We start from the raw sequence: 68,695 nt of genomic DNA, 5'->3' as shown, positions 1-68,695 counted from the left end.
TTCCTTCGTACTGTGAAACATGAGGAAAATATGGAAAAAAATAATGCGAATGTGTGTACACAAATCCGAGGTAGCGAATATAAATACCCGGCTAAACACAGGCCTATTAGCCCTCCTTATTCTGAGTGAGAGCGCAAGAAAACCCATGCATCCGAAATTATCTTTAAACAGCACTTCTAATATGCTGAAAAACATCTCCAGAATAAAGACATACTGTGCATTTAGTTATTTTACCACCATGTTAATGTCAAAAATTTAAAAAAAAAATCTCACGCCTATCCCCTCTTTGTCTATCAAAGAAGCTGTCAAACGTTCAGTCAGAACTGAAAAACAACAACCCCAGAAAAAAATCCCCTGCCGAAGACGGGGACACGGGCCTTTAGAGCAGCACCCCACTGTAGAAAAAAATCAAATAACCCCAAAGCTCACCTCAGTTAAGACGCACACACTACAGACTCTTTCACCTCCCTGCTGCACGGAGCTCGCCCCTCTCTCACGAATCTGTTCCTCGGAGGTCTTGAAAACGATTATGCAGGGGGAAGAGGCGCAGAGAGGAGCTGCCGCGCATCGCAGCACTGCAGGCTGTTGGACGGATGCTCCCCCTGCAGCAACAGCGGCTGCAGCGCAGCGGTGAGCGCACCGATATCGCCGCTACACCAGACTCATCAGCGGTCAGTCAGCTGAGCACGCACACACACAGACATAGAGGAGAGGATAACACTGAACTGACTGCACGATTTCTCAAAAAAAAAAAAAAAAAAGGAGAATTATGATCAAACAATAAGATTTATGTCTACATACATGTTTAGATTGGTGTGTGTGTGGGCGCCTGTGCACACAGTCGATAAATATGTGTACTGCTTTTTCAGCTTTTATAGTATCTCACCCTCTGTACTTCCCCTCCTCTCTGGTATTCTGTTAAGGAATGCTTTTTTTCTTCAAGGAACTCTTGATTTTTTCCTCACCAGATATTTAAACCCAGTAGTTTGACTGCACTTTTCGCTCAGCTCGGTGTGTACTTTTTGGGTATCATATGAATCGTTTTATTGTTTTGTCATTATTTTACCTAATTGTTATTGTAAACCTTTAAAATCAGTTACTTGGAACTGCTTTGCATCAAAACAAAATGAAACAAACGAAGACACCCCCCACCAAACATTTTACCATGCGACAGCCCGCCTTGTCTTCGTGCTTATGTGTGAGCCTATTTCATCGCAAGACAGGCGGTGACAGCGGAGATGTGCTGTTATTCATTAGCGTGCTAAATATAGCACAAACACGCCGTTCATTGACTCTCCGCTGGTATGAAAACCAAACGCACCTCAGAACTCGGGAAAAACTTTGATTGACTTGGAAATTGGCCAATGACAAAGCAGGGCTTTTCAGCTCGACCAATCCGCTGCTACCATGTCAGGCATTGTGTGTTGTTGCTGTCAGACAGGGGTAAGAGGCGATAGTCAATGATGGCTGCTTCCTTGGTTTGGTTGTTAAAGAGACTGTACGTTTTCTTGTTGACATGTCCCCTCTGTGTCCCGGGCTTCTTGAATTTGGAGGAGCTTAATGACATGAAATATGGGATTCAGATTCTTCCCGATCCTGTCATCCTGGGGCAGGTGAGTCAGAAAATGCTAACGGATATAGCTTGTTAGCTTAAATATGAGCTAGCGGTATTTATTTACTATTAATAGTGTCAAATAATTCACAAAGCGTGAGACCTGATGTCATAAAAGCACAAAACATGTTAAAATAAATCTTATAGAGTTACATGAAGACGAGTAATTCTCAGGTGAAGTACGTCACAGCATGCTGTGACAGCTGTTATGTTCATTGCCACATGTCTATAACTAGCTAAAAGTAAAGCCGCAAACCATGTTTTTATCTGTTTGCATTCACCTGATGCGTTGGTAATGTGTGAACATGTGTGTCAACATTAAATTCACCCCCTTTTCCATGTCTGTCTTACGTTTGTAGACTAAGACAGAGGAGGTTATGATGGTGTCCAGTAAGTACAAACAGCTCTATGAGTGTCGACTTCCAGCCCAGGCTGTGCGTTTTCATCAGGATCCCGCCACTGAGCCTGACTCGGAGGGTTACACTGGGCCAGATATCCCAGACCTGCTCAAGCCCATGCACAATGCCCCATGTCTACTCAAGGTTGGTCCTTAACTACTTATCTGTGTAATCCAACAGAGAAATGCTTAAGCTGTTTACACAGTGGTGTGACTACAATAATAATACAACAATAAGAACACAAGAGCAAAACACACCGAAAGCGTGTGTATATTTGCCAGCTTAAGTAAACCATTTTTAAAACGCACATGGATGCCCCAGAAGCTTGCCAAAAACAACACTGGGAGGCTCTTGATTCAGTATTCATTGGATTAAAGGTTGCTCGTCTGCATCAGTGACTGGGTACAAAAGCAGTATATCTAAGAGACACACATCTGTTAATGTACCTGTGTTTTCAATTGTTCAGCTTATGTGTTAAGGTTTACCCAAAAGCTCACAAGTACTTTATCACTATCTTCTTGCTCACAGTGCATCTTATCCATGTATCTCCTTACCAGTGTTGGGAAGGTTACTTTTAAAATGTATTCCATTACAGATTACAGAATACATGCCCCAAAATGTATTCTGTAACGTATTCCGTTACGTTACTCAATGACAGTAACGTATTCTGAATACTTTGGATTACTTAATATATTATCGTGCTTTTTACAACAACGTGAATGTACTATTGCTGTGTGATTTATTACTATTACTGAAGGTCCGCGACTCCGAACTGTAGTAAAGGGACCTCTGACTAATACGGCGGGGTCCCTGGCGGGCTCGTAGCCGAAAAATAGCTTTACTTTGTTGTGTGGGTCAACTTTTCTTGCGAGAGACAGAGAGAGGCGTTGAAAGGCTGCTCCAACGGAACTTATTGTTTTCGGAGGAAAACACGAACACAGTGTACAGTCGAGTCTTAATAGCTTACTTACAACTGGGCTCGTCAGGCACTCTTCTTGGCTGAAGTGGTTATTATTATACTTACATGCTTCCAGCTCCCGTTTTTCCTCGATGACAACTCGTACCTTTCCACTCCCCTTTTTCTCCCTCCTCGCGCTCACAGACCCATAACGTGTATGGCAGTCCATTCTCCCTGCAACACGGACTACACTGAACATGATGCTACATTCTTTAGAGCTATGCTTGTAGCATTCTGCCTGTTAGCTTAGCACAACAACAACAACAACGAAAAGGCGCTCTCTCACCCAGGAAACACACAGTCGCAGAGAGAGAGAGCGTCGCCCTGTAACCATGGCAACCGTAACGCTGCCGCCTGGAACAAAAGAACGTAGCTGTCAAACAAAACCCAAACAGTCCTGACCCGCGACAAAATGAAACAGGAAAGTACCGCAGTGTAATCCATTTATTTCAACAAAGTAACTGTATTCTGAATACCACCTTTTTAAACGGTAACTGTAACTGAATACAGTTACTCATATTTTGTATTTTAAATACGTAACGGCGGTACATGTATTCCGTTACTCCCCAACACTGCTCCTTACAATGTGTTTTTTGTATAGTCATGAGACAAAGAAAGTTTGTCACACTTTCCGCTTCCATAGGCATAAAGAGGTTAAGTCACAGCCTGGTGCTGTTAATCAAATGTGCTTGATTAATTGATCATGTGCTCTGGAGCATTCAGGTGTGTTAGCACAGTACCAACGAGGAAAAACAATACCAAAGATCTCAAAGAATCAGTTGTTTCTGCCCATCAGTCTTGATGAGTTATAAAGCTATTGCCTTCAAAATGAACTCCATCATTCTACAGTAAGAATTTTTCCCAACATTTGAGACAGCCGCCAATATTCCCAGGAGTTGATGTCCCAGTAAAACCCAAGGTCAGCCTGTGCAGTCCTCAGAGAAACTGGGAAAATACCCAAGAGACTAGCTCAAACTCCACAGGCCGCAGTTAGAATGTTAAATGTTAAAATGGTAAATGGCCTGCATTTGTATAGCGCTTTACTCAGTCCCTAAGGACCCCAAAGCGCTTTACACTACATTCAGTCATTCACCCATTCACACACACATTCACACACTGGCAATGGTAAGCTACGTTGTAGCCACAGCTGCCCTGGGGCGCACTGACAGAGGCGAGGCTGCCGGACACTGGCGCCACCGGGCCCTCTGACCACCACCAGTAGGCAAACATGGGGTTAGTATCTTGCCCAAGGATATTTGGCATGCAGCCAGGAGGCAGCCTGGGATCAAACCACCAATCTTCTGATTAGTGGCTGACCTGCTCTGCCACCTGAGCTACAGCCACCCCAAAGTTTACAACAGTACAGTTAGAAAAAGACTGAACAAGTATGACTTGTTTGGAAGGGCTGCCAGAAGAAAAGAGCATATTCTCTAAAAACAACATGGGAGTCTGACTTAGATTTTCAAAGTTACATCTGATTAAACCACAAGACTTCCTGAAAAATAGTCCTCATTTATAGGGCTGCCAGGATTAGTCGACTAGTCACGATTACGCGTTGTTTGAAGCTTTGTAAGATCCCAAAAGACGCAGGAATAAGTAGTAGTATTTAAGAGTGTAATAACGGACTGAAACAGAAGATGGCAGCACTGCATGTACAAGGATGCCAGCTGCCGTTAAACCCCGAAGAAGTAGCTCTCTCCCAGAATTCATAGCGCAGCCCAGCTCAGTTTCCAACAATAGCGGCAGCTAGTTAGTTTTAATATTACTCTTATTATTCTTTCTGGGTCACAAAATAAACGTTTAACATATTTTTAGGCGAGAATGTAGCTGTGTAAACCTCAAATATCTGCTCAGTTTATCAAGACACCACATATTTTCAAAAGCGCTCTGGCGTTTTCGGAGACGTCTGTTACCCACTAGCTCGATAGCGAGCCGGGGGCTAGGTCACTAGAGCCTGTGAGAACACCGGACTCCCGGCAAATCATTTTCAAACCCACCGCGGTCTTTCGCTACTCAGATTAAACATACATAAGTCACTTAGATAAATTAAAAATGTTATTGTTTGGCTTTTTTTTAGTATTTTATTTTTTCCTGAGTAAATCGGTTTGGCTGAGATTAAAGTTATAGTTTTTACACAGCTGAATAAACGTCAAGCAGACAGCTGATTATCAGAAGTGTGAGATGCTCGAGAATATACTCCGGTGTCCTGTTATATTTTAGATAGCAAGGAGTTTATTAACCTTCACCGAAACAACCTGCAAATTTCATTAAAATTTAATAAACTATCATCTTGTCTTAATTTTTAGTTAGCACATACCTTAAACACTTAAAGCTTTAAGTTAATGATAGTTATATAAGAGCAGATGCATGCTGGTGCAATAAGCTGTACGCTGTATGTCCAATGGATGCATGATCTGATTAGTCGACTAATCGCAAAAATAATAGTTTGTGGCAGCCCTATTTACAAATATATGCGTGGGACCGTTTCAGGCTTAGGCACTGTGTCAAAGTCTAACAGAAATACCTGTCCTGCAGACGAAGGACTGGTGGACGTACGAGTTCTGCCATGGCCAGCATATCAGACAATACCACCTTGAAGGTGAGAGGCCACTTCTCTGTTTTTTTGTTTTTGTTTTTTTTAACCTACAAGAGGCTTTCAGTTATTGTTTTTGACAAATTTTGTTCTTTTGTCCTTAGACACAGAGATCAAAGGAGACATTCTCTTCCTGGGTTATTATGAGTCAGAATTTGATTGGAGCAATGAAACAGCAAAGGTAAAGTTGCCTCTATGTTGTGGCTGATTTGCATGACTGTACAATATGAACCAAACAATCGTGGGTGCATCCATTGTGTTTTTTCTCTCAGGCCTCCAAACAGCACAGGCTAAAGCGGTACCACAGCCAGACCTATGTAAATGGCTCTAAGTGTGACCTAAATGGAAATCCCAGAGAGACTGAAGTCCGGGTGAGATATTTACATTTGGAACACATCCTGCTTGAGATGATTTGTGTGTTTCACTTTTTTTTTCTTTTTGATTTTTGACTGTCTCCTTGCTTATCCAAACACTCATATGCAAAATGCCTGTGCAGATTTATAAGCCTTTCACTTTTAAATATATCCCAAGCAGCAGACATTTTGAACATGAATATGTTTTATGTTTGCTTTGCTTAAAAGACTCAGCTGAGTTTTAATTTTTAAAGAAATTATTATTGTTCTTTGTTGTAGTGTAGTCTAGTCAAAACAAGTTATAGCATCTTAACTGTCTCCATTTTTACCTCCACTTTAATGCCAGAGTCATCTTTGCGATTCCTTCTGTGTAGAAATATTTATGAATAGTTTTGAGGGAGGTCAGGTGGGAGACGCTGGCTAGTTTTTCTGGAAAAATTAAAACTGTGACTTAGACATTAGTTCAGATTATGACAGCATGCTTTTTTGTGTACTTAAAAGAGCTAAAAATACTTCACATGCCAAACGCAAAGTTTGGCATGTGAAGTATTTTGCTCATCCTGATACTTTATTGGGTCCAAAAACTAAACCTGTTTGACCTTATTAAATGAAGGAACCTGTCATCTAGTCAGCTGTCTTAATCTCATGGAGCAGCCAGTTTTTTTAGTGCTAAACAACCCTAAACCCCCAAACTAATTAAGACAAATTGCCATCTGAAAACTAATGGTTTTGAGATTAATTTAGGCAAGTGCTTTGTTCACATGGGGACTTAACTGCACACTCAGATGAGACTGATTATTAGAACAAGAACTAAAAGAGGAGAAGAAATAAAATCCAGAAAGCTTCCCGGTCCCCAGATATTCATATACAGCTGTTTGTTTAGAGATACGGCGTTAGTCGACTCTTTAGCCCTTCTACAGGAGATTAAGTTTATCAGAAGATGATGATTCTCTGATTACACAGATGTTGTAGTGAAACTTAATAACTCTGGAATCCTCTTAGGAACTCACTAAAGATCTGAAAATGATCGGGGTCTGTGGAAGAGTGATCAGAAGGAAACCTTAAGAGAGTAGAGTCAAAGTATTTGAGTTGTCAGTTGTGTGTGTTAGTCACACAGGAAACATTTCACAAACAGGAAAAAGGTTCTCTGTAAATTCTCAGTCACCAAGGTATTGGCAGTCGTAAGCACTTGTTAAGACATGAATAAAGCAGAGATTGGCCACTGTTGGTTATACTGATCTGTCTGTGTTTTGGCATTTGTAACAGTTGATGAATTCCCTGTTTATTTACTGTATTTAAACATTTTCACCTAAAAAAAAGAAAAGAAAAAAGAACCAAATATGTTGCAACCCAGCAGCGCCCAAACAGTTGGGCATTTAATTCAGCTCAAAGTAGTTTGCATACTTTTGCTCTGTTTTGTTTCCAGTTTGTATGTGAAGAAGGCTCAGGTGACTACATTGCGCGAGTAGATGAACCTCAGTCATGTCGATATGTGCTGACAATTCACACCAGTCGCACCTGCCAGCACCCATTCCTGCGGCCACCATCCACTGCCAAGCCTCAGGGCATTGTGTGCCAGCCAGCACTAAGTGCCCAACAGTACATGGATTACGTCAAGGCACAAGTCTGTGAGTGAATAAAAAAACATTGAAGGGCAAAGCAATGCATCTTGGAGGCCTCTTGATTTTTTTTTATTTTTCGCATTTTAAAACAGATTGTGGTCTTTTTAATAAAAATACCAGCTAAGAAGCTAACTTGGCTTTCAAACTTCAAGCTTGCTCTCTCCTTTGTCTTGTGGTTGATTCCTCTGCCAATCATCCTGTTTCCGTTCCCAGCGGACACAAAACGTAAAGTGGAGCAGATCTCGGAGGAATTGAGGAGTCTTGATGAGATGTTAGCTGGTAATGAAGGAGGAGATGGTGCAGTAAAGGTAACAGCAGAGGAGACATCGCCTAGCAGTCGTAGAAAAGGTGAGTTTTTTTGATGCTTATGAGGCAAACGACCCCGCAGTAGTAACTTGTCAGTGCACCTAATAATAAAGTGCCGATCCATCCATAATGGGCGTTTGTGTATTAATTCTGATTCTAACACGAGTGTCTATTTCTGGTTTTGAAACAGGTCCTGCTGATGTATCAAAAGATGGAGAGTCAGATGAGGCAGAAGACTCTGACTTCTGGGAGGGAGTGACAAAGCCAGCAAGTTCAAGAACATCTACTTTCCAACAGGAGAATCAGGTATAGCAAGTGCAATTCAATTCAATTTTATTTGAATAGCGCCAAATCACAACAAAAGTCGCCTCAAGGCGCTTTACATTGTACAGTAGATACAGAGAAAAGCCCAACAATCATATGACCCCCCATGAGCAAGCACTTTGGCAACAGTGGGAAGGAAAAACTCCTTTTTAACAGGAAGAAACCTCCGGCAGAACCAGGCTCAGGGAGGGGCGGGGCCATCTGCTGCGACCGGTTGGGATGAGAGAAGGAAGACAGGATAAAAGACATGCTGTGAAAGAGAGACAGAGGTTAATAACAGATATGATTCAATGCAGAGAGGTCTGTTAATACATAGTGAGTGAGAAAGGTGACTGGAAAGGAAAAACTCAATGCATCATGGGAATCCCCGCCAGCCTACGTCTATTGCAGCATAACTAAGGGAGGATTCAGGGTCACCTGGTCCAGCCTTAACTATATGCTTTACCAAAAAGGAAAGTTTTAAGCCTAATCTTTAAAGTAGAGATAGTGTCTGTCTCCCGAATCCAAACTGGAAGCTGGTTCCACAGAAGAGGGGCCTGAAGGCTCTCCCTCCCATTCTACTTTTAAATACTCTAGGAACAACAAGTAGGCCTGCAGAGCGAGAGCGAAGTGCTCTAATAGGGTGATATGGTACTACAAGGTCATTAAGATAAGATGGGGCCTGATTATTTAAGACCTTGTATGTGAGGAGCAGGATTTTGAATTCAATTCTGGATGCAACAGTCTGTCTTCTTGGTAGAAACACACAACAGTGAGTAACTCAAATTGAAATGTAGCCATAAAAATACATTTGTAATTGGCTCTGCAAGGTCCAATGACATGTTCATTTTGGTACAGTTTTGACATCTTCTGATTATCATTCTACTGTTACTTACACTTTTGATTATTATTAAATGTAGTACTGTGTATATCGTATAATACTGAATTTCCAGGTATTTTTGACAGTGCGATCTGGCTTTTTTAACCACTAGAGGGGGCAGTCAGATGCTTTCTGTCACCATTTCCTCCCTCTAACCTGATTTTTCCTCTTTCTGACAGGCAGCAGATGGTGGCCATACCTCACATGCAGACAATGAAATCATAGATGATGGTGATGAAGGTACTGAGAAAGATAGTGCTGTTTTAGTGCACAGCTTTTTTAAAAAAAAAAAAATAAAGAAAACAAAGCAAATACAAGCTGGAGCTTTTTCTTCTCTGATATTCTTCTTTTTTAGTAGAAAAATTCAACTTTAAAATCATCACTGACCCAGCAGACCTGATGAAATTTGTCCAGCACCTTAAGGAGAGTAACAGGAAGGTCAGTATTTGCTGTTGTTAGTGACAGCAAATGACTGCCTTTTTTCTCTTGGCAGTGCATAGGCTTTCCAATCCTTTTCTGTTTTGTTTTTATTTTTAGAAAGCACAAGATCAAGCCAAAAGTAGAGAAGAGACAGCACGACACAACAGAGTAACGGAGAAACTTGACGAGGAGGAGAAAGATGAAGAGGACCCCGTGCTACAGGAGTTTGAGGATGAGATGGCTGACCTCTCTGTGCCTTCGGATAAAATCGAAGAGATAAAGGAGGAAATGCAGAAGGAGTTTGACAACATCATAAACGAGGTTTAAGACTATATATATATATAAGTTGATACCTAAAATACCTAAAATTTGATTAGACAGATACGTAACAAGGAAAAGACCAAACTAAATACTAACTTTAGGCGTTGCTTGGCTCTATCTGTGTTGTAGGCTCAACAGGAACTCGAGACAGAGGGTCTGAAAGGGGAGTTTGACCGCACTCAGGCAACACAGACACTGGAGACGACGCTGGATAAGATACTCGATCATTTGGAGGAGAAAGACGTTCAGGACCCAGAGCAGAAAACGTCCGGAGGCCAAAGAGCCAGCGACCCAGCCCGGGGGAGCCCCAGCCTGGCTCCGAAGCACCCAGGTAACCAGGGGGCTTGACCCTTTTGTAGTCATGTGCATGTCCACACCCTCTGTGTATAATCATCTTCATAATTCATCAGTCTGTGCAGTAGATGTGTGTTATGACATCCTCCATCTCAGGAAAGATCCACACATGGAATTTGAAGAATTCAGAGAATTTATGTTATCAGATCACTTTCGGTCAGTTGCAGTCTTTCTTCTCCAGCCATTAATGTCACCGTGGGTGACTTTTGATTGCATTAATCTAAATCTAAATTAAAATTTCTGAAATCAGACACAGTATTTTAATCTATGTTCATAACACAATGCTATGCGAGGCTCTTGCCTCCTTCATCTCGTGGCCCTACTGGTGGGTTTTGAGGTGAACTGTCTTGTTTGTCCCTCTTTTGTCTCGTCACCCTAGACCAAGCAGCTGACGACCATGTTAAGATCAAAATAACTAAGTATAAGACGGGTATCAACCCTGATGGGGAGGTGAAAGTTCAGGAGGTGGGCGAAGGAGACCCGCAGTGGCAGCACATAAAGGACGTGGTTAAAGAACAGCTAGAGAAGGCAGGACTGAAGGCCGAAGGTATGAAGGGAGAGTGCCCGAAACACTCACGGCCTTTTCTCTCTTCCATCTGTTATCTTCAGTGTACAGCACTGTATTTCTCTTCGTATCCTATGTAAAATAAAAACCTGTCTAATGAGTTAAAAAGAGAAGATTTTGAAAAATCTGTTTTCATGTAAGGAAAAAAATAATAGCAAGCTTAAAGCTCACCTTAATCAAAGAACATATCTCAGCCAGGTGTGCTGTGTTTTTCCACTCATATGTTTGTGTCATTCATGTCAATCATCCCGTTGTCATTGTTGACTTGTTCAGCAGTTTTCTTACGCCATTTGGATGTGTTAGGCGTAACTGCTGAACCTTTTTTGTCTTCCGTCTGTTTTTCTTTGTTGTTAGGAAAAATCGAAGTGAAGATCTTGACACGAAAAAACGCAGAAGAGGCAGGTGATCAGTGGCTGACTGAGGAAGATACAAAGTCCTTCAGGGAGCTACTCATTAATCTCCTGGTAACTGAAGTAGTACTTCTATTGGGTTCCTTTGAATGCTTCTAGCTGTTGCTTGCAGGCTTGGACTGTGTCTGACGGAAGCGCTGTACAGTTTGCTGAGTGTTTTCCTGTCTGCAAGAAAGAACAGAGTGGCCTGCTGTTCTTGTGTGTTTGTCTGCTTTCACAGAAATTAATTACAGAAACCAAAAGCTCATTGGATTGTAGTTATGACACATTTAAAGTTTATTCAGGCTGGGGGCATCAGTTGAGATGTCAGTAAGCACAATTCAACAGAATTTGTGGACGCAGTATTAAAGAAAAGAAGGAACAAAATGTCCTTGTCACTAGGTGAAAAGGTCAATGTCACTTTCACAGCAGACCCTCATGACTGCTACATCGTCTCTTTTTCCTGGTGTATGTTGAAGTGGAGCCAGCTTTCACTTCTGCTTCTTTTACTGGCTGCACTCTAAGTACAGATTTGTTTATGCTAAGTGAATTCCCGTCCCCCCTCTGTCTTTGCAATATAGTGTGTGCAATTTCCTGCCACACTACCCAAAAGCAACTATTTCCATCACTATTAAGAGCTGCTGGCTAGTTACTCAATTCGTTGGTAGGTACAGTTTCCTTTGCGACCAGTTATTGCCAGATACAGTAGTTGCCAACTGGTCTCTAGACCTGTGTGACTGAGGGCTCAGGAAAGGTGCGCTTATAAGCTTCCACGAGCACTGTGGTTACATGTTTGAACTTTATGGTACAGATTTCTGTGTCATCTTTATGTAACAGAAGATCCTACACTCTCAAATGTGCAATTTCATTTTTTTGGTCTTATTCTTATTATCTTCATGGTAAATTAGACAGTAGAGGACTTTTATATTTTTCATCCTGCTCTGTAGGAATCACCTTGCTGAATTTTGATTGGCAGCTGAGTGTTAGCACAAGATTTGATGAATCTTCTAGCAGCAAAGTGGATTAGATTTGTTGTTTTAGTTTTTAACCCATTCCTGTTTTTATTCCCCCCCCCCCTCCCACCACCACCAGACTGGAGGCACTGAAGAGGTTTATAAAGAGGAGAAAAGGCAGCAGGAGTTGGAGAACAACTACAGATTTGTTTGGGGAGATTCCCAGGAGGAGTCAAAGTCATCCAGCTCCTATGATTCAGATGACGTGGATATATGAGCTCATTCAGAGTGACCCTTTGTGGTGTTGCACTCCTATGGAGAGCAGGAGGGAGGAGGACTCTTAAGGTTTAGTCATAATTTTGAGAAAGCCCACTTGATTTGGTCATTGCTGTTAAAACCTGTGCTGTTTACACATTCAGAAAATGTGTTCATGTGGCTTGAATAGGCAATAATGCAAGTGTCTTTAATGGGGCAACGTTTATATGTTGCACAATGTGTCAGCTGTACTTGTGCAGTTGAAGTTATGCATTTTCCCCTTTTTGACGGGATTCAGTTTTTGTTTTCAGTTTTACTAAATATTCACGATTAGTTCTGACGTCGTCTGCAGCACACTGTTTATCCTCAATTAAATTATTACTTGTTTGTCTTCTGTGTTGCCATTGACAGAGACGTCCGTAGTGTGAGTCAACAAGGGAATTCTGTTTACTTCAGCAGATTGTACGATCTGCACAGGTTGTTTTGTTCGTCTTTCTTTCTTTCTTTCTTTCTTTCTTTCTTTCTTTCTACTGAAAAGTAAAAGAAGAAATGTTGAAAACAAAAGAAAAAAACCCTCAAATTCCAGTTTCCACTGATCCTCGAAGCTTTCTGATTTGATCCATTTGGTGAAAACAAACAAGTAAACAGTGTCTGCACACACTGGCAGTTGATATATAGTTTTTGTTTTGTTTTTTCACAAATGTCCTGTGAATTCAGAAGAGAACAGAAAAATTTTGAATACTTTTTGTTTTTGACAGTAACTGGATTTAATATATCTCAACTTGGAAATCAAATAAATCTACAGTGTCAATCAGATTCAGTGCACCACATTAATGCAAACATGCACTTAAAGGGCTGAATTTGTAAATTTTGTGAATGCTTGTGGGTACTTGCAAGTCAACATGTACATAATTATTGTGTCATTATTTTTTTGATTTATTGTAAAATAGCACAGATTAAGTGGCGACGGAGTTACCTGAGTAAATGAGTTTTAAAAATCCTGACTCTGCATTCTGTTATGAAAAATAATCTCATATGAGATGTAAATCACATACACACTCTTTTTTTTCAGACACAGTAGTGTTTTCGTATTAAAAAGTCTGCATCTGTTACCTCGGATATCTTGTAAATACAATTCTGCTGCCTCTTTTCAGTTGTTTGTATTGTGTATTAAAACTGCCAAATGTTAGATGTTAGACATTTGTATTTTTATTATCTCATACATTCAGTGTTACAATCCTTACTAGTATGGCTACTTGTATGCTAGGCCAACTGTATCAACAAATTTCCATCCGATACTATAACTGTTAAAGTGAGCAGTGGGCCAACCCTGGCGACTAGTAAAATATTGAGACTGAGAAGACTGGCTAACCTGAGAACAAGATGGGAGCAGCATATGGAAGGACAAGTTGTTTTTGGATGTAAAATAGTACAAAACAACTAATCAAATGTTGAAATTAAAAAAAATGACAAGATTGAATTTAATGCTATCAAGTTTCTAAAGTGTCTACAGATGCATCAAGAAGGCTGGAAAAGTTTTTGAAATGCTCAAAATCAAAGAACATAAGAGACCTTTTCAACTGGGTGATCTATTATGAGGATGAAGGTAGTGAAAGAGGACATGTAGAGGGCTGGTGTGACAGGAGAGCATGCAAGGTGAAATGCAGGCAGTTCACGGGTAAGACTGCTGTAAGTATTGTTGAGTGGGTGGATAAGGGTTCAGACTTGTTAAGGGCACGACATCTTTCGCCAGCTGAACAAGCGCTTTTTATTTATGACCATCTAGACAGGGAGCCTAGGGAAGAGAATAAGTATCAGCAGAGGTGGCTGGTATGAAATTGGCTAAGCCCTACCCATCCTTATTTGAACAAATGATGTTCAAATAGCACAGTGGGGGAAAAATGACTGAATCGTAAATTTTGTGTTGCGTGTTTTCATGAAAGGACTGGCTAATGGCAAGTGTAAGTAGGCATTCCCTTTACTGTTTCCAATGTCTGCTTTTTGGAGGAGACGCAGCTTGGACCTAACAATGGATTGTAGATTTGAAGCATTTATCTGACAAAATTGTGAAATGTCTCACTTTCTCTCACTCATATATATCACTACTAGTTGCCACTGAGTATCAGCCTTAAGTGGAAAAGACAATCCAGAACAGATTCTGACCATTTCACAGGAATTGTATGGATGTACTAAGTCCAGGCCCAGAAAATCACTGATATCAACTGATATGTGCAGCTCACCGTCACCCATTTACTCATACTATGGTGCAGCTCAAACCATGGGTGCATAAATAATCGCAGCACACGGAAGGTCCCACCACCAAGGCTATAGAGGATCATAAGAGAACTTTTCAGCAGAAAGTCTAGCTTCTTACCACCTGTTTACATCAGGCCATTACTCCTTTTTTGATTATTTTCTGAACTACAAGGTTTTGGACATTTGAGTTTCTATGCACTGTCCAATGAAGGCTAGCTTGAAGTTTGCAGTATAATGTGTCACATATAACCCTTCTGAATGAAATCTAGCAAGTCTGAAGCATAAAAATTGTTTCAGTGACAAGTTATAGGCCACAATCACTTTTTGGCAGCGTGAAAATGGCATGTTCTCAGTCGATATTCTCAAAAACACAAGAAAGGCTACGTTCACACTGCAGGTCTTAATGCTCAATTCCAATTTTTTGATCAAATCCAATTTTTTTGTCTGCTTGTTCACACTACAAATAAAATGTGACAGCAAACGCACTCTAGTGTGAACTCTTAAAGCAGCACGTCACACACAACGTGCTCTGTTTAGATCCAGACCAAAAAATATTGTTTGACTGATGGCCCTTAATATAGAGACTTGTTTCGAACTTTACGTTTCCCAATTTTGCTTTAAGTTGTAAAGCTATTTTGTTATTTACATATGGCTTAATAATTATCATTATTGCTGTTTTAGAGAAGAGCAGTGCTTCAAAGGATAGTTGCAGATTTCGGTCAGAATCTGCAGATTATACAGTACAAATAAAATGTTCACGTTTCTCCACGTTTCTGGATGTCCAGGAAGCGTTCACGATGTCTTCTCGGGCACTGATAATTGGCGTCTGCCTCGTGTCAGTGACGTAAAAGACGGATTTCATACGACATGACCATTCAAACAGCAGTCGCTTTCTAAAACATCAGATATGTATTGGATTCAATACCACATACGAAAGTGACCCATATTGGATTTGAAAATATCAGATTTGTGCTTTTCACATTGTCATACCATGATTGGATATGGGGCGCATAGGGTCAAAAAAATTTGACGCGCTTTCGCGTGGAGTGTGAACGTAGCCAAAGAGTCATTGGGATACTGGCACAATAGGTCTTTAGGTCAATAGACCCAATCACTTTCTGGCACTTCCTAGCACACAGTTTTTGTAAGTTTGTATCTTTCCAGTTATTGAGTCGGTAATTCACTTATCCACCCATTTTCTTCTTCTTATCTAAATGAGGGTTACGCGGAGGTTTGAGCCCATAGAGCTAGATTCTGGGTACTGGTTGCAGGGCTAACACAGAGCCAGAGAACTATTCGCACTCACATTCACACCTATTTAGAATCACCAGCTAACCTAACCTGGTAATTGCATGTCATTGGACTGTGGGAGGAAGCCAGAGTAGCCAAAGAGAACCCACACACAAAGGCCAGATAGTGTATTTGAACCCAGAACCTTTTTGCTGTGAGGCAGCTGTTCAAACCAGCAGTAACAGCAGCACTCAGCCATTTCTTCATAAATATTTGGAAAGGTGGACTTTGTCTGTGTGTGATTTATGGAACATGGGACTTTTTCTAGGAGAATAACATCACTCTTTTGGACCATCCTGCGTCTTCACCACTTGAAGAAATGTTCCCACTCACCTCGTGGAAACGTTTGCATCAAACATGCTGCAAAGAATTTGTGAAGTGATCAACAATAACGGTGGTGCTACTCATTACTTGTTCTTGTTTGGAATTTTGATCTTTGTTTTGGGGGCGTTTATGGGTTGTTTTTTTTTTGGAGGTGTGGTCCTAAACTTTTGATCAGCTGTATATGTATGTATGTGTTTCAGGTTAAGCATTGTTTTCAATAAATTGCATGCTCAAAAAATGTTTTGAACAGCACTGTATGTGTATAATGTGTAAAAGTTTAAGTGGTATGGAAACTTTTTCAAGGCACTGTAGGTGTTAAAACAGTAACAGTAAACCAATCCCTCTCAGTGGAGCCATAACCCCACTCGTGACTAAGAACAGCTACTGCCAAACTGAGACATCCCAAGGTTTTTTTTTTTAAATAACTAGTCATTAAGACATAGAGGGGGTAAAGGCATAAAAACATATATAACGTTCATGCTGAATATATAACATATAGTCTAGCTGCATTCTACCGATAGTATAAGGGTACTTTACTCTTGTTTGCAATGGGTATGACTAGTCACCATGCCCTGTGGTATATACAGAAGAGAGGAAGCAGATGTACTGATCGTGCAGGCTGATGTATAAAAAAACCTACAGATTTGAGAGGAGAAAAAAAAGGATGTCTTGACAGAATATATATATATATATATATATATATATATATATATATATATATATATATATATATATATATATATATATACACACACACTGCCTGGATTGATTACAAGAAGGCCTATGACTCAATGCCCCACAGCTGGATACTGGAATGCCTAGAATTGTACAAGATCAATGGGACCCTAAGAGCCTTCATCAGGAACTCAATGGGGATGTGGCGTACAACACTAGAGGCCAACTCCAAGCCCATAGCACAAGTCACCATCAAGTGCGGGATCTACCAAGGAGATGCTCTGTCCCCACTGCTGTTCTGCATAGGCCTGAACCCCCTCAGTGAGATCATTAACAAGACTGGCTACGGATACCGACTACGGAACGGAGCAGTGGTCAGCCACCTCCTGTACATGGATGACATCAAGCTGTATGCCAAGAGTGAACGAGACATCGATTCACTGATCCACACTACCAGGCTATACAGCAATGACATTGGAATGTCGTTCGGACTGGAGAAGTGTAGCCGGATGGTAACAAAGAGAGGGAAGGTAGTCGAACTGAGGGGATTGAACTACCAGAAGGCAACATTGCAGACATAGAGGACAGTTACAAGTACTTGGGGATCCCGCAGGCGAATGGGAACCATGAAGAGGCCGCTAGAAAAGCTGCAACCACCAAGTACCTGCAGAGGGTCAGGCAAGTCCTGAGGAGTCAGCTGAATGGTAAGAACAAATGGCCTGTAAATGGCCTGTATTTATATAGCGCTTTACTAGTCCCTAAGGACCCCAAAGCGCTTTACATATCCAGTCATCCACCCATTCACACACACACATTCACACACTGGTGATGGCAAGCTACATTGTAGCCACAGCCACCCTGGGGCGCACTGACAGAGGCGAGGCTGCCGGACACTGGCGCCACCGGGCCCTCTGACCACCACCAGTAGGCAACGGGTGAAGTGTCTTGCCCAAGGACACAACGAACAAGATCCGGGCCATCAACACGTACGCCCTACCCGTGATCAGGTACCCTGCTGGGGTAATAGGCTGGCCAAAGGAGGAGATAGAAGCCACTGACATAAAGACAAGAAAGCTCCTTACCATGCATGGAGGGTTTCACCCCAAGTCCAGCACCCTGAGGCTGTACGCTAAGCGGAAGGAAGGGGGCCGAGGACTGGTGAGTGTCAGCACCACAGTCCAGGATGAGACAATGAACATCCAAGAATACATTGGGAAGATGGCCCCAACTGACCGAGTGCTCAGTGAATACCTCAGGCAGCAGAAACCCAAGAAAGAGGAGGGAGACGAGGAACCATCATGGAAGGACAGGCCTGTGCACGGTATGTACCACCGGCAGATAGAGGAGGTGGCTGATATCCAGAAATCCTACCAGTGGCTGGACAAAGCTGGACTGAAAGACAGCACAGAGGCACTAATCATGGCAGCACAAGAACAAGCTCTGAGCACAAGATCCATAGAGGCTGGGGTCTATCACACCAGGCAAGACCCCAGGTGCAGGCTGTGTAAAGATGCCCCAGAGACAATCCAGCACATAACAGCAGGGTGCAAGATGCTAGCAGGCAAGGCATACATGGAACGCCATAACCAAGTGGCCGGCATAGTGTACAGGAACATCTGTGCCGAGTATAACCTGGAAGTCCCGAGGTCAAAATGGGAGATGCCCCCAAGGGTGGTGGAGAATGACCGAGCTAAGATCCTGTGGGACTTCCAGATACAGACGGACAAAATGGTGGTGGCTAACCAACCGGACATAGTGGTGGTAGACAAACAGAAGAAGACGGCCGTAGTGATCGATGTAGCGGTTCCGAATGACAGCAATATCAGGAAGAAGGAACACGAGAAGCTGGAGAAATACCAAGGGCTCAGAGAAGAGCTCGAGAGGATGTGGAGGGTGAAGGTAACGGTGGTCCCCGTGGTAATCGGAGCACTAGGTGCGGTGACTCCCAAGCTAGGCGAGTGGCTCCAGCAGATCCCGGGAATAACATCGGAGATCTCTGTCCAGAAGAGCGCAGTCCTGGGAACAGCTAAGATACTGCGCAGGACCCTCAAGCTCCCAGGCCTCTGGTAGAGGACCCGAGCTTGAAGGATAAACCGCCCGCAGGGGCGTGCTGGGTGTTTTTTATATATATATATATATATATATATATTAGAGATGGACCGATCCGATATTACGTATCGGTATCGGTCCGATACTGACCTAAATGACTGGATCGGATATCGGAGAAAAATAAAAAATGTAATCCGATCCATTAAATATCACGAAAGCACCTCACAAAACTTGCAACACGCCATAACTTGAGGTTACTCTATTCCGTAACCCCTGTTCTCTGATAACATGAGTGAGGTGTCTCACTATGGGGAACGCTCTCTCAGCGTTGTCCTCAGAAGCCTCTATATCATTACTCCAGCCAGTATTGGCTGGCAGTCGTGACGCTTGCGTCAGGGAGGGGCCACCCTCCTCCCTATAAAAGGGTGTGACGCAGCGTCACCCGCCATTCAAGATAAGCTCACCTCTTCCTCGCTTCGTGCAAGGAGGGTGATCTGGTGAGACACCTCACTCATGTTATCAGAGAACAGGGGTTACGGAATAGAGTAACCTCAAGTTCTCTTTCAAACATTCGTTTCGGTGTCTCACTATGGGGATATGCAGACTCCCGTATTGCCAGATAAGCCCATCTGAACGACTGACTGCCAATTTAGGAGGTCTCGTGGGGACCCACACTTAACACAGTGTGGGCTAGAGACGGTGCAGTGACATCCAACCTGTAAAACCTTGCAAAGGTCAAAGGTGAAGCCCAGCTCGCAGCTGCACATATCTCTTCTATAGAGACACCCCTAAAAAGGGCCCAAGAGGTTGCCATCCCTCTGGCAGAATGAGCACGAAGTCCCTCCGGGGGGGGCAGACCCGTGCTGGAATAAGCCAATTGGATCGCCTCAACAATCCAGTGGGAAATGCGTTGTTTGCTAACGGGCTTGCCAAGATGTGGTTTAGCCCAGGAAACAAACAGCTGATCCGACCTCCTGAAAACCTTCGTTCTCTCCATATAGGTACATAAAGCCCTGACTGGACAGAGAGCATGTAGGCGCTCCTGTTCAGGGGAGGAGAAAGGAGGAGGGCAAAAAGCTTCCAGCTCCAATGGGGTGCATTGAAGATAAGGGTTTTTGGGCACAAAGGCCGGATTTGGCCTGAGTGTGACTCTAGAGTTATCCCGTGTGAAGCGGGTGCACTCTTTGTGTATTGACAGCGCATGAATATCACTGACACGCTTCGCAGATGCGAGGGCCAGGAGCAATGCAGTCTTCAAAGACAGGATTTTTATTTCCACCTGGTTTAGTGGTTCAAATGGTGGCTGTGAAACTGCCCCCAGCACCAGGGATAAATCCCACGTGGGAACGAGAGGTTTAGACACTGGGTGGAGCCGTCGTGCCCCTTTCATGAAATGGCAGACTAGCGGGTGATGGCTCACCGGGCCATCTACGAAGCCCACATGGCAGGCTGAAATGGCTGCTAGATATACTTTAATTGTGGAAAAGGCCTTTCCTTTATCTAACAGTTCTTGGAGAAAGGAGAGAATTGTTGTCACAGAGCACTGAAAGGAGAGAGTGTGAGACTTTCCACACCATTCCTCAAATACCCTCCACTTGTTCTCATACAATGATCTTGTGGAGGGGGCTCTAGCACTCTGAATAGTGGCTATAACACCCTGGGGGAGTCCTGCCGTACTCAGATTCAACCTCTCACGGGCCAAGCCCACAGGGCGAGGCGCTCGGGGTGAGGGTGAAAAATCTCCCCCCTGGCTTGGGAGACTAGGTCTCGTCGGAGAGGGAGAGGCCAAGGTTCGCTCCACAAGAGTGGCATGATCTCCGCTAACCAATGGGACCTCATCCACCTTGGGGCGATCAGTATCATTGTTAGCCCTCTCTCTCTCACTCTGGTTAGAGTGGGAGAAATTAAGGCCAGTGGAGGGAACGCATAAAGCAGAGCATGTGGCCAGTTGTGAGCTAATGCGTCTACCCCTAGCGGAGCCTCCTGGTCCCTCAGGGAGAAATACAGTGGACACTGAGCGTTCTCCCTCGAGGCAAACAGATCGACCTGTGGCTGGCCAAAGCGGGTCCAGATTTGGGTCACCACATGTGGGTGCAGGGTCCAGTCCCCGTACTGCGGGTTTCCCCTGGACATTAAGTCTGCTCCCAAGTTCAGGGCTCCTGGAATGTGAGTGGCTCTCAGTGACAACAGATTGATGCTGCTCCACATGATCAGTCTGCGAGCCAGCATGTGCAAAGGACGGGAACGTAACCCGCCCTGTCTGTTGATGTATGCCACAACAGTGGTGTTGTCTGTTCTGATCAGAACATGGTGGTTTCTCAACAGGGGAAGGAAGTGTCTCAGTGCTAGAAAAGCTGCTAGCAATTCTAGCCAATTTATATGAGCACCCCTCTGTTGTGAGTCCCAGCTGCCGCTCACCCTCGTGAGTGGCACCCCAACCCGTGAGACTCGCGTCCGTGGTCACCACCTTTCTGGCTGTGACAGCTCCCAGTGACACCCCCTGAGTGAGAAATGTGGGATTTCTCCAACAGTGGAGTGCTGCAGCGCAGTCTGCTGTCACTCTGATATAGCGGTGGGTATGGCGCTTTCGATTCAGTCTCAGTGATGCAACCCATCGCTGAAATTCCCTCATATGCAGTCTGCCTAGTGGAATGACTGCCAGTGAAGACGCCATTAATCCCAGCATCTGCAGGCATTTTCTGAATGGGAGATATCTTCCCAACTGAAAAATGCCAGCATGTGATAGCATTTTTTTTTTTTTTTTTTACTCTGTCCACAGAGAGACACGCTCTGTACGAGGCGGAGTTTAGAGCTATTCCTATGAAAGAGATGGCCTGAGCTGGCTGCAGGACACTCTTTCGGTAGTTTATGGTGAAACCCAGAGCCATCAGATGATCCACTGTCAACCTGGTGTGCTCCCTTTCCATTATTTCTGACTCTGATAGCAGCAGCCAATCGTCTATGTATGTTGCTATGCGGATGCCCCGCCTCTTCAGTGGGGCTATGGCCGCCTCTGTGCATTTCACAAATACCCGAGGGCTCAGTGAGAGACCAAACGGCAGGACCTGGTACTCGTACATTCTGCCCTGAAACGCAAAGCGCAGGAATTTTCTGTGAGGCGGGTAAATAGGGATGTGAAAATATGCGTCCTTCAGGTCTATTGATGTAAACCAATCGCCTGGGCGCACTACATGCAGCAGAGTGGTGGTCGTCAACATCCTGAATTTGTATGACCTCAGATGCTGATTCAGAGCCCGTAGGTCCAGTATCGGACGTAGTCCCCCTCCCTTCTTGGGCACGAGAAAATACCTTGAGTAAAAGCCGCATTGGCTCTGCTCCTGGGGTATTTCTCGTACTGCCCCCTTTGATAGCAAGGTAGTTATTTCTTCTTGCAGGATCCTGGCTGATTCGCCTTTTGCAAGAGAGAAAATCACTTTGTGAAATCTGGGAGGGGTGGTTGCGAATTGCAAACGATAGCCTCGCTCTAATGTCCTCACAACCCATTCTGGCGCAGCGAGAGCTCGCCATCTCTCTATTCTTGCTGACAGCGGCCCCAAAGATAGGCGCTCCACAGTAGACGGAGCTCTGGCTCCCTCTTGTGGCGGAAACTGGTCCTTCTGACCAGACCCGACTGCGCATGCGCGAGCGGCCCGCGCTTGACCAGCGCTTATGGGGCCGGACACCACTGAGGGAATCAACCCCGGTGGTGTCTGGGTGCGTGGGGGCATTATGTTTTTCAACATATTTTCTGTGTTTTTCACACATTTTTCCCGTGCCCTTGGCAACATGCCTGGATGCAACGGGTGAGTTTTTAATAAACAGTGTGTTTTGTGAGACAGACATGCTTGAATCAGCTGAACAGCGTTTCGTCGTCTCTTTTTTGAAATCCGCTCTGTGGGATCCAACTCGAGTCCCAGGCGCTGAAAGGTGGAGGCAGAACACACTTCTCCGAACGGGCTCCGGAACTGAGCCCTGGAGTGAACTTGGAGCCCGGGCTGGTCCGGCTCCAATCTCCCCGTGGGGGATGTTAGGCAGTCCGCTTCTTCTTGCGGTCCGACTGCTTGGCTGGTGGTGGGGCACCCTGAGCAGCAGCAGGCGGGACGTGTTTCTTGGGCCAGTGGGTCTTAGGGTTCTGCGATCCTAGAGGACCCTGGGCCGCGACCTGCGGGGCTGGGCGGCGAGGGATTTTAAACGTCGGCACGCCGGCTGGACGGCTGGTGACCTGAGCGAACGTGCGGCGACCGGGTGGAGGCGCAGCCTGGGTCTTCCTAGGGAGACACAGCTGGAGGGCCTCTCCCTCTTTCTTCTTCTCCTCGCACCGTCTTTGCATGGTGGCAACGGCGGTCCCGAAAAGCCCAGCGGGGTCGATGCTTTCGTCCAGAATGTCACGTTTTTCTCTGTCCGAAAGCCCCGACAAGTTCAGCCATCTTGCCCTCTCCTGTAGGACGATGATGCTGAGGGCTGTGCCCGCCGCTTGTACTGCTGCTCTAGTGAGGTGGAGACACTGGTCCGTAACTACGCCCAGCTCTTCCCACAACTCGCTAGCATCCGGGTTCGCAGCAGCCTGGTCCTGGAGCTCCGCCGAGTAGGCTAGCAGGAGCGACGAGGCGTTCAATGCCCTCGCGGTGGTGGCCACCGATTTATACGCCTTGTCAGCCAGGGAGGACTGCAGGCGTTCGGCCTTGGAGGGCAGGGACGGACCAGATGACATGGAGAGTTTCTGGTTCGGGTGGAGATGAGAAGCCACCAGATTCTCCACTGTGGGAATTTGGTAGATGCCCTTCTCTTTCATTCCAGCGCAGTCAAACGCCGCCGCTCCCTGCACGGGGTTGGGTGACGAAAATGGCTTTTCCCAGCAGCGTGTGACCTCGTCCACGCATTCGGGGAAAAGCGGCAGTACCTGCTTAGTAGTGCGCTTTGCTTTGGGGAGCCTTTTACCCTCGTATCGTGAGGTGGAGGTCTCCGTTGTCACCGCGGGCCATGGGATTGCCAGCTTTTCAGCTGCCCGTTTTGCAACGTCAAATAGCTCCACGCCGCGGGACTGTGTGCCGGGGTTATCACAGTCGGCCCCTTGTGTCGCAGAATTCCGACCAGAGGGGGCAAAGAAAACGTCGTCATCCTCGTCCGAGACGAGATGTTCCGACGCTCCCTCAGAGGATTCGCTGAGTAGCTCGTCATTAGCCTCGAGGGAATCAAGCATAGCTTCGCAGCTGACCTCGGCATCATCCACCAGCGGGAGGACGACATCCATCTCGTCTCCCCAGCTGGTGCCTGGTGTGGCGGACTCAGTGTGCTCCATCGGTGGGCCGATTGGAGACAGCATTGGGTCCTCCTTCGACAGGCTAGCCTGGCGGGCTAGCCTTCGGCGAAGGCTTTTTAGGGTGAAGCGAGCGCAGTGTTCGCATATACCCGGTGTGGAAATAGCCGCTTGGGCGTGTTGCAGCCCGAGGCACATCACACACGCGTCATGTGTATCTGAACCTGAGATTTTGCAACCGCAGGGGCAAATTCTGGGCAGCGGTTTGCAGTCTGCCATATTAAGGAAGCTTGGTGTAGCTAGCTTGGAATGGCTGGACGGCTAACGCTGATCCTTTATTTATTTATTTTTTTGTTTCTTCTCTCGGTCGGGTAGCTATGGTGAGCTAGTATGACCTGGCTAGTGTGGTGGCTAGCGCTTGTGCTACTTGGCTTGGTGACCGTGTGTAGCAAAGACAGTTAGCTTGATCAGCTAACTGTTGTGCTAGATGCGTGGTGGCAGCTAACACACTCTCCGACCTGGCTCTGTGGTGAAGAGCAGGCGACTCGAAACGCGAGCCGTGCTGGCGCCCGGTGACCAAGGTGTTAGCTTGCTCGTGTGGACAGTTAAGCTAGCACTCACGTTCGCAGTCAGGAGAGATGAGGTTTCTAAGAAGCGAGAAGAGGAAATTGAATGGCGGGTGACGCTGCGTCACACCCTTTTATAGGGAGGAGGGTGGCCCCTCCCTGACGCAAGCGTCACGACTGCCAGCCAATACTGGCTGGAGTAATGATATAGAGGCTTCTGAGGACAACGCTGAGAGAGCGTTCCCCATAGTGAGACACCGAAACGAATGTTTGAAAGAGAACTCACCTCAGAACGTTAGCATGTCGGAGCAGTATGCATCACGTGATAGAGCGGCTGTGGCATGCGGGACCTGTCCATGGTCTGGATAGCATTTGGAGCTTCGCTAGCAACCTGGCATTTCATCTCCGACAAAGTTATCCCCGAGAGAAGTAAAGCAAGTGTGTAAGTCCATCTCTGAATGTTTGTAAAGCATTCCTGCGTTAAGCTTAACCTCTCCGGCTGCTACTTCAATCGTGAAACTGCTTAATGATCAGCTGATCGGCTTTTCTGTCGCGAGTCCGTCTTTGTTTTTGGCCCACTTTGCACCAGAAAGAGGAAACCAGCGGCTGAACAACAGCAGCACGTTTAAGCTTGATAAGCTGTTGTTAGAATTTATTTAATATTACTTTCTACACCAGGATCTTTTTCTACGTAGCTGACGCTGGTAACTGTGCAGGGGCGGATCTAGCAAAGTTTAGCCAGGGGGGCCGATAGGGCATTAACTGGGAAAAGGGGGCACAAAGACATACTTTTCTTTCTTATTCTCATTTAAAATGTCTAGCTTTTAATAAATAATTATCTGACACACAAAGTTTTAATTTGATGTAAAATGAATAGAAGTCAATTACTGTATATAGTGACTATTAAGTCTAATATATATACCCTAGTAAGCTATAGTACTTTTTCCTTTGGGAAGGTACCATCTGTGCAGTCTGCAATTTTGTTGAAGAAAGATGTTGAATCTATTTAATATTTCTTGAAAAATAATTGATTTCTGTGCATTTTTTTTCACACTGCATCAAATTAAGGTTGATTACGTCGATTAAGCATCATGAGGTGGCGCGTGAGGGGTGGTTCCCTATTTTTTATTTATTTATTTTTGTTGTTGCTGGGAGTTGGAACCCTATTAGTTAGGTTGCTTAATATTTACGCTAAGTACTCTTTAAAATACCAGAATAGGGAGGATGGTGTAGGTCTAAGTTTATTAGATTGATCAGTATTGCTGAACTATGAAATATTTTTTTTGTATACAGGTATAACAGAATAGCTTTAGTGTAGTTGTTGTTTTAAACTTGAGTATGAACTTGCAGACTTGCAAAATGCAGCAAGATATTTTAAAAAACAGTTTTGTTGATTAAAAAACACTATATCGGATTCATATCGGTATCGGCAGATATCCAAATTTATGATATCGGTATCGGACATAAAAAAGTGGTATCGTGCCATCTCTAATATATATATATATATACATACACACATATATATATATATATATATATATATATATATATATATATATATATATATATATATATATATATATATATATATATATATATATATATATATATATATATATATATATATATATATATATATATATATATATATACATACACATATATATATATATATATACATACACACATATATATATATATACATACACATATATATATATACATACACATATATATATATACATATATATATACATATATATATATATATATATACATATATGAGACAGAATGTGAAAAAAAAATCCATGAATTCACATGGTAGGATTTGTAAAGAATTTATTTGTAAATTAGGGTGGAAAATAAGTATTTGGTCACCTCAAACAAGGAAAATCTCTGGCTCTCACAGACCTGTAACGTCTTCTGTAAGAAGCTTTTCTGTCCCCCACTCGTTACCTGTATGAATGGCACCTGTTTGAACTCATCATCTGTATAAAAGACACCTGTCTACAGCCTCAAACAGTCAGACTCCAAACTCCGCCATGGCCAAGACCAAAGAGCTTTCAAAGGACACCAGGAAAAGTATTGTAGACCTGCACCAGACTGGGAAGAGTGAATCTACAATAGGCAAGCAGCTTGGTGTGAAAAAAATCAACTGTGGGAGCAATCATCAGAAAATGGAAGACATACAAGACCACTGATAATCTCCCTCGATCTGGGGCTCCACGCAAGATCTCATCCCGTGGGGTCAAAATGATCATGAGAACGGTGAGCAAAGATCCCAGAACCACACGGGGGGACCTGGTGAATGACCTGCAGAGAGCTGGGACCAAAGTAACAAAGGTCACCATCAGTAACACACTACAACGGCAGGGAATCAAATCCCGCAGTGCCAGACGTGTTCCGCTGCTGAAGCCAGTGCATGTCCAGGCCCGTCTGAAGTTTGCCAGAGAGCACATGGATGATACAGCAGAGGATTGGGAGAATGTCATGTGGTCAGATGAAACCAAAGTAGAACTTTTTGGTATAAACTCAACTCGTCGTGTTTGGAGGAAGAAGAATACTGAGTTGCATCCCAAGAACACCATACCTACTGTGAAGCATGGGGATGGAAACATCATGCTATGGGGCTGTTTTTCTGCCAAGGGGACAGGACGACTGATCCGTGTTAAGGACAGAATGAATGGGGCCATGTATCGTGAGATTTTGAGCCAAAACCTCCTTCCATCAGTGAGAACTTTGAAGATGAAACGAGGCTGGGTCTTCCAACATGACAATGATCCAAAACACACCGCCCGGGCAACAAAGGAGTGGCTCCGTAAGAAGCATTTGAAAGTCCTGGAGTGGCCTAGCCAGTCTCCAGACCTCAACCCCATAGAAAATCTGTGGCGGGAGTTGAAAGTCCGTGTTGCTCGGCGACAGCCCCAAAACATCACTGCTCTCGAGAAGATCTGCATGGAGGAATGGGCCAAAATACCAGCTACTGTGTGTGCAAACCTGGTAAAGACCTATAGTAAACGTTTGACCTCTGTTATTGCCAACAAAGGTTATGTTACAAAGTATTGAGTTGTATTTTTGTTATTGACCAAATACTTATTTTCCACCCTAATTTACGAATAAATTCTTTACAAATCCTACCATGTGGATTCATGGATTTTTATTTTTTATTTTTATTTTTTTTTCACATTCTGTCTCTCACAGTTGAAGTGTACCTCTGGTGCAAATTACTGACCTCTGTCGTCATTTTAGGTGGGGGAACTTGCACAATCGGTGGCTGACTAAATACTTTTTTGCCCCACTGTAACTCTTTTTCCCTGTCCCCCAAGGCTGGATCGGACCGTGATTTGAAGAGATTTGATGACATCGGTTATGACAGCTTTCTGGGTCTGATGGGACGGAGAAATGCTGCTCTGACAAACAGTATGCCAAGAATTTTTGCTCCACTTTTCCTAAGAATGAAACTCATTTAACCTGTAGTTGTTTTAACATAAAAAGCAGCTGAATTTGGTGTTAAACAAGTTTTCATCATTGTGCTTTACTGAATGCAATATTTTTCTTTTGCAGGGGACACTGATCACAGCCTTGCTGATCTGTTGGGGTGGAGAACAAGTGAGTGCCTTTGGAATCAGTAGAACAGTTCTCACTAGAAGGAAGATGCGCTGATAAATGAATTAGATGCATTTTCTTAAATCTCAGGTCACTTTTAAGCAACTTCGGAAGCACTTGTTAGTTAGGTTTAGACTCCAAAAACAACATGGTTAGGCATAGGTGTTAAAACAGTAACAGTAAACCACACTTGTTGATGGATGAGCTGGGAGCAACTGCTCGCTCTCAATCAAGAGGCAGCATTACACTCTCTACAGCCTCTCCTGATTTTTTTTTTTTTTTTTCCACGCCTATCACAAGAGCTCAGGCTGAGATTGTGAAAAGGTGTGGATCTGTCAAGTCTGGTATTCCATGGCAAGTGACAAATCTAGTTCCAGGAAGCAGTGAGCAGTGTTTCTTGGTCAGTGTAGATAGCTTGAAGGCACTTTACTTTTCTTTGCAACAGGTATGACTAGTCTCCGTGAAAACAGGTATGCAGAAAAGAGGCGGTTTCACTGATGATGGAAGGCATAGGTAAGAAACCCGCTCACTTGAGAAAAAAGAAATACAAGAAAGAAAGTTATGTATCGCTTTTGTGGAAATGTTTTGACTCCATTTTGGATTTTTTTTTTTCCCCCCTCAGGATGGAACGCTTTGTTTAATGGACACATGACACATACTTGTATCATGAACCCTCATGGTGAAACTTCAGCTTTTCCATCGCGCTGTAAACCCTCAGGGCTACTGTGGACAATGACCATCCGCCCATCAAATATTATTCAGTCATAGTAACCCTGCATTAATGTTCCTCTGCTGTGATGAGAAAAATGCTCTGTGCAAATACATGTAAACAAAATCAAGATATAAAATAAAATATGCTTTTATTTATAGTGATTAAATTACCATTTCACTAAAAACAATCCTGCACACTGATTATATCATGTGTGCTCACACATTAAAATGAACTCATATCCACACTGAAGTGTATCGACTCAATTAAGATTTCTATTCCAATATAAATACGTTCCAAATATAAATATAGCACTGTACACCATTCCCTTTAAGAAAACTCTGAAATGAGAAGATTGTCAAGGACCATTAGAAATGATGCGGCTGATATCAAATGTGAACGTGAGCAGCCAAAAGAAAGATGAGAAGAAAAAAACATGCTCTGGTGAACATGCATGTGTTCGTGCACATACTACAGAAACCAAGTGTAAACACAAAGTTATATTTGAAAATATCAACCTCATACATTTTTAACCTTGAAGAAAATGTGGTCATAAAAAGAAAAAGAAAAAAAAATGGCCACCGTTCCATGAAAACCTTTAGTCACTCTGCAGATATGTGCCAAATTCCTCCTTCTTCTTTCAGCATTTAAGCTCACCTTTGGTGATTACTGCATCTACCACAGGTTTAATGTCTGGTTAGAAACTAGCAAAAGAGCTGTTATTAATTTTATTTTTTACATGTGCAAAGTGTGCCAACTTCAAATGAGGCCTGACTGGCAAAGACTTTCAAAATAACACCACCTTTGTCAAACTTAAAAAAACCAAAAAAGACATTCACTGACTTGAATGAAGCTCAAACACATTACAACAGATGGATTCAGTAAAATAAAACAGCCATCTGAATCAACACTCTCTTCACGCTCATGTCACAGTGCTAAGTCAAGTGTGCAGCTAATGGCTGGCTCATACAATCTCAATTTACAAGGCACAAGCTAATGACTCCACTGTAGGAAGATGCAGGAAACTGTGTGCAGCACGTTACACAGAAAGGTAACAATGTGCTGTGGGTCGGTTGATTAAGATCATTTTTCATTCCAGAGAAGACAAAAGAAGTTTGACTAACCTGTTCTTCATCCAACTGACTTCCCAGAAAGTCTTTGCTGACTAAACAAAGTCCTCTTTAACAAAAGAAAGAAAGAAAGAAAAAGACCCACAAGCGCCACACAATTAGCCCGATCACATATAACAGCTGAAAAGGCTCATCAGCCTTCACTGTGGTCTTGTGTGAAATCTTTGGCTGCATTGTAGAAATTTAGATTCCTTTTAAAGCATAACAGTCACCTCACTATTGAGGAGTATGCAATCAAAATATTTTCCTAAAATACATTTAGTAACGTATGATATCGGTTATATCAAATATTAATACAATCAGTTGCCAGTTTATTAGGTACACCTAGGAACACATGTAATAAATTCTTCTTTCTACACTAATTTCAGACATGTTTTATGTGTAGTTTGAACATTGCACAGCTGGATGTGTTAATTAAACAGAGAAAACTTCAGGATGGATTCTGTTTCAGCTCTTGTCTACCTAATAATCTGGCAACTGAGATCATTTTTAATAGCTGTTACTGTTTAATTAAGGCTGAATGTGTGATAAAAAAATTTATTTTGCCAGATTTTGAGAGTGTATACATATATATACACATATGTGTGTATATATATATATATATATATATATATATATATAACCATCCATGGGACAAAATATTTCATTTGATAGAGAATAAAAGATTGACCTATTCATCACTTTTTTAAAACCTTTTTTTTTCCACTGTTACTTTGAAAAATAGGAGATCCACTTTGATTAGCCTATTTACTTTTTAGGAAAACAGCAGTTTTTCACCAATTCTGATGTCTGGTTTACCAAGAGATGCAGACTAATGGGTACATAAATATTATTAGTTAACTGTAACTACTTCACTTAAGTAAACCTTTTAGACTTATGTAACGTCTTGGTTTAAAACATGTCTTCAAAGAAGGAACTTGTCAAAACACAAAACAACCAAAAATAAAAAGTAAAGAGATGCTACCCTTGTATTTTATGTGAAAAGGCTTTTAAGCACAATCCTAAACGCTAGTGTTTGGGAGGCATCAAACTCTCGTAAACAACAATATGATCTGACATAAACCAGGTTTCAGGCACATAGCTATAAGTGTGAACTGAAGCCTAACAACTCCAGCAAGCCTTAAAGAGTGTTAGAACAAGTTTTACTGGGACTTTGTGGTAAGAAATGAAAGAACAGAAAAGTCACTTTTTTAAAAATGCACTGGAAATACTGGTTTACTTTGTTTTCAGAACAACAGAAAGGTGAGTCCTGTTATGGAACAATCTGTGAAAACACCTGACAAAACTGACATACAGAGCCACAGGTCACCTTTTAGCATGGGGAACACCCAGTCTTGCTGTCAAAGTTCACGAGCAGTCTAAGTGGACAAAGTTTTTATACTTCACTTTGATTATCAGAATGGATACCCAAACACTCAACACCCCAAATCCACCGCATATCCTAATGATCAGTACCCTCAACACTGCTACAAAGTCCTACTGTTATTTACCCTCTGCAGCAGCAGGACCATCTTTACCATCTACAGGAGGGGGATCTTCATTCTGTCTCTTGTCAGTTCTGGATAGGTCTGGATGGACTAGTTTTTGTTCCAGCTTTTTGTCTTTTTTCCCAGCATCCCACGATTCAAACTTATTTATACTGTAGCCAGGTGGGGTGGGAGGCTGATAGCGATATCTGTAGCCAAAGGCACGCAGGTGATAAGTGTAATATTCCATTAAATACATCCCTACAGCATCCACGTAATGGAAAGATATTGACATGTCCGAGCAGCAGTTAGGACCCTGAAAAAAAAAACAAGATATGGTTATTAATACACATGGAGGAATGTTTGTTGTGTGAACAAAAGAAAATGTCAATGTGAATGGGTGGAGTACAAAAGAAGACTAATTGTCTTGACGCTTGAGTTCCATGCGCATGCAAACAGCTCGTCTCTACTGCTTTAACTGTTAAAACAGAAGGCAATACTGCGGTGACAGGATTTATTATGTGAAACAGCAGCTTGTTTAGTTTAAACAGTCTGCATTAAGCTGGGCAAACACTGTGCGATCTTTTTCAGTTACGTTATTCCGCTCCTGCTCAAACTGTACAATTAAATCGCAGGGGTTAGAAGTTCTTAAGTCACGATGCAGGGTCTCACACTATACGGCCTGATGCTCTGATGCGACCTGAGTGCTCAAACTGTGCATTCATAACATGAAGCTTATCATACAAAATCTGTCTCTCGCTCTCCCTCTTACAGACACACACACACCACCACCGTCAACTTTGCTAAATTACTAATGAAAAACATTGACCAGGCAGCTGTGATTGAGCAGCAATGTCCATCCAGCTCTTTTCATGGTTGTTGTAGTCCTGATAATTTTGTGAGGCCACATTGAAAAGCCTCGGATACGGAAGCGTAGAGCTGCCACCCAGGCAAAAGAAAAATAGAGCTATATCACGTTATAACATGAAAAGTATATTGTTCTAACAATATACCTTTCACGTTTGAACAATATAATATCACGTTATTACAATATACAGAATTATCACGTTCGTACAATATAAATATTATATAGGCTACATCACAGCTCCAGTCACGCTTCCATCAATGTCTTTCTCGTCTTTTCCCAGAGTAACAGCCAAACAGGAGGATCTATTGGCTAGCACTGCTTAGCCTTGCACACATTCTTATTTTAAACTTAATCTGGAATTCATTGCAAACTGTTTGTGCGGGATATGAATGACAGGATTTTGTTTTTCTACAAGAGTTAGTAAAAAACATCTCCAGTGTGATCAGCACTATAATGACCAGAGCTAATTCTTTTGAAAACCTTACATCTTTCCACAGGTCTCAACTTCATCAGACATCACCTAGACAGAGCTGGATGAGGCCAGCACAAACAGCAGCCTAACCGACTAAGATGATGGATCCATGGGGTCAGGAAAGCCAGAAGCACGGGAACTGGAGAGGTACCTTTCATGTCCATTCACTGGAGGTGTGGCTCTATTGCATGGTGTTCCTCCCATCAAGAAGCTGTTGATCAAAATCAATACAGCTCTTCCTGCATCTGGAGCCTGTGACAGACTTCTTTTATACATGCAGGACTCCTGTTCACTGCTAAACAGTTACAGCTTCACAGCAAGAACCTTGAGAGCAAACTGCTGCTGAAACTTAACCATCACCTCACTGAGTTAAGAAATGGCACATTTTTGCTAAATATGCAGAAATAGATGCACACCCATACAATTTATGGTAAACTGAGCTCCCTTGTATGTACATACGTTGAAGATGCCTCGTTCTGTTTTCTCTGAGGCTGCTGTGCAAAGTGGGCGATAAACAAGCAAGAGAGAAAAGCCGATCAGCTGATCATTGATCAGTTTCATGATTGAATGAGAGAAGAAGAGACAACTGACAGCGTAAAGACACAGAATAACTCCACCTTTGTGTCTTTTTCCATTCTAGCTGAAGTCCGGGACAAACTGAGTTCCTTTTCACCTCAATACGAAACGCGTAATATTTTCTCTGAATACGGAACGATTCCGTTTTTTAGGGGACGGTTGGCAACTCTAGTAACTAACCTTATGAATAAAATAAAGTTCACTATCAGTAACATCATAGCACCCACCCAGCTGTATAGAAACTCCGAGTTATTATAACTGACGGTAAAAAGTCAGCACAACAAAAATAAACTGCACCTAAACTTGGTTTATATCTGACCCAGATAGACTGCAGGTCATAACTTCTTACCTGAAGTTCAGTTCACCTGACACTCGGACCGGTGTTGCCTCGGGTCTCTCCTCCTCCTGCCTCACCTTTCCCTCATCCACCTGGCCTCTTGTAGCAGCTCCGCCATAGCCACCACCAAACAACTGACTTATTTTTACACATCGGCCAGCATCTATCCACCACGAGGGCGATCGTGGCTCAAGAGTTGGGAGTTCGCCTTGTAATCGGAAGGTTGCCGGTTCGAGCCCCGACTTGGACAGTCTCGGTCGTTGTGTCCTTGGGCAAGACACTTCACCCGTTGCCTGCTGGTGGTGGTCAGCGGGCCCGGTGGCGCCAGTGTCCGGCAGCCTCGCCTCTGTCAGTGCGCCCCAGGGTGGCTGTGGCTACAATGTAGCTTGCCATCACCAGTGTGTGAATGTATGCGTGAATGGGTGGATGACTGGATATGTAAAGCGCTTTGGGGTCCTTAGGGACTAGTAAAGCGCTATATAAATACAGGCCATTTACCATTACCATTTACCTTTCATTGTTTATACTGTTATAAAATAAATAAATAAATAAAAATCATCGGCCCATAAAAACGAAAAATGACCATCGGCCCAGTGGGCCTGATGGCCAGTCCAGCTATGCCTGCATAATAAAAAAAAATGAGTAGCCTAATAAGTATAAAATCCAGAAAGCTACACCACTTGGGGCGGTTCATTTACAAACACAAGTCTAACTTAATTTTCACACTGTTTTTTGTTAGAAAACAATCAGATTGTTACATGCTTAAATTACACAAAATGTAGGAAATCTGCACTGTCATAAACAAAAATTTAAACCTAATTTTGCATGATTTGTTGGATTCACTCACTGAGGTCTGAAATACAACCTTACGTTTGTAGTTTACCCCCAAATTGTTTCATTTTATATTTTCCCCTTGCCTTGTTTGGTATCGTTCTTTTCAGCTCAACTGAATTTAGTTGTTTTTTTAATCTTAATTAATTAATATTAATATTACTGATCTGAAATCACACAAAGAACCTAAAACCCTAGTAAAACACAGACATGTTGAGTAAATGTTTATAACTTGAAATGCAAATATAAAATGTACATTTTGTAACATATACAACTATACAACTACGAACCTTGCCCTGTCCAACTTCCTTTCCAAGGTAGGTCACTGTTGCCTTACCAAACTCACATTTAGCCAAGTTGAGAGTCAAGAAGCATCAGCTAGACGCTTGAACACAGTGGCTAAAGTGATGACATGCTCCGACCAGTTGGAAGAATATATGTCCACATCATCAAGATAAACATTAGCGTTTTCCGCACCAGATAATACAACTGACGTTAACCTCTGAAAGGTGGCAGGAGTGTTTCTCATTCCAAATGTCATTACTGCATATTGTAAAAAACGATCAGGTGCTACAAAAGCTGAGATTTATGATGCTTTTTTTTGTCAAAGGAAATTGCCAATAACCTTCAAGAAGGTCAGGTTTACGCCTATAAGCAGCAGACCCAATGCTGTCAGTACACTCCTCAAAAAAGGTGTTCCATCCGATTTTGGTGTAACAAGGCATGTAGAATTCCACTGACTATAGCTTGGTATAGCCAACCTATGCTGCAGAAGATAGTCCACTTCCATGTTCATCATTTCTCTTTTTGTCATATTCACACGGTAAGTGTGTTGCATAATAGGCACTGCATTTCCAACATTACTATCATGCTCTACCACTGTAGTACATGAAGGTATGTCACCAAAGAGTTTTGGAGGAGTGTTAATAAACATTTCAATGTCTAATCTCTGTTCATATGTCAAGTGAGAAAGATATGTAGACAACTTTGACAGTACCTCTGTGGTGAGGCGTGGTCGGCGCTGCCGTGCGGATGCACGTGCACGGCATCCACAATCATGCTCGCTGTTGAAACACAGGGACTCAGGGGTTGGTGAATGTTTTGTGGTGTGATGTATGTGCAGCTGCCAGCAGAGAGCTACAGCCGCGGAATGAATAAAGATGGCTCTCAATAACAACCTGTGGTCTCGTTCACGCCACAACCTCAAAATTAATCATTCTGGCTCTCTGGTAGCTGGCATCACAGAGTTTAAGCCCATCTTCATCTAAACCCAACTTCAGTCCCAAAGAAACAATGAAATTGGTTCTGATTTAAAAATGGTAAATTTAGATTTAGATGCAGCAGACTTATCTGCAGGACCACAGAGAGAATCACTCTAGAATCACTTCTAGAGTGATTTTGACCAGGATATGTCCTTCAATGCACATATTAAACTAATATGTAGGACTGTAATAAATGCATGAACTAGTTCATGCATTTATTACTTCTAGGCTGGACTACTGTAATTCATCATTATCAGGAAGATAGATTGAAAAATTGAGGAATGGCTTTCTTATCATACCAACTTTTTATCTTCTTCAGAGCAGATAAGAGGGCTTCTGCTGCCATCGACTGAGCCTTATGGAGTCACACTCTGAACTGTGAAATATAATCCAGAATATTAATTTTCATTGGATGGTTTGTTGAATTGAACTGTTCTTTAGCAACTTCAAAGGTCCCTCAACAGAATGACCAAACACTTGTTCATTTGGGCTGAACCCAAGTGATTCTTGCTTAGCTTCACGTATAGCAAACAACATCAGTGGTACTCCTCATCCCACTCTTTTCCAGTATCCAAACAGTATTTCTGCATTACTGCCTTGAATGTCTGGTGCCAGTGCTCTAATGCTACTTGAAATTCAGGATGGTATTCACTTCTCTCTTATAACTTAACTGGTAAAGTAACAACACCTTTTTGGTTGTTAGTAACTTACTTTATTAACCATGCTGTGGAAAGGCACAGGCATATCAATGCGCACATACACCACACTTGGTGTTCTCTACTTTACACAGAAAGTAGAACCACAAAACTATAAACTGATTTTACTAAATACATAACAGTGTTTAATCCCAAGAGTCTGCATGACCTGCTTGAAAAGTTTAGATGGGAAGTTGGTTCCTTGGTCAGTCTGGACTTCTTTTGGTAAAACAAAAGTGTTGAAAAACTTTGTCAACACAGTAATCACCAAAGGTTCAGTTATTCTTCTGAGTGTAGCTGCTTATGGAAAAGCAGTGAAGTACAAATTGCAGTCAGCAAAAACTGATTACCATTCTTTATTTTGGACAATGGACCAACACGCCACAATGACATGCTCAAAAGGCTCACCAAGTACTGGTATAGGGTGAAGAAGGGCTATAGGAACAATAGGGTTTGGCTTCCCTGCAATCTGACATGCTTTACAAGTACGGCAAAACTCAACAACATCAGCCACAACCCAGGGCTCTAGACTAAGTTCATTAAAAACTTTGCACACCACAGTGTTCCATATTCCCCTAGATGCTCTCACTGAAAAGCAAGCAACTTTTCAATGGACTTCTCAGTGCCAGAATGCATTCATGTATCTGAAACATGCCCTCTCAAACCCTCTGGTGGTTTCATTACCTGACTTCACATTGCCATTTTCCCTGTATACTGAAGCTTGAAGCACAGCTATTGGCAGTGTACTAGCTCAAAAACAGGGACAGGAAGAGAAAGTCATTGCTCATGCTAGCCATGCACTCACAAAGGCAGAAAGAAAGTGGTCGACCTATGATCAAGAACTCTGGGCCATTGTTTGGGCAGTTAGACATTTTTGTCACTACCTCTACAAGCAGCCATTTGTTATTGTCAAGGATCACAAGCCCCTCCTGGGTCTCTGGAAAATATCCATTGACATTGGTAGAACTGGTCGCCGTGCACGCTGGGCTCTTGAACTCGATCCTTTTGAATGGACTGTGATTCATAAAGATGGCCACTGCCACCTCAATGCAGATGCACTGTAACGTCACCCTGTCACTGGTGAAAAAGAAGAGCAGGACACAGTCTGCACTGCTTCTGGTACCTTACAACCTGAAGAGAGCTGCATAGGTCCTGCAGGGCTGCCCAAAAACACATTCCTGATTCACGACTGTAGTGTGCTGCGCCATCTGTCTCATCCACATTTGTGCTTGAGCTGCCTGAAGATGATCTCAAAAGTGAACAACAAAAAGATCCTGTACTGTCAGAAGTCACTGGCTGGAAAGCTAAGGGTCGGAAACCACCATACTGGCTTATGAAAAAATGCAAACCTCAGGAAAGAGTGCTATGGCATGAGTACTCTAGACTAACCTTTCACAATGGCTTACTCTGTCATAAAGCTTTCAACCCATCCCAAAAGTCAGTGCTGCATCAGTTGGTTGTTCTCAAGCTTTAAAAGACACTGTCCTACAGCTGCTGCACGACAACCCAGTGTCGGGTCACCTATCCGCAGATAAGGTCCTGAAACGTGGCCACGTGGCCAGTAACATTAATGTTAATTAATGTTACATTAATTAACATTAATGTTACATTAATGTTGCTGGCCATTAATGTCACATGACATCAGAATATGGTGCACACAGTGCACTCCATGTGATGCCAGATGGAATCCCACACCTCAACACAGAGCTCTATTGAAAACAATTGTTGCTACTGAGCCATTTCAAAAGGTGGCAGCTGACATCTTGAACTGCCCATCATTAGTCATGGCAACAGGTATGTGCTCATTGTTCAAGATTATTTATCAAAAAATGTCAGTCTCTATATTATTCCAGACCAACATGCCACAACAGTTGCAAAATGCCTGTTTGACAACCTCATCTGTTAGCACGGCGTCCCTGAAATGCTGCACACAGACATCAATTTGAATCTGACCTGGTGAAACACCTGTGTCAGCTGCTGGGCATCCAGAAGACACAGACCAGCCCATATTACCCTCAATGTGATGGGATGGTTGAGAGATTCAACCGAACACTTATTGACCAGTTAGCTAAGTTACTTTTTCATCAGCCTGGTGAGTGGGATGACTGCCTCAGTCAAGTTGCTTTGGCTTATAACACGAGCCCTTACTTTACCACGGGGTTTACACCAGTCTTTTTTACACATGGGCATGAAGCACGGTTGCCTGCTGAGATGCTCTAGCCTACCAACATGCCAGCATCTTCTATTTCTGGTTCTCTTGCTGACTACGTCACCTAGTTAACTCAGAGACTTCAGCTGTCTTCAGCAATGCTGCATGGAACAGAGACTGTGCCTATGACCAGCAGAAACAACAGGGGCATCAAACACACTCCTAATGTTCTGTGTGACCTGGTGTGGTTAAATGACCCCACAACAGCAAAGGAAAAATTTGCTCTACATGGGAAGGGCCCCTTAGAGATAGGGATGGGTACCGGTGTCCGGTGCCATGATGGCACCGGTTCTGACATAAACGGTAGTAACCAGACCGAAAAGCAGCGCACATTTCGGTGCTTTATTTCGGTGCTTTTTTTTCCTGAGCTGTGATACACTTCTAGCCAATCATTTTACGTTTCCGAGGATAGTAGGCGGGGCCAGGTACGTACGTTCTTTTAGAGCAGAGCTACAGATTAAAAATGCCCAAGGCGAAGCGGTCAAAAGTCTGGCTGTACTTCACAGCAAAATATGCAAACTCAGCAGCCTGCAACAAGTGCTTTAAGCTGATATTGTCAAAGGAGGTAACACCAAGAATCCGATTAAACAGCTGGCGACGCATAGCGTTTTTTTTTTTTAAAAGCCGAGAAATGCGCCGTATTTGATAGCTTGCTGCGAGACCTCACACCGAGCACGTCGGGTGGGTTGCCAGTTATCGGACCCGGAGCAACATCCCCCAAAAACCCGAAGAATAGAGTCCTGGCCCCTAGCCCTGCCAGTGTAGCAGAAATGATGAGGATGATGATGCAGCAGCAGCCGGTGTTGTGCCAAAAAGTGATTGTCTGCCAAAAACTGATTTCCGGTATTTGCCAAAAACTGATTGCTCGTATTTAAACTGCTATAAGTAACTTGTTGGGCTATAATATGTGAAACATATGTCAAATGCATCCCTCATGGATGACATAAAGTCATCTTGAGCCACAAACAACATTCGTGTAACAAGGTAGAAGCCGCAATCAGTTTTTGGCAGTGACTTTTATATAACCTTTATTTATCCAGTTAAAAAAAAAATCTCATTAACATTAAAAATGTCTTTTGTAAGAGTAAGTTGGCCAAGAGGACAGCAGAAATGGCAGCAAATATTACAATATTTCCGTAAAAATATTTTAAGTGGGGATAAAGGACCGGATTGGTTATAATGTAAGTACAATAGCAGAGAGTTGTAAAGATACTTGAAAAACAGATATTGTTTTAATTCTCTATATAACCCCTTTGTAAACCCTGTTCACCGAAGTCTATTTACGAACATACGTAAAGATATTACACATAAAAAATACACAGAAACATTGGAAATCAGTTTTTGGCAGACAATCACTTTTTGGCACAACACCGTTCTTCTCTGCGTGAGTAGCTTAATGTTGTTAGTGTGTAATTTACGTTGAGTAGGCTAACCACGTTATTACATTAATGCATGTAAGGTGAACTAGCAAACATCATCATAGCTACATGCGGCTGTCTTCTTGTTTGATGGCAGATACTCCCTTCACCCTGCCAAAAAGGCTAAAATGACCAAAGAAAAAGTGGAAAACAGTTAAACATGAGAGGTTTTTGGACAAAGTTTGCGTTTTTTCCATTGATTAAGCACTGCTTCCAGCCAAGAGTGATACCATATATGCCACATAGCTGCAGAAAAGGCACACATTGTTATCTTTTTACAAAAAAAACCAGCTAAACATGAGAGGTTTTTGGACAAAGTTTGTGTTCTCCATTCTTTAAGCACCGGTTCGAGCACCGTTTAAGCACCGGCACCGTTTCAAAAGTACCGATTTGGCACCGGTATCGGATAAAACCTAAACGATACCCATCCCTACTTAGAGATATTGGGGTGCCTTGGATCAGATGAAGAAACCCCTGGTGTCACATACAGGATTCGTTACCTCCTGGATCAATCAGACAAGTCTCAAATTGTTTACTACAATTGTCTCAGGCCTTACAATTCACCTGTCCCTAAAGGTAGCACCAACTCGCCTGCTGGTGACCAGTGTTGGTCAAGTTACTTGAAAAAAGTAATCAGTTACTAATTACTGATTACTTCAGCCAAAAAGTAATCCCGTTACTTTACTGATTACTTATTTTCAAAAGTAATTAATTACTTAATTACTTAGTTACTTCTTAAAAACATGATTTACAACCTGAATAGGTGATAAAGCGATAGATCTGTCAGCCCAATTCTACTTTTTCTACATAATCCATCATACAAAATGTAATCAAATGGAAAAGTCCCTTTTTAAAACTTGTTTTATTAGTTTTAATCTTTTAACTTTATGCATCAAGCAAAAATGTAATTATATGCAACATTCTCTGACTGGAAGAAATTTGTTTGATATTTAAACCTATTTTCTACGGAAGCGTAGAGCTGCCACCCAGGCAAAAGAAAAATACAAGTGTATCACGTTATAACGTGAAAGGTTTATTGTTCTAACAAGATACTTTTCCTGTTTGTACAATATACTATCATGTTTGTACAATATAAATATTATATTGTACGAACGTGATAATTATGTATATTGTAATAACGTGATATTATGTTGTTCAAACGTGAAAAGTATATTGTTAGAACAATAAACCTTTCACGTTATAACGTGATACACTTGCATTTTTCTTTTGCCTGGGTGGCAGCTCTACGCTTCCGTAATTTTCTGCACATTCCAGCACATAAAATATTTTTTTTTTTTTGTGTTAACACTCAGTCTTTCAAATAGATGCAAGTAAAACACAGTAATCCCTTACTATTGCAAAGGGATGATTTGGTCAGAAGCCTTGCTGCAGCGTTTTGAACAACCTTCAGACGTTCCAGGGAGTTTTTGCTTAGACATGTAATGAGTGAATTACAATAGTACAAACATGATGAAATGAATGCATGTATAATAATCTCAAGTTCAGTGCGAGATACAATAGGCCTTTATTTGGCAATGTTTCTTAAGTGATAAAAGCAAGACCGAAACAGACATTTGACATGAACAATGTGAGAACTGGGTTCAAACAAATGTGGAAAGGGGACCAAGAGCATTCATTATTTTAGGTACAAGTCTGTCAGGAGCACATACAAGGACTTCAGTCTTTCCTTCATGGGGGCTGGCTGCAGCTCAGCAGGTCATGTACTGATCAGAAGGTTAGTGGTTTGATCCCTGGCTCCTGCAGTCTGCATGCCAAGTATGCCCAAGTATCCTTGGGCTGACCCCAAATTGCTCTCCGATGCATTCATTCATGTATGAATATTAGTTAGGAAGCACTAAGAAACTTAGAATGGGTGTGATTGGGTGAATGCGGCATGTTGTATAGAGTACTCCGGGAGAGTAGAAAAGCGTTATATAAGAATTAGTCCATTTACTATTAAGTTAGAGGAAGTTGGCAGCCATCCAACCATTAATAATTCTAAGCTCATTCAGAATCTGCAGCGTAGATAATTCTTGGGGCTTAAAAGAAACGTATACCTGGATGTCATCTGCATAGCAGTGTTAGCAAATGTCCTTAAACGGGCTCAAAATATGCTGGAGAGGAAATAGATATATTAAAAACAATAAAGGCCCCAATATGGAACCTTGTGGCACACCGTTGGTAAGGGAGAAGAAGAGAATCGTTAATTATGAAGTTTCAAAGGGTTCAGTACTGGGACCAATTCTGTTTACATTATACATGCTTTCCTTAGGCAGTACCATCAGAAGGCATAGCGCAGGGCTGGGCGATATGGCCCAAAATTCATATCTCCATACTCTTTAGCTGGATGGCGATATACGATATATACCTCAATATTTTTTTAAAATCATAAAGTACGAACAAAAAGAGAATTCTTAGTCAAAGCTGTGTCCCAGATCTCACACAGGCACTTTACTAACATACAGCGTAGATGTACATGAAAAAATTACTCAGAAATAAATTATCAGCATTTATTAAAAAATTATTGCTCCATAAATAAAATAAATTTTTTTTGTCTTTTTGCATTACAAAAAGCTCACAATTGTGCAGTCAAAATGTAAACTAAAAGACGCTGAGCATAATAACAAAGACAGATTTCACAGCTGCTCTGTTTCCAAGTGCCGCTGCGTGACTGAAAGCCTCGAGTTTGAAATCCTCTTTGAGACTGTGTCTCTTAACAGGTGCTAAAATCAGCCTTCAATAAACGGCTCGTTTTCAGTTAATAGTAAGCCTTGTTATTTTGCGTGTACGCACTTGGGTCCAACTTCTTCACTCCCTATAGTCTGCCTCTGCCAGACTGTGACAGCGGTGCAGCTTCGTAGCTTACCAAAGTCGTACTAAATAATTTTTTTTTTAAAGATTGCTGAGTGCCGTGTACCACAAAATCGGTTTGCGGTCAGTAAGCACAATCAGAATTCATACATAAGGTGCACTGTCGATTTTTGAGAAAATGAAAGGATTTTAGGGCGTGCAGCCCCCGTGCATGGGGGAGTTGTGTACAGTGAAGGAGAGAGGCGAGGCAGAGTAATGTTGCGTAAAGACAGGAATGAGCGGAGCCTCAGCTGGCCCAGGAACATGAGCAAAGACCAGTTGAGCCCCGGCCACCCTCACCCGAGGCACTGGTACGGGTGCAGGGAAAGGCTGGAGAACGGTCGAGCCCTAGCGACCCTTACCTGGGGAACTGGAACAGTTGCAGGGGGAAGCTGAACCGCAGGAACAGGAGCACATGGAAAAGCTGTCCCAGGAAAAACCAGCTGAGGAAAGTGATTAGCAGTGCCATATTGAGCAAGCTCGTTGACACACTCGAGCTGATGGGCACTACTGGAAATCTGTGTTTGGAAAACATGGAATAGGCTTTGAACAGGAAACATAATGGAGCAAAACACAATGGAGACCATACGTGAGCGTCAAAAGCTATCAGCTTCAGTTTTTGTCAAACCATTGCAGATGACCATTAAACTCTCTGAAGGTAGATCAGATCTCCACATCTGATCAAGAATTACGGGACATTATGTGACCTGGTGTAGGATTACAGGTGACCATACAAGGATAAAGATAGCTCTGGACCTATTCAAGTTAAACAGATATATTGCCTCAAGCTGTTCAAAGAATAATTAATGTACATGGATCTCCCTTCAGTTAGAAAACTACAGTTAGCAGCAGCTTGCTGTAGTCAACTCCCAGGAGAGGAATGCCCTACCTTAGCGGTACACATATTTATAAGGATAATGTGCGTCTATCTGATTGGTCAAAAACTGTTGAGAAGGGCCTGGGATTTAGAGTTAGCCCCCTCCTCCTCCCTCAGCTGCAGCTTGACCTAGGGATGGACATACACACACACACACACACACTAGAACAATAAAAATAAAATAAGAACACACAAAAGACCAATAGATCTCCTGGAACAGATGGCCTCTTGGTTGAATTTTATAAGTCCTTCTCTGATGAGTTAGTTCCCTTTCTAATGCAAGTTTATATAGAAAGTTTACAAAACTGACTTCTCATAACAACTTTAACTCGGGGTCTAACTTCTCTAATACCAAAAAAGAAGGATCTTTGATCATTGACAATTGGCATCCTATTTGTTTTATAAATAATGATTATAAAATTCTAGCATAAATTCTTGCTAGAAAGAAAGAAAGAAAAAAGATTAAGGTCCATTTTAAACTTAGTTATTGATGAGACACAATCAGGTTTTGTGAAAAACAAACATATAACAAATAACATAAGGCTAATTTTGGATATCTTCGATTACCCTTCCTTTTATTTTTAGATTTTTACAAACCATTTGATACCATAGAGTGCAACTATTTTTCAAGCTCTAGATAAATTGGAATTTGTTAGTAACTTTATTGCTGCTGTTAGAACTTTCATCTTGTAATTGAAAAAGAAAAAGCCTCCCAAAACGTTTCAATCAGTGGCTATTAAGGGATCTACCTCTGAGAGGCAGAGTCTTAATGACTAAGGTGGAAAGGCCGAGGGCAACTCCAGGTTAATTTACGCTGCCTTGGCTTTGGAGGTCGGAAATAAAATTTACAAGGAAATTAATCATTTACTCTTCAGTTTTGTCTGGGAGAATAAAACAATAAAACAAACAAACAACACTTTATAGGTCAACTGGATTCTGCAATTTTTCAGGTTCCCTACAAGTATTTGTAATGTCATTCCTTTTCATATCCTCTCTAAAATTCAAGACTTACATTTATTTCTTGTCTGCAGTAGGATGGTTTAAGCCTGGTCTCAATGCCTGTTTTCAACATGCTGACCTATTGCCAGGAGGGGCGCTGTGTATATGAGGACGCTGAATTTCCTAGCGTCTGTTGTCGCTTTCTGTTTGGTCAGCTGCTTTGAACAGGTGCATTCATTTACGTAGTGCGTGTGTTTGCACAGAAGTTGTAGACGTTTTATCAGCTTAATCAAACTTGGCTATCCACTTAGAGGCCTTTTGTTGTGGCATCTCTTTTTTCTGTTGTGGTGGGAAATTTACCACTCCTCCCTAGGAAAACACAGTACAATAGAAGATGTATGCATCGCGTTGTTCGCCTAAACTGGCATGTTGTCACCTGTTGCTGCTGGGTTGGGAACAGGGCTGGACTGGGACAAAAAAATCTGCCCGGGCAGGTATTAAAGGAACAACCATAAAGCCTTTGAATGAAAACAAACGCTGTTGTCACAGTGATGTACACTGTCTTGTTGGTATATATGTATCAATGTAATAAACTTAAACCTACACCATCCTCCCTATTCTGGTATTCTAAACAGTACCCAAAAGTAGACTGCTTGGTCGAGTTAACCTCCTAAACTATCTAGAACACATGGCGAAAACCTGAAATTAAGACAGAGAAGACTAGAGGTGAGACATGATCATTACTGATTACTGATGACAGATTTAGATATATTTTCATAAACCATTCATTTGCCACATCAACAAACAGCATGGCAGGGCAAAAATATTTTTTCTAACATGGCAACCTTCAAAAAGTGAAAGGAGACAGAAAGACAGGTGAGAAAGAATAAAACTTAATTGACTTTTTGATGGCATTTTACACACAGTACTGATACAGTATCTAGAAAATGTGGGAAAATACTGGCATCATATACAGTACTTAGCTACTTCTGAAGAAATTATGATGGGACCCTAAAAAAATTACTATGTACAATAATAATCGGCTATGTACCACAGGCCTTCAAGCTGGCTGTAGTTAAACCTTTACTCAAAAAGCCATCTCTAGACCCAGCAGTCTTAGCTAATTATAGGCCAATCTCCAACCTTCCTTTCATATCAAAAATCCTTGAAAGAGTAGTTGTCAAACAACTAACAGATCATCTGCAGAGGAATGGTTTATTTGAAGAGTTTCAGTCAGGTTTCAGAGCTCAGCACAGCACAGAAACAGCTTTAGTGAAGGTTACAAATGATCTTCTTATGGCCTCTGACAGTGGACTCATCTCTGTGCTTGTCCTGCTAGACCTCAGTGCAGCGTTCGATACTGTTGATCATAATATCCTATTAGAGCGATTAGAACATGCTGTAGGTATTACAAGTACTGCGCTGCAGTGGTTTGTATCATATCTATCTAATAGACTCCAATTCGTGCATGTAAATGGAGAGTCCTCTTCACACACTGAGGTTAATTATGGAGTTCCACAGGGTTCAGTGCTAGGACCAATTCTGTTTACATTATACATGCTTCCCTTAGGCAGTATCATTAGAAGACATAGCATACATTTTCACTGCTATGCAGATGACACCCAGCTCTATCTGTCCATGAAGCCAGATAACACACACCAATTAGTTAAACTGCAGGAATGTCTTAAAGACATAAAGACCTGGATGGCCGCTAACTTTCTGCTTCTTAATTCAGATAAAACTGAGGTTATTGTACTCGGCCCTGAAAAGCCTAGAAATATGGTATCTAACCAGATTCTTACTCTGGATGGCATTACCTTGGCCTCCAGTAACGCGGTGAGGAACCTTGGAGTCATTTTTGACCAGGACATGTCCTTCAACGCACATATTAAACAAATATGTAAGACTGCTTTCTTCCATTTGCGCAACATCTCTAAAATTAGAAATATCCTGTCTCAGAGTGACGCTGAAAAACTAGTTCATGCATTTATTACTTCCAGGCTGGACTACTGTAATTCATTATTATCAGGATGTCCAAAAAACTCACTGAAAAGCCTTCAGCTAATCCAAAATGCTGCAGCAAGAGTGCTGACAGGGACTAGAAAGAGAGAGCATATTTCTCCTGTTTTGGCTTCCCTTCATTGGCTTCCTGTTAAATCCAGAATTGAATTCAAAATCCTGCTCCTCACATACAAGGTCTTAAATAATCAGGCCCCATCTTATCTTAATGACCTTGTAGTACCATATCACCCTATTAGAGCGCTCCGCTCTCGCTCTGCAGGCCTACTTGTTGTTCCTAGAGTATTTAAAAGTAGAATGGGAGGGAGAGCCTTCAGTTTTCAGGCCCCTCTTCTGTGGAACCAGCTTCCAGTTTGGATTCGGGAGACAGACACTATCTCTACTTTTAAGATTAGGCTTAAAACTTTCCTTTTTTCTAAAGCATATAGTTAGGGCTGGACCAGGTGACCCTGAATCCTCCCTTTGTTATGCTGCAATAGATGTAGGCTGCCGGGGGATTCCCATGATGCATTGAGTTTTTCCTTTCCAGTCACCTTTCTCACTCACTATGTATTAATAGACCTCTCTGCATTGAATCATATCTGTTATTAACCTCTGTCTCTCTTCCACAGCATGTCTTTATCCTGTCTTCCTTCTCTCACCCCAACCGGTCGCAGCAGATGGCCGCCCCTCCCTGAGCCTGGTTCTGCCGGAGGTTTCTTCCTGTTAAAAGGGAGTTTTTCCTTCCCACTGTCGCCAAAGTGCTTGCTCATAGGGGGTCATATGATTGTTGGGTTTTTCTCTGTATCTATGAAGCGCCTTGAGGCGACTTTTGTTGTGATTTGGCGCTATATAAATAAAATTGAATTGAATTGAATTAATGGATTTCTATAAATTTTACATCAGATGAAAACATTTGTTGTAAGATTCAGATAATTATCTGTTAAAAGCAAGACATTTTAAATGAGAATAAGAAAGAAAAGTATGTCTTTGTGCCCCTCTTTCTGTGTTAATGCCCTACCTGGCCCCTGGCAAAACTTTGCTAGATCCGCCCCTGCACAGTTACCAGCCGTCAGCTACATAAAAAAGGATCCTGGGGTTATTTGTCGCTCAGAAACAGTTCATAACTTCCCTTCAACTCATCCATGTCACCTAAAAGGTAAACCTGTTTCTCCATCACCTGTTCAGCTCTGATGATTCAGTAAGGACATCTCCTGGTTTCATCTTCATGTTTCCCTCTCACCAGATAACCAAACCCATATCATGACCAGCAGCTTTTACAGCTGTGGCTCCAGCAAACATCAGCTGATACTAGAAATTAATATTAAATAAATTCTAACAACAGCTGATCAAGCTTAAACGTGCTGCCGTTGTTTAGCGCGACATCCGCTGTTTTCCTCTTTGTGGCGCAAAGTGGGCGATAAACAAACAGGAGAGTAAAACTGATCAGCTGATCATTGATCAGTTTCATGATTGAAATAAGAAACAGGAGAGGGAGGGGAGAGAATGAGAGAAGAAGAGGCAGCTGTGCAGCAAAGACACAGAATAAATCCAGCTTTGTGTCTTTTTCATTGTAGCTGAAGTCCGGGACAAACTGTGTTCCTTTTCACCTCAACACAAAATGTGCAATATTTTCTCTGAATACCAGACGGTTCCGTTTTTTACGGGACGGTTGGAAACTCTAATAACTAACCTCACAAATAAAGTAAGATAAAACAAGTTTAACATCATAGCACCCGCCCAGCTGTATATAAACTCCATCATGCTAGCTAGTACAAAGTAGGAGTTATTATAACTGACTGTAAAAAGTCAGCATAACGAAAATAAACTACACCTAAACTTGGTTTATATCTGACCCAGACAGACTGCAGGTCATAACTTCTTACCTGAAGTTCAGTTCACCGCCTTGGGTCTCTGCTCCTCCTGCCTTTCCGTCATCCACCTACCAGCATGTTGCATCTGCTGGCCTCCATCACTTGCTAATGTTACTGAATCTGTGGCAGCTCTGCCATAGCCACCACCAAACAACTGAGTTACTTTACACATCTCCCAGCATCCGGTCAAATCCACCACCTTTCAGTGTTTATACCGTTACGGAAAAAAACGAACCCCCCCCCCCCCCCCCCCCAAAAAAAAAAAAACAAACCACAAAAAAACAAAAAACAATAACAAAAAACCCATTGGCCCATAAAAACGAAAAATCACCATCGGCCCACCGGGCATTTGGTTGGGAAGCTCTCCTCTTTTGTCCAAATGAAGTAGTTTAGCGGGCCAGGTATATGTAAGCTGCCCGTGAACTCAGCTTCAAATTTAAAGCGGCATTCCACTAAATGCAACTTGTCATTTTGCAGATGTTGGAGCTGCTGCCGTTTTTTTTCGCAGTATCTTTCTTTTCTTTTTTGTTTCTTTTTTCTTGTTGTCTTGTTTTAAGTTTTACTTCATTTGTTCTTTGGTATTGTTTGGGTTTGCGGCCCTTGCACATTGCCTCGCTGGTTGCGCAGCAACTACGTTTGATTCCCTAATTGGGTGTTTTGATCTTTTGTGTGTGTGTGCGCGCGCATCTGTAACCGGAAGGTCGCCGGTTCGATCCCTGGGCTCTCTGTCCTGGTCGTTGTGTCCTTGGGCAAGACACTTTACCCTACCGCCTACTGGTGTTAGCCAGAGGGGCCGATGGCGCGATATGGCAGCCTCGCTTCTGTCAGTCTGCCCCAGGGCAGCTGTGGCTACAACTGTAGCTGCCTCCACCAGTGTGTGAATGTGAGAGTGAATGAATAGTGGCATTGTAAAGCGCTTTGGGTGCCTTGAAAAGCGCTATATAAATCCAATCCATTATTATTTATGCAATGTTTGATCAAGCATTGCTTAAATAAGTGTGTGTGTGTGTGTGTGTGTGTGTGTGTGTGTGTGTGTGTGTGTGTGTGTGTGTGTGTCCAGGCTGAGAGCTGAAGGTGGTGGATGGCCTTCTGAGGAACTGTTCCTCCGTGCTGTGCGTGTTTGGTGCCGGGTTCTCTTCACACTTGAATGCATGTTCACAAGTGTCTGACGTGATCTATTTATATTATTTGTTGAACTTGTCTCCTCCTCCTGTTACCAATCCTCACTTGCTGGTAAACCTCAGTCATAAACAAAAAAAAGTAAATACATCATTTTACTATTCTATTTTTTTTTTCTTTTTTTTGGACCAAATTTCATATTCACAAGAAAACTCATTTTCCCCATTTTCATGATGGAATTCCTCAACTAAACTGACACTATCAAATTTCCCTCTAATCATAAAGCAGTTAAGATGTTGTTGTTCTGCTCTCAATTAAATATTCAAAAAGGTACTTGATACAAAATGAGGAGGAAAGGGGGAAAAAAACTTCCTCAGTAGTCGCTCTTTTCTTTTTTGCTCACGCTGGCACATCTGCATTCCTTTAATGTTCAAGTTCTGAAAAGATTTTGTACAGTATATATTTTATGTCTTTGTGCTACTGAGGTAGCTACAGCTCTTAGCTCACACTTTATTAGTACCACATGAAAAAGAGCAAACGTTTGTCTTATCTTGTCTTATCTTTTGTTGAATTAAGTTTTAAAAAAATCCTAGTGCCATAAAGTTCTATTTTGCTCGCTGTGGTACAGCATGAAAAATTGATAGAAACCTGGATTGACAAATCAGGTGTTATGTCTAAACTTATAAAGAAAAGCATCTGGACTGTTTAAAAATCTTATTTGGAAGGTCAAGGACCCAGTATTGATCCTCTGCCTAATCACAGAAGTCAAGGTGACACTCTCACGGGTGAACACATTGTGCCTATGACACCAACGGTCTGCTATCTATAATCCAGTTTTGAGATCCCTTCTCAGAAGTCTTAACGCCCACTCACATTTTGGGTCATTTTATCTCAGTAAGTCACATGATAGGATAGGGCAAGGTCTCACAATGTGTACACCTGAAACCTTGACTGATAGTGACCTATACCTGTTTTCACACCTTGGTTCATGTGATTGGACAGACGATCAATAGTTGGTCAATGATCCTCTTAGGGACACTCCCAAAAAGGCTTAAAAATCTGGGACTCGACCAGTTCCTCTTAGAACTGAAGAAGTTTCTCAAATGAGAGGTGAAACATCTTCAAGAAACTTAAAGTCCAGATGCTTTTCTTTCCAAGCTGCTTAGATTACTATGACCTGGATGATTGAGAACCTTCACAGACAACACCAAAATCAAATATGCAAAATTAAAGATAACAACGATGACACGAGTAAAAGTGTGCAACAGGCATAAGAGATTCACATACACTAGTCTATTTCTAGATGTGTATATATAGTGTGTTCAGATATAAATTAAAAAAACACTTTTTGGGTGAGAAATCAAAACTTCTTGTGGTTTGAATGTCTGACAAACGTGTAACAATTACTTAATGATAGTGCAGAGAATGTACATTATAGATGGGAGACAAATATGCTCTAAAGCAGGGGTCTCAAGCTTAAATGAGCTGTGGGCCACTGCTGGCACTGTCATCTCACTGGAGGGCCACTTTAGTGTTCAAGTAGTGCAAAAGAAACAAACAAGAAAACACCCACAAATCTTTCTGAAAATGTAGTGGGTTTTTTTTCTAAATTTCAAATATTGTATAACAAGACAAAATCGCAAACGTGAACGCAATTTTCTTTCCTCACTCTTAACTAATTGAAGCCTTTCATTGAACTACCAAATAAACTAACTGATACTGTCTTTCTGGCCAGACACGTGGCAGCACTTCTGCTATAATTTTGTTTGTATTTAACAAAATAAAAATGCAGATATATAAGTGTACACATTAGTTTTTGACTGCAAGTGAAAATTGTTTTCTTTACAAATAACTCTCACTTAACTAACACAGCCTAGACATGTTTACTCTCTGCCTTCATATTAAATAATTTTGGGTGTTTTAAAGAACCTATTTTAACATTGCTCTCAACAACAAACAAATCCTCTCTAATAAAAGCAACTTCAAGGGCCGAATTGTATTATATTTCTTCACATCAATATGTGCAAGTTTGAGACTCCTGCTCTAAAGAATATGTTTGCACTGTAATTTTAGCTGGAAATAAGAAACCTCTCTATGTTAACCAAGATTATAGAGTGGAATCTGAAATGAGAACACATAGTGTGCAGTATGAAAAGGGGCTGACAGTGAAACATACAATCTTAAAAAAACAAAAAAAAACATGTATCATCTGGCAACTTCTACAATACTTTTTCTTTGATTTGTTTGTAATCTTCCTGATTATTCCTGTAATAATAATAATAATAATAATAATAATAGATTGGATTTATATAGCGCTTTCAAGGCACCCAAAGCGCTTTACAATGCCACTATTCATTCACTCTCACATTCACACACTGGTGGAGGTAAGCTACGGTTGTAGCCACAGCTGCCCTGGGGCAGACTGACAGAAGCGAGGCTGCCATATCGCTGTAATAAAACAGCTGATAAATATAGGACAGACACTGTGCAATAGACAGAGAATTACAGTGTCAGGCCTTTTCCTTGCTTAATGAATGAAGTTGATTCAACACAGTCCTCTATATAAGGGATATGTTGAGGTTTGGTCAATTCAAAACCCTGTTGCACTTCCTGTACTAGGTATGCTTTAGAAAAGCTAAGCAAAATTATCTCCTTTTTGTCAAGTATTGATTATTATCCACCAGTGTTTTTAATTGTTTGTATTTTTAACATACAACTTTTTCTTTTCTTGGTATTTTTAGCCTATTTCGTTAGTGATTTTTATCTCTGGGTCCTGCTGTGTGCTTTAGAGCTTCGTGGAGGCAGCCTGTCTGCTCACTGGGATCAGTTGGGTTTCTTGTGGGATTGTGTGCAGTAGTATTAGAGTGTGATCTCTGAATTAGGGTGAGCGGTCATTTTATTAGTGCTTAAGACTGTGCCACAACCTCTGTCTGTGCCTCGTGTTTCTTAAGTGAATCCCTATAGGACCAGTGGAAGTGTTTAATTGATTTATATGTATCTGTATACCAATAAAGCTGCTTGTAACAATGTGTGTATTGGACATTTTTGACTGCAGTGCTTGTTCTGAATTTTAAAATTTTATTCAGTTTTAAAACCTGTCCTGTACCCAAATTGGGTAACAAAAATAACAGTTGAAATAAGGTATAAATTAACATTCGGCTTTAATTTTGTTGATACACGACTCTTATAATTATTTAATTCATTTATTTAATATCAACACACTTTAAAGAACAGTAATTATGCACTGGAAGTTTTATCCTACCACATATGTAAACCCCTGTTAACGAAATCAATTTAGTTAGAAAAGGAAGAAACATAGAAGTGAACAGACAAAGATGATCCAGTCGTGTGTTGACACAGGCGGAACAAATGTCAGTCCTTTTTTTTGTATTTTCTCTTTGTCACTGCAACCAGACTTTGCTTCCTTTGTTTATATAACTGTATTTATGCTCAACTTTCACAGTCAAACATATTCCACAACTCACATCTTTTTCTGAGAAAACAAAAGTCATATTATTACGTATTATTTTATAAAGAAAACACACCACTTTCCATATTAACTTATGTGAAAACATGTCAGCGCTTTTCTTCTGAATAAATTGACCGGAAGTTACTTTTTTTTAGACGGAAGGAAGCGGCAGACAAGTTAGATGTAGTTCTTGGCGTGTTTCGTATAATATTAGTAATACTATTGTAATCTGCGTGACAGTTTCACTAAACTCTCTGACTTTATTCCTGTCAGGATTTTTTTCAGCCCGTTGGTGGGCTTAGTAGTTTCCTCTTGCTCCGTGTAACCGCGACGTGATGGAAAGTTAACGTTAGCACTCGGAAAAATAACGGACTAGCTAGTTAGCTATCACCAGCTGTCCTAACACACATGACTGGAGAAACCGATTAACTGGTTATGACTGTGACTGTACTTAGTTCTATTTTTCTTCCGGGGAAATTTTGTTTTCTCGGTTAACATACATATTCTTTTAGCAAGTTTTTACCCCACCCCCACCATCATACGTGTTAACTTAGCAAGTGTGGCTAGCTGGGCTACCTGAAGAAAAACGCCGCTTTATGCGCGGAAGTGTTTGAACACCTATGGACTAGCTGTGTGCTGTCATAAAGCTGATATGGTTGATAGGCTAAAGCTGGTGAGTAAACCACACCTTTAACAGGGAGTGACAAACACTTGTAATCACGCTCATAGTCAACACGTCTACAGCTCGAGACTGTAGTGAAACTTAGGTCCATGCTTCCTTTGCTCTCGTACGCAGCTGCTGCCAAGTTAAGTCTCTGCCCGTGAAGATATCCGGTCCACCATGAAGACCCTCGGACCCAGAATCTCATTTTATGCGGGCTTTGTGGTGGGAACTTTTACGCTGTACGTGTTTCTGCGGCAGCTTTGGTTTGAGAAGACTCTGCCAATGCATCAAGTCACCACCTTGGCTAGAATTCAGGACTACCAGCAACAGCTCGAGGAGGAAAAGAAAATGTGGAAGAAAGAGGGGTCTGCACTTTTCAACCTCGAGCACCCTCATCACATAGGTATCACAGCATGTGCCTCTTTAATGCCTTAATTAAACACCAATCTGTGTGTTTCAGACTTTGAATCTTCTGATAAATTAATAATTTACGGTATTCAGCTTTGGACTTTGGTCAGCTACACTTACAGCATAAATGAAAACTTCCTTTTTAAATTTCACTTCTTCATTGTAGTCCCTTTTATACCATAGTAGTCTCACTTTCTGCTAGGCAAGTTTGTACATTATATGTATAGGTAGTGAAGCATAGAAAGCCATGGACTGCTTCAGTAGCTACAAATATAGGTAAAAACCTTTCAATGTTTTAAAGGGGTGAAATGTTTTGTCTTAAACCAGAACAATATTTTATCTTCAGGCCAAGTGAGGACGTGATTCTATTTATCTTCAGACTTTTAGGACATATGTTCTCAACAAAGAAAAGGGTTGAGTCTGGTTTATAAAACTTTATCTCTTGCACGTGACCACGAGCTACATAGTTATATCCTTGAAGATTGTACATATTCACTTACTTAGAGCACAGGTTCGGAGTCACCTTGTTGCCTTATTTAACTGAAATGTCTGCAGTAATCCATTTTTTATTTTTCAATATTTTTTATTTTGATTAACAAAAATGTGCTCTGTGTTTGACGATTAACAGAGCCAAGTTACATTTGTTTTAGATTGCAGCTGTTTTCGTTTATTGCAGCCATAACTCTCTCAAGTCTTGTTTATAACTGCTAAGTAGCCTTTCCTGTTATACCTGAGTACTTTCTGTATGATAGGAATCTATGTAAAACCCATGATGCAATAATGTAGTCAAAAGTGGGCTTTACGGGCAGCTGTGTGTTTACATTTCCAGGGACGTGCACGTCAGGACACAATCTAGGATTTCAAAGAGGTTTGTGGTTACAGTGTGCTTATGGCGTAGATTTAGCAAAGAAGTATAAATCCCTTATAACCAATCAAGATTTGAACATTACCAAGTGAGAACTGTGGACAAGAACAAACAAGAAATCAATAGTCATATAATCATGAGGATAAAGTGGAGATGATTGACTACACCCTCAGGAAGCTCAGCAGTCGCCAGGTCTTGACTGGAATCCACAAGGAAGAAGAAAGATGTGAAAGCTCAGGAACACAAAGCACAGGGAAACGAGTGTATTAGCATACATTGAAGGGAAGAGTCCAACTGTGTTAGTGAGAATTGGAAGCTGATTTCTGTAATCCAGGACAGGGGAACAAAAACCTCTCATGTCTCTGTAATTTGTTTAAGTCAGCAGATTTCTAGCAGACCGCTGATAAGTAGAACCATTTTAGTAACAGTTTCACTTAAGCTGTGAATAAAGGTGCATATCACCGTACTGAGTCATGAGTATTAGTTACTAGAGCTTTTTGTTCTCCCTGCAAAGACAAAAGTGAATACACACAGAATCACTCATAAGAGTGAAATGAAATATTCAAAGCATCCATGACACCTATTAAAGAAGATCACAGATAAAACTGGAAAGAAAGTTAAATAAATTTTTTGAATCTTTCAGACGAGAGGGTTTGATCACCTTACACTGCTTATCAGACCAATCAATTGTATAACACTTTTATAAAATAATATAGGTGCATAAATGCTGAAATGGATTCTTTTACCCGTTGGTAGGTGGTTGCCAAGCATTTCATAATATTCATGAATTTAATCGGGTTAATATGTGCAGTACCTGTGTACTATGCCAATTTTGGTTGCTCAAGTCCTGATTATGTTGGAGGATCTCACAGGCAGACAGATTTTGTATGCTATAGTAAAATGTTGCAGGGGTCCGTACACTTCATGGGGTGTTGTAGTGCATGAAAGCATGTTATTACCTGATTGATCCCCACTTTTCCAGTAATCTGGTATCTTATGTATGTGCAAATATACCTTTAGTACTCAGATTTGATGTGAAATTAAGGTGAAGTAATTCATTACTGGTAACTTGCCCAAACTGTTTATCTAAATAGCTGTTGCGCTGCACTGATCTGCGCTGCACTGATCTGCACTGCTTTTTTGTGACAGAATTATTACCAACCATAACTAGTCTCAGTATTTCCAAGTTGCCATCAGCAAATTAAATGTGAAATCTTGTCTTTTTTTCTGCATTGATTATTTGCGAACCTGGAAGCACAGTCAACAACAATAACATGTGAGCAAAACATCTTTCCATTAGTTTACCCTCCAGGACCATCAGTAGTTGTAGGAGGTTCCTGAAACAGTTGGACTTATCTTTGTTTCAGTCAGTGAAATGATAATAACGTCTCTGTGTCCTTACCAGGTGAGGATAGCCGCATGGCTGATGAATTGTACAAAAAGGTGCGTATTCTTTGCTGGGTGATGACTGGACCCAAAAACCTGGAGACGAAGACTCGACATGCGAAGTACACTTGGAGTCGCCATTGCAATATTGTTGTCTTCATGAGCTCTGTGGATGACCCCGACTTTCCCACAGTGGGATTAGGTACAAAGGAGGGTCGGGATCAGCTGTACTGGAAAACAATTCGGGCCTACCATTATGCTTATGAGCATTATGCAGATGAGGCAGATTGGTTCCTCAAGGCAGATGACGACACCTACGTCATAGTGGACAACCTGCGCTGGATTCTTGCAAACCACACTCCTGAGGAACCTATTTACTTCGGCAGACGATTCAAGCCCTACACTAAGCAGGGCTACATGAGTGGTGGTGCAGGCTACGTACTGAGCAAAGAGGCTTTGCGAAGATTTGTTGAAGGTTTTAAAAGCAAACAGTGTACTCATACTACCTCCGTAGAGGACCTGGCAATGGGGCAGTGCATGGAGAAAGTTGGGGTGCTGGCTGGAGACTCCAGAGACTCTTTTCATAGGGAGACATTTCACCCCTTTGTCCTTGAGCAGCACCTCACTGCCAAATTTCCAAAGAGCTTCTGGTATTGGAGCTACTGCTACTACCCCATCTCAGAGGCAAGTGTGGCAAACACCGTTGACATTGTGTTTACTCTTGACATCACTATTAAAGAGGTTTAAAGAAAGCTGAACACTATTAATATTTTAACTGAATTCTCACCTGCAAAATAAAATCCAATATTTGGATGCATTTCCACTTCACTCCATACTAGAACAATGTTTAAAGTGGACCTGTTATGCTTGTTGTTTTTTCTTTCTGGCATGCGTGCAAAGTGGTGGAAGCTAATATGGATTCTTTAATATTGAGGTTAGCATTATATGCTTAATCTCTATTAGCCAAACGCTGAAGCTTTGGACTGCACTCTCTTGCTTGTGAGGTGCAGCCAGTCTCAATAAAGTGAGCTTACTGGAAGAGCAGCTAATATAAGAGAGTGGTTGAACTAATTCAAAATTTTGTATCTTGCAAAGCTACTCTAGTAGAGTCCAAGAATAAAATCCGCAATAGATCCAGTTTTAACATTATATGTTTAACCAGACTAGCATTCTTTAATCAGTCATTAACTAGCACAGCTACACCTGGTTAAATCATAATCTGCATGAGCATCTTGAACATGATGCGTGTTACCAACATTGTCACTGTCAATTAGCATTTATACACATGGTGTTTAGACCCACAAAATGGTGATATCGCAACAAGACTGTGGGCTGGGTACTGCAGTTTTGTTACAGCCCTACTGTTTAACCAAACTGATGGAGTCTTGCATTCATTTCTGGATTTATCAAGCATGAATAAATAGTCTGACGCAAGACCATTAGTCTTCTTTTGTACTCCACCCATTCACATTGACATTTTCTCTTGTTTACAAAACAAACATTCCTCCATGTGTATTAATAACCATATCTTGTTTTTTTTTTTTCAGGGTCCTAACTGCTGCTCGGACATGTCAATATCTTTCCATTACGTGGATGCTGTAGGGATGTATTTAATGGAATATTACACTTATCACCTGCGTGCCTTTGGCTACAGATATCGCTATCAGCCTCCCACCCCACCTGGCTACAGTATAAATAAGTTTGAATCGTGGGATGCTGGGAAAAAAGACAAAAAGCTGGAACAAAAACTAGTCCATCCAGACCTATCCAGAACTGACAAGAGACAGAATGAAGATCCCCCTCCTGTAGATGGTAAAGATGGTCCTGCTGCTGCAGAGGGTAAATAACAGTAGGACTTTGTAGCAGCGTTGAGGGTACTGATCATTAGGATATGCGGTGGATTTGGGGTGTTGAGTGTTTGGGTATCCATTCTGATAATCAAAGTGAAGTATAAAAACTTTGTCCACTTAGACTGCTAGTGAACTTTGACAGCAAGACTGGGTGTTCCCCATGCTAAAAGGTGACCTGTGGCTCTGTATGTCAGTTTTGTCAGGTGTTTTCACAGATTGTTCCATAACAGGACTCACCTTTCTGTTGTTCTGAAAACAAAGTAAACCAGTATTTCCAGTGCATTTTTAAAAAAGTGACTTTTCTGTTCTTTCATGTCTTACCACAAAGTCCCAGTAAAACTTGTTCTAACACTCTTTAAGGCTTGCTGGAGTTGTTAGGCTTCAGTTCACACTTATAGCTACATGTGCCTGAAACCTGGTTTATGTCAGATCATATTGTTGTTTACGAGAGTTTGATGCCTCCCAAACACTAGCGTTTAGGATTGTGCTTAAAAGCCTTTTCACATAAAATACAAGGGTAGCATCTCTTTACTTTTTATTTTTGGTTGTTTTGTGTTTTGACAAGTTCCTTCTTTGAAGACATGTTTTAAACCAAGACGTTGCATAAGTCTAAAAGGTTTACTTAAGTGAAGTAGTTACAGTTAACTAATAATATTTATGTACCCATTAGTCTGCATCTCTTGGTAAACCAGACATCAGAATTGGTGAAAAACTGCTGTTTTCCTAAAAAGTAAATAGGCTAATCAAAGTGGAAAAAAAAAGGTTTTAAAAAAGTGATGAATAGGTCAATCTTTTATTCTCTATCAAATGAAATATTTTGTCCCATGGATGGTTATATATATATATATATATATATATGTGTGTGTGTGTGTATATATGTGTGTATATATATGTATACACTCTCAAAATCTGGCAAAATAAATTTTTTTATCACACATTCAGCCTTAATTAAACAGTAACAGCTATTAAAAATGATCTCAGTTGCCAGATTATTAGGTAGACAAGAGCTGAAACAGAATCCATCCTGAAGTTTTCTCTGTTTAATTAACACATCCAGCTGTGCAATGTTCAAACTACACATAAAACATGTCTGAAATTAGTGTAGAAAGAATAATTTATTACATGTGTTCCTAGGTGTACCTAATAAACTGGCAACTGATTGTATTAATATTTGATATAACCGATATCATACGTTACTAAATGTATTTTAGGAAAATATTTTGATTGCATACTCCTCAATAGTGAGGTGACTGTTATGCTTTAAAAGGAATCTAAATTTCTACAATGCAGCCAAAGATTTCACACAAGACCACAGTGAAGGCTGATGAGCCTTTTCAGCTGTTATATGTGATCGGGCTAATTGTGTGGCGCTTGTGGGTCTTTTTCTTTCTTTCTTTCTTTTGTTAAAGAGGACTTTGTTTAGTCAGTAAAGACTTTCTGGGAAGTCAGTTGGATGAAGAACAGGTTAGTCAAACTTCTTTTGTCTTCTCTGGAATGAAAAATGATCTTAATCAACCGACCCACAGCACATTGTTACCTTTCTGTGTAACGTGCTGCACACAGTTTCCTGCATTTTCCTACAGTGGAGTCATTAGCTTGTGCCTTGTAAATTGAGATTGTATGAGCCAGCCATTAGCTGCACACTTGACTTAGCACTGTGACATGAGCGTGAAGAGAGTGTTGATTCAGATGGCTGTTTTATTTTACTGAATCCATCTGTTGTAATGTGTTTGAGCTTCATTCAAGTCAGTGAATGTCTTTTTTGGTTTTTTTAAGTTTGACAAAGGTGGTGTTATTTTGAAAGTCTTTGCCAGTCAGGCCTCATTTGAAGTTGGCACACTTTGCACATGTAAAAAATAAAATTAATAACAGCTCTTTTGCTAGTTTCTAACCAGACATTAAACCTGTGGTAGATGCAGTAATCACCAAAGGTGAGCTTAAATGCTGAAAGAAGGAGGAATTTGGCACATATCTGCAGAGTGACTAAAGGTTTTCATGGAACGGTGGCCATTTTTTTTTCTTTTTCTGACCACATTTTCTTCAAGGTTAAAAATGTATGAGGTTGATATTTTCAAATATAACTTTGTGTTTACACTTGGTTTCTGTAGTATGTGCACGAACACATGCATGTTCACCAGAGCATGTTTTTTTCTTCTCATCTTTCTTTTGGCTGCTCACGTTCACATTTGATATCAGCCGCATCATTTCTAATGGTCCTTGACAATCTTCTCATTTCAGAGTTTTCTTAAAGGGAATGGTGTACAGTGCTATATTTATATTTGGAACGTATTTATATTGGAATAGAAATCTTAATTGAGTCGATACACTTCAGTGTGGCTATGAGTTCATTTTAATGTGTGAGCACACATGATATAATCAGTGTGCAGGATTGTTTTTAGTGAAATGGTAATTTAATCACTATAAATAAAAGCATATTTTATTTTATATCTTGATTTTGTTTACATGTATTTGCACAGAGCATTTTTCTCATCACAGCAGAGGAACATTAATGCAGGGTTACTATGACTGAATAATATTTGATGGGCGGATGGTCATTGTCCACAGTAGCCCTGAGGGTTTACAGCGCGATGGAAAAGCCGAAGTTTCACCATGAGGGTTCATGATACAAGTATGTGTCATGTGTCCATTAAACAAAGCGTTCCATCCTGAGGGGGGGAAAAAAAAAAAAAATCCAAAATGGAGTCAAAACATTTCCACAAAAGCGATACATAACTTTCTTTCTTGTATTTCTTTTTTCTCAAGTGAGCGGGTTTCTTACCTATGCCTTCCATCATCAGTGAAACCGCCTCCTCTTTTCTGCATACCTGTTTTCACGCAGACTAGTCATACCTGTTGCAAAGAAAAGTAAAGTGCCTTCAAGCTATCTACACTGACCAAGAAACACTGCTCACTGCTTCCTGGAACTAGATTTGTCACTTGCCATGGAATACCAGACTTGACAGATCCACACCTTTTCACAATCTCAGCCTGAGCTCTTGTGATAGGCGTGAAAAAAAAAAAAAAAAAAAAAAAAAAAAATCAGGAGAGGCTGTAGAGAGTGTAATGCTGCCTCTTGATTGAGAGCGAGCAGTTGCTCCCAGCTCATCCATCAACAAGTGTGGTTTACTGTTACTGTTTTAACACCTATGCCTAACCATGTTGTTTTTGGAGTCTAAACCTAACTAACAAGTGCTTCCGAAGTTGCTTAAAAGTGACCTGAGATTTAAGAAAATGCATCTAATTCATTTATCAGCGCATCTTCCTTCTAGTGAGAACTGTTCTACTGATTCCAAAGGCACTCACTTGTTCTCCACCCCAACAGATCAGCAAGGCTGTGATCAGTGTCCCCTGCAAAAGAAAAATATTGCATTCAGTAAAGCACAATGATGAAAACTTGTTTAACACCAAATTCAGCTGCTTTTTATGTTAAAACAACTACAGGTTAAATGAGTTTCATTCTTAGGAAAAGTGGAGCAAAAATTCTTGGCATACTGTTTGTCAGAGCAGCATTTCTCCGTCCCATCAGACCCAGAAAGCTGTCATAACCGATGTCATCAGATCTCTTCAAATCACGGTCCGATCCAGCCTTGGGGGACAGGGAAAAAGAGTTACAGTGGGGCAAAAAAGTATTTAGTCAGCCACCGATTGTGCAAGTTCCCCCACCTAAAATGACGACAGAGGTCAGTAATTTGCACCAGAGGTACACTTCAACTGTGAGACAGAATGTGAAAAAAAAAAAATCCATGAATCCACATGGTAGGATTTGTAAAGAATTTATTCGTAAATCAGGGTGGAAAATAAGTATTTGGTCAATAACAAAAATACAACTCAATACTTTGTAACATAACCTTTGTTGGCAATAACAGAGGTCAAACGTTTACTATAGGTCTTTACCAGGTTTGCACACACAGTAGCTGGTATTTTGGCCCATTCCTCCATGCAGATCTTCTCGAGAGCAGTGATGTTTTGGGGCTGTCGCCGAGCAACACAGACTTTCAACTCCCGCCACAGATTTTCTATGGGGTTGAGGTCTGGAGACTGGCTAGGCCACTCCAGGACTTTCAAATGCTTCTTACGGAGCCACTCCTTTGTTGCCCGGGCGGTGTGTTTTGGATCATTGTCATGTTGGAAGACCCAGCCTCGTTTCATCTTCAAAGTTCTCACTGATGGAAGGAGGTTTTGGCTCAAAATCTCACGATACATGGCCCCATTCATTCTGTCCTTAACACGGATCAGTCGTCCTGTCCCCTTGGCAGAAAAACAGCCCCATAGCATGATGTTTCCACCCCCATGCTTCACAGTAGGTATGGTGTTCTTGGGATGCAACTCAGTATTCTTCTTCCTCCAAACACGACGAGTTGAGTTTATACCAAAAAGTTCTACTTTGGTTTCATCTGACCACATGACATTCTCCCAATCCTCTGCTGTATCATCCATGTGCTCTCTGGCAAACTTCAGACGGGCCTGGACATGCACTGGCTTCAGCAGCGGAACACGTCTGGCACTGCGGGATTTGATTCCCTGCCGTTGTAGTGTGTTACTGATGGTGACCTTTGTTACTTTGGTCCCAGCTCTCTGCAGGTCATTCACCAGGTCCCCCCGTGTGGTTCTGGGATCTTTGCTCACCGTTCTCATGATCATTTTGACCCCACGGGATGAGATCTTGCGTGGAGCCCCAGATCGAGGGAGATTATCAGTGGTCTTGTATGTCTTCCATTTTCTGATGATTGCTCCCACAGTTGGTTTTTCACACCAAGCTGCTTGCCTATTGTAGATTCACTCTTCCCAGTCTGGTGCAGGTCTACAAGACTTTTCCTGGTGTCCTTTGAAAGCTCTTTGGTCTTGGCCATGGCGGAGTTTGGAGTCTGACTGTTTGAGGCTGTGGACAGGTGTCTTTTATACAGATGATGAGTTCAAACAGGTGCCATTCATACAGGTAACGAGTGGGGGACAGAAAAGCTTCTTACAGAAGACGTTACAGGTCTGTGAGAGCCAGAGATTTTCCTTGTTTGAGGTGACCAAATACTTATTTTCCACCCTAATTTATGAATAAATTCTTTACAAATCCTACCATGTGAATTCATGGATTTTTTTTTTTTCACATTCTGTCTCTCACAGTTGAAGTGTACCTCTGGTGCAAATTACTGACCTCTGTCATCATTTTAGGTGGGGAACTTGCACAATCGGTGGCTGACTAAATACTTTTTTGCCCCACTGTAGCCTTTTGCTCAGTGTTGTTATTTTTTCAACTTCTTATTTAATACGTTTGCTGAAGTGGCTGCGAAGTTCTGCGTGGAAATGTGAGTGCATCTCATTTGACTTAGTCATACCTCTGTCAGTGGATTGTAGGCCTTTTCTTCACAACAGCACCTCACAGTCAGTAAAATGAAGATACTCAATGCAACCAGTGAAAAATGTGTTTCCTCCATCACTTCACTGAACTGTGAATCACTGGATTAAAGGTAAAAAGAAAAACAAAAGACATAAGTAAGCTACAAGTGAATTTACACATTAGGGAATCAGATGGGAGGCGTCTCCATGTATCTGTGGTTAAGGTGTTCTTTGTTCTCTGTTGAACTGTCCTCCACAACACTTAGCGATCTGTTGTGTAACTTCAGTTTACAACGATGCAGCAAAGCTGTTTGAGTATAGTTAAATACTGCTTCTTTAAGGCACCAGTTTATCTTAGTGGTACTCATCTGCCTTGTGCAGAACTGTGGCATTCATTTTCATATAGTTGTATGAATGATGCATATCAAATTATTGTTGACCCCAGAGTGTCTTAAAATATGAGTTTTTGAGTATTTGGTTTAAAGCACATCTATTTTTGCATTTGGCTCAAATATAAACATTTAATATGTAGCAGCCTAAGCCTATTGCTACATAACTTAGGATGGATTTAGGGTCACCTGATACAGCCCTAACTATAAGATTTATCCAAAAGGAAAGTTTTAAGCCTAATCTTAAAAGCAGAGAGGGTGTCTGTATCCTGAATACAAATTGGAAGCTGGTTCCACTGAAGAGAGGCCTAAAAATGGGAGGCTCTGCCTCCAATTCTACTTCAGAACACTCTAGGAACCACAAGTAAGCCAGCAGTCTGAGAGTGAAGAGCTTGATTCAAAGTGACATGGTACTGTGAGGTCTTAATGAGGCCTGATTATTCAAGACGTTACATATAAGGAGAAGGATTAAACATTCAATTCAGGATTTCACTGGGAATCAAGCATATATTTATTAGTTTCAGATGTAGCCATTCTTGTATTTTGCTTGTTTACATTATTGTATTTTGCACAACTCTGTTGCTTGTGAAGCTCGCACACAAGAATTTCACTCACATGTACTGTACCAATGTACCTGCACATGTGATGTGACAATAAAAGTGATTTGATTTGATTTGATTTGAGAAGCTAGTATAGGAGAAATATGCTCTTCCTTTCTAGTCCCTATCAGTACTCTTGCTGCAGCATTTTGGATCCACTGAAGGCTTTTCAGGGAGTTTTTAGACATCCTGATAATGATGAATTACAGTAGTCCAGTCTCGAAGTAACAAATGCAGGAACTAGTTTTTTTCAGTATCACTCTGGGACAGGATGTTGCCATCCAGAATAAGCATCTGGCTGGATGTCAGATTTTTATGGCTGAGTGCAATAACCTCAGTTTGATTTGAATATAGAAGCAGGAAATCAGATATCATCCAGGTCTTTATGTCTTTAAAGACACTCATGCAGTTTAACTAACTGGTGTGTGTCATCTTGGTTCATGGATAGATAAAACGTGGTTTTAGATGCATAGCAAATATCTGCCCACTGATTAGCCTTAAATATTATGTCAGAGTCTCTAAAGGCCTAATACTGGTTTGGTAAAGCTTCAATTTGCCTCTGTGGCATCACCATCATTATATAAAGTCCATTAACTTTCGTGTGAATTATGTAATCTATTAATCTATTCTGCTGTCCATGACCACAGCCATTTCTTCATAAAATAATTCACTTGTTCCCTTTTATTGTGCTTCAAATGACTTTGTAGATCTCGTGCTGTTAACAGCAAGACATTCTTCCAGAATTTCATGAGCATTCCTCTTGAATTTTGTATGTTACAGCTGAAACCCAAGCTTACAGTGAACTTTCTCTAGTGTGTTCATAACAGAATACAGAGTAAACACTACTGTTTCAGTGCTTCCTCTAACACCTTTTGAACTAATAACCACGTCAGCTGGATATGGACAATACACAACATTGTCTATTGTCTGCCTAGGCTCAGGGCAGACCAATGACTGGCTGGAGAGATCATATTTCTCAGATGGCTTAAGACTCTCTGCTCGAACTGCTGCCCACGCAACACAAACCCAGATAAGTGATAGGAGGATGGCATTGTCTATTGTCAATCTCTGTCAAATAAACGTCAAATACTTGTCTATTAGCCAACATGAGCAGTTCCTATTTTATTGTTTACATTTTTTTCTCTCTTTTCAGAAGTCTAAGGAGGAGCTTAACCTTTGAAACATTATGCTGTTCATAAAAACTTGAAAGGTGCTTATTGACTGAGAAAACACCATGTAGATGAAGTATTGTGCCACACCTCTTAATCTTTGAATTCAGTTGTATTCAAAGACGAAAGTCAAATACGTAGCCACGCAGTCCACCTTTACAAATATTTATGAAGGAATGGGTGAGTGCCACTGTTAGCACTCACTCCCGCAGTCCAGCGACATGGAATTACTGGTAATTCTATATGCCTGTAGGTATGAGTGCAAATAGTTGTCTGGCTCTTTGTGTTAGCTCTTTGTGATAGTCTGCAGCCTATCCCAGCTGCAACCAAGTTGCGATGACGAGTCGCTGAGTCCTGAGGTGGAAAAAGGTGAGCTGAAAGGCTACAAACTTCTTCTGGCATCAACACAAAAACTGTGCTAGGAGCTTCATGGCATGGATTTCAATGTCTGAGCAGCTCCTGCAGCTGTGATGTGTAGGTATGCCATATTTTGTGCATATAGTATGACAATTATTTTTATTTGCTATCACTCCATTGCTTTTTACCTATACTTATATTCATCTATTCTCACCTCATCCCATCTCAACTGGCTGCTAGAAATATGAATAATTAAGGAATAATATAGCAAGTTTTAAATAATCAGATAACTATAGTGCATCAAGTGATACATTTTGACCTAATTGCTTATGATTTAAGTCAAAATGGAATAAAATAGCCATGGAGTATTGTGTTATCACATAATCCCACATTATAATTTAATTCATGCAGTCAGCCATGTAAAGACTCATGTAACGAACCAAAAGTGTAAAAAATCTTACCCTGAGCTGATCTTTATGTATAAACCAACAATCACTCCAGCTTTTCCCTTCGCATCAGAGCAGCGCCATGTCACGTTGAAGCCTGTCTTTTAAGACAGCAGGATTTCTCTTTCTCAAATTTTATATAGCTTGAGTTAATTTTTAATCTGATTAGCACTCCACCCACCACCCAAAACTCTGTCCCACCCTAGCACATGTATACACATAATTTGTTGTAACTGCCTCATTAGATGTTCCTCATTGAAAAAATGATATTTTTTTCCCATTAAGACATAAAAGAAACAGGCAAAAAATCTACACAAATCTAACAATAAAGCTAAATGTTTCATCCTCATGTGGATAAAACTTTGGCTTAAACATTAAAAGAAAAAAAAGAAAGTAATCTGGAGCTTATTTGTATGCTGAATTGTGTACAGACCTTTGTCCATTCCTTATTTAATGCAAGAGACATTAAAAGAAAATGTTTAATGTGGTATATAATAGCTTTGTGACATGGTGCATCATCCAGCTGGAAGCAGCCATCGGAAAATGAATCATACTTTTTAATCTATTCATTATGTGGAATAGGTTTTGCTCGATTATCTTGTTAGAATTACTCTTCTGTATCTCTCACATGAAATCTCTTTGTCACTGAAATGCATGCTCTTTAAGAAAACGAAACACAGTGTCAGATGGCTTACAGTAACATGTTTGAAGCTTTAGTTTACGTTTGTGGTCAGGGTGTGAACTAACATTTTAGGGCGTTGTAGCTTGCAGATATTTGTTGCCTGTTACTCTTAGGATGACTTGTGTTACAGTGACAGACATTCACAAGAGCAAATTTAAAGATGCGTGTGTTTTTAATTATTTAGCATCGCTGCTCCCTTTAATGTAATGAGTGACATCACCACATTAAATGTGAACATATATGAGCATGTAGTGTTTGCCACAAGACATTATGAAACTTGTTCATTCCAAAGTAAGTGCCATAAAGTTTTAACTATTATCTCCTGTCAAACATGTCAGTCAGCCTTCCTGTTTGTCAAACACTACAGTTTATTTGCTCCACAGAGTTCCACAGAATTGGTTGCTCGTTGCTAGGAAAAACTATTTGCATTAGACATTTTCCCTTGGGCAGTTTTGTTTACCATATGCCACAAAACACAACGTATGTTGTCATTGCTATGAAAATGAAACCCAGCTTTAGCTATCCGTGCAGCCAGATGACACATGCAAAATTTAAGCTATTACTTATTAGACATAATGACTGGGATGACCACTAAATTCAGACAAAACTGAGGTTATTGTAAAAATCCTAGAAACATGGTGTCTAACCAGGTGGACTTGTTTTTGACCAGGATATCTTCTTCAGTGTGCACATTAGACAAATATACATATATATATTCTTGCATTTGTGCAGAATCTCTAAAATTAGAGTAAATAATCAAACCCCGTCTCATCCTAAAGACCTCATAGTAATCCAATAGAGCACTTCGCTCTCAGACTGCTGGCTTATTTGTGGTTCGTAAGGTATTTAAAAGTTGAATGGGAAGCAGAGCCATCAGCATTTAGTTCCTTCTGTGAAACCAGTTCTCTCTGTGAGTTTGTAATTGGGAGACAGACACCCTCTGCTTTTAAGATTGGTCTTACAACTTTTTTTTTTTTTTGATAAATCTTATAGTTAGGACTGGATAAGTTGACCCTCAATCCACTCTTAGTTACACTGCAACAGGCCTATGCTGCTGGTGACTTCCCATGATGCAATGGTTCTTCTTCAGTCACCTTTTTTTTACTCACTATGTGTTCTCTCTAGATTCACTCTCTAGATTTTAA

The 68,695-nt window shown here is 41.4% G+C and overlaps 4 protein-coding genes and 1 long non-coding RNA gene across 9 annotated transcripts in view; 3 read left to right on the top strand and 2 right to left on the bottom strand.

Moving 5' to 3' along the window:
• The window catches only part of b4galnt1b (beta-1,4-N-acetyl-galactosaminyl transferase 1b), an 11,785-nt gene extending 10,918 nt beyond the window's left edge, over positions 1 to 867 (bottom strand). The window contains exons 1-2 of one of the 2 annotated variants that reach the window (XM_085456567.1): positions 802 to 867; positions 430 to 680 (exon numbers count right to left, since the gene is read on the bottom strand). The gene's annotated coding sequence lies outside the window, so the exon portion shown is untranslated. The remainder of the gene's footprint in view (positions 1 to 429; positions 681 to 801) is intronic. The other variant, XM_085456566.1, reaches the window with a different exon arrangement.
• A 369-nt stretch (positions 868 to 1,236) lies between these two features.
• os9 (OS9 endoplasmic reticulum lectin) lies at positions 1,237 to 13,471 on the top strand. 3 transcript variants are annotated; one of them, XM_085456564.1, is made up of 15 exons: positions 1,241 to 1,613; positions 1,972 to 2,154; positions 5,504 to 5,567; positions 5,666 to 5,742; positions 5,834 to 5,932; positions 7,341 to 7,542; positions 7,750 to 7,884; positions 8,033 to 8,148; positions 9,205 to 9,265; positions 9,384 to 9,463; positions 9,563 to 9,766; positions 9,896 to 10,097; positions 10,500 to 10,667; positions 11,040 to 11,149; positions 12,167 to 13,471. In XM_085456564.1, exons 1-15 carry the CDS (start codon positions 1,461 to 1,463, stop codon positions 12,302 to 12,304), a joined length of 1,992 nt encoding a protein of 663 aa, XP_085312690.1. In that variant the 5' UTR covers positions 1,241 to 1,460; the 3' UTR covers positions 12,305 to 13,471. The 3 variants fall into 3 exon arrangements, with proteins under 3 accessions (XP_085312691.1, XP_085312690.1, XP_085312689.1); XM_085456563.1 differs by having other exon boundaries at positions 9,381 to 9,463; XM_085456565.1 differs by lacking the exon at positions 10,500 to 10,667 and having other exon boundaries at positions 1,237 to 1,613; positions 9,381 to 9,463.
• A 15,295-nt stretch (positions 13,472 to 28,766) lies between these two features.
• LOC146709548 (uncharacterized) lies at positions 28,767 to 29,511 on the top strand. Its single transcript, XR_014920450.1, has 2 exons — positions 28,767 to 28,818; positions 28,928 to 29,511. It is a non-coding gene; the product is annotated as an uncharacterized LOC146709548 (long non-coding RNA).
• A 24,024-nt stretch (positions 29,512 to 53,535) lies between these two features.
• On the top strand, positions 53,536 to 61,022 carry c1galt1lb (core 1 synthase, glycoprotein-N-acetylgalactosamine 3-beta-galactosyltransferase 1, like b). 2 transcript variants are annotated; one of them, XM_085456560.1, is made up of 4 exons: positions 53,536 to 54,077; positions 54,201 to 54,471; positions 56,747 to 57,411; positions 58,275 to 61,022. In XM_085456560.1, exons 2-4 carry the CDS (start codon positions 54,246 to 54,248, stop codon positions 58,572 to 58,574), a joined length of 1,191 nt encoding a protein of 396 aa, XP_085312686.1. In that variant the 5' UTR covers positions 53,536 to 54,077; positions 54,201 to 54,245; the 3' UTR covers positions 58,575 to 61,022. The 2 variants fall into 2 exon arrangements, with proteins under 2 accessions (XP_085312686.1, XP_085312687.1); XM_085456561.1 differs by lacking the exon at positions 53,536 to 54,077 and having other exon boundaries at positions 54,086 to 54,471.
• On the bottom strand, positions 60,999 to 66,962 carry tac3b (tachykinin precursor 3b). Its single transcript, XM_085456562.1, has 6 exons — positions 66,884 to 66,962; positions 63,908 to 64,028; positions 62,070 to 62,163; positions 61,881 to 61,925; positions 61,357 to 61,427; positions 60,999 to 61,243 (listed from the first exon to the last, which is right to left on the bottom strand). The coding sequence occupies exons 2-5, from the start codon at positions 64,004 to 64,006 to the stop codon at positions 61,372 to 61,374; spliced, it is 294 nt and encodes a 97-aa protein (XP_085312688.1). The 5' UTR covers positions 64,007 to 64,028; positions 66,884 to 66,962; the 3' UTR covers positions 60,999 to 61,243; positions 61,357 to 61,371.
• Positions 66,963 to 68,695: the final 1,733 nt, after the last annotated feature.

The sequence above is a fragment of the Copadichromis virginalis genome, linkage group LG5 (assembly GCF_057382275.1).
Source record: "Copadichromis virginalis isolate Kocher_CV1m ecotype Utaka linkage group LG5, C_Virginalis_male_GT1.1, whole genome shotgun sequence".
NCBI classification, from domain to species: domain Eukaryota; kingdom Metazoa; phylum Chordata; class Actinopteri; order Cichliformes; family Cichlidae; genus Copadichromis; species Copadichromis virginalis.
Note: the sequence above shows the minus strand (reverse complement) of the source record. Positions and strands in the feature narration are given on the sequence as shown.

Excerpts from the sequence above, each read along its gene's own strand:
- c1galt1lb (XM_085456560.1), top strand. The coding sequence starts at position 54,246 with ATGAAGACCCTCGGACCCAGAATCTCATTTTATGCGGGCTTTGTGGTG. Across the intron at positions 54,472-56,746 it reads CGAGCACCCTCATCACATAG|GTGAGGATAGCCGCATGGCT; the intron begins GTATCACAGCAT and ends TGTCCTTACCAG. Across the intron at positions 57,412-58,274 it reads GCTACTACCCCATCTCAGAG|GGTCCTAACTGCTGCTCGGA; the intron begins GCAAGTGTGGCA and ends TTTTTTTTTCAG.
- os9 (XM_085456563.1), top strand. The coding sequence starts at position 1,461 with ATGATGGCTGCTTCCTTGGTTTGGTTGTTAAAGAGACTGTACGTTTTC. Across the intron at positions 5,933-7,340 it reads CCAGAGAGACTGAAGTCCGG|TTTGTATGTGAAGAAGGCTC; the intron begins GTGAGATATTTA and ends TTTTGTTTCCAG. Across the intron at positions 9,767-9,895 it reads TTGACAACATCATAAACGAG|GCTCAACAGGAACTCGAGAC; the intron begins GTTTAAGACTAT and ends TCTGTGTTGTAG.
- tac3b (XM_085456562.1), bottom strand. The coding sequence starts at position 64,006 with ATGGAGGAAACACATTTTTCACTGGTTGCATTGAGTATCTTCATTTTA. Across the intron at positions 62,164-63,907 it reads CCTACAATCCACTGACAGAG|GCTGGATCGGACCGTGATTT; the intron begins GTATGACTAAGT and ends CTGTCCCCCAAG. Across the intron at positions 61,926-62,069 it reads AAATGCTGCTCTGACAAACA|GGGACACTGATCACAGCCTT; the intron begins GTATGCCAAGAA and ends TTTCTTTTGCAG.